Source organism: Diplotaxodon limnothrissa, linkage group LG23 (assembly GCF_057381915.1).
Source record: "Diplotaxodon limnothrissa isolate DT_005_m linkage group LG23, D_limnothrissa_male_GT1.1, whole genome shotgun sequence".
NCBI lineage: Eukaryota > Metazoa > Chordata > Actinopteri > Cichliformes > Cichlidae > Diplotaxodon > Diplotaxodon limnothrissa.
The window spans coordinates 10,716,089-10,788,177 of record NC_140617.1 but is presented as its reverse complement, the minus strand read 5'-3'; the positions used below and the strand labels follow the sequence as shown (position 1 = coordinate 10,788,177).

General features: G+C 44.5%; 1 protein-coding gene across 1 annotated transcript; it reads right to left on the bottom strand.

Annotated features, from left to right (window-relative positions):
* Positions 1 to 19,704: 19,704 nt before the first annotated feature.
* Positions 19,705 to 58,305, bottom strand: frem1b (Fras1 related extracellular matrix 1b). The gene is made up of 36 exons (XM_085347143.1): positions 58,211 to 58,305; positions 54,977 to 55,312; positions 54,805 to 54,899; positions 53,893 to 54,152; positions 53,392 to 53,588; positions 52,712 to 53,035; positions 51,926 to 52,034; positions 51,706 to 51,837; positions 46,817 to 47,161; positions 46,237 to 46,379; positions 45,942 to 46,138; positions 45,758 to 45,848; positions 45,460 to 45,627; positions 45,175 to 45,383; positions 43,758 to 43,851; positions 42,869 to 43,121; positions 42,457 to 42,651; positions 39,137 to 39,325; positions 38,867 to 39,063; positions 38,398 to 38,605; positions 34,357 to 34,501; positions 31,936 to 32,077; positions 31,223 to 31,427; positions 30,507 to 30,771; positions 27,056 to 27,476; positions 25,028 to 25,229; positions 24,774 to 24,918; positions 23,235 to 23,364; positions 22,873 to 22,945; positions 22,626 to 22,775; positions 22,065 to 22,393; positions 21,783 to 21,836; positions 21,527 to 21,676; positions 21,310 to 21,428; positions 20,766 to 20,851; positions 19,705 to 19,957 (listed from the first exon to the last, which is right to left on the bottom strand). Exons 2-36 carry the CDS (start codon positions 55,193 to 55,195, stop codon positions 19,749 to 19,751), a joined length of 6,450 nt encoding a protein of 2,149 aa, XP_085203269.1. The 5' UTR covers positions 55,196 to 55,312; positions 58,211 to 58,305; the 3' UTR covers positions 19,705 to 19,748.
* Positions 58,306 to 72,089: the final 13,784 nt, after the last annotated feature.

Below are 72,089 nucleotides of genomic sequence, written 5' to 3'. Positions count from 1 at the left end.
AGTTTGTTGTAAAGCTTTCAAACACCATTACAACAAAAACTAAATTAGTCATAAAACCCATCGACATGTTTTCACTCATCAAAACAGTCACAGAAAAAACTGCAGGAAAATTACCTGCAGAACTGCCAACATCTATAAACAGGGTGGTTAAGTCTGTTTTCCGTGGACTGCACAAGATGTACGACTCCAAGGACTTGCTACGATTTTTCATTGTATTTCGTCAGTCAACATTTGAAGAAAATGTCTCAAGAATTTTAATATCAGAGATCAATAAGGTAAAGGAGAAAAGGATAAAGGGTTCTGTTGTTTGGGAAAATCAGACCAGTCCTGCTGAAACGTCTGAAGAACAGATCCCCAGTCCAGGGCAAAGGACACAAGAAACTAAAGAAAGAAACTTTATAATTCAGTTTCTTGTTAGGCTGAACAACATGGTCGCCTTAAAGACAGGCACAGCAACAAAGCAGGTCAACATTTTTGCCATTTTAGAAAACGTCATTGAAATGGCTGTGGGTAAACTACCCGCACAACTTCCAAAATCTTTAGACAAACTTGTTAGAGCCGTTTATAAGAGTCTAAAGAAGACATATAAGTCTAAACTGATGGTACAGACTGCCATGGAATTCAGGCAGTTAAACTTTGAAGATAATGTAGCAAGAATGTTGATATCTGAAGTGAACAGGATGAAGGAGAAGAGGATTAAGGTTTTTGTTGTTAAGGAGAATAATAACAACAATTCATCTGAACAATCCTCTTCAAAGACCACTAGGAACTGTTGTTGTTTTGGGAAATTTTTGAAAACATTGTTTCCCTACAAAATCATAGTCGAAATCAGGCTATGATTTCGACTATGATATATACAATTCACAAGATTTCAACAATTTTAAAATCCTACAGTGTTGGTTCTGTCTCGCATCAGCCCCATCCAAACAGGTCGCGGCAGATGGCTGACCCTCTCTGAGCCTGGTTCTGCTGGAGGTTTCTTCCTGTTGAAAGGGAGTTTTTCCTCCCCACTGTTGCCAAGTGCTTGCTCGTGGGGGATTGTTTGGGTTGGAGCTTTAATTTTGTAAGGTTTTTACCTTACAATTTAAAACACCTCGATTCAGAACCTCTCACTGTTGTTGAAATTGTTTGGCCCTTTCTGTGAGGGCACTGCATGTTCTCAATCTCATTGGGAAATGCTACATTTTGCACATGAATGCAGATTTATTCTAAATTGCAAAATGCATTTGCTAAAAATAAACAAACTAAACTAATGCATGGCTATGGTGTATTTTTATGAATCTCGTACTCAGGTAATAAATACTTTTGTCTTATTACTGAGCAATAATAAAGTTTAAAAAAAACCCTCATGTCTTTTAATGAACCGCTTGTGTTTTAGTTTAGTTATAGTTATAGGTAGTGGCCGAAAGAGTTTTGGTCCCTCTTACTCCAATGTAAGCTTGTGGAAAAAGCCCAAGAAGTGTGTTCAAGCCTGTCTATTGAGCAGAGTTTAGATTATGAAACTCTTAAGAAAACTGTGCTGCAGGCGTATGAACTTGTCCCTGAAGCATATCGGCAGAAATTTAGGAATCTTAATAAAACTGCTAACCAGACTTTTGTTGAGTTTGCGCGAGAAAAGAATGTGTTGTTTGAGAAATGGTGTTGTTCATGTAAAGTTAAAACAGTGGAAGAGTTAAACTCTTATTTTGCTGGAGGAGTTTAAAAAGTGTTTGCCGGAACGCATCGTGACTTATTTAAACGAACAAAAGGTGTCGTCTCTCACTAACGCGGCACTCCTGGCTGACGAGTTTGTTTTAACGCACAAAAGTGTGTTCTGTGCACAGAATTCGTTTCAGGAAAATTTCTCTGAACGAAAAAAGTCACCACGAGCAGTGCGTAAAAATGTATCAGCGTTCATTGCTAGATCAAACGGTCGAGAATGTTTTTATTGTCACGACTCAGGACATTTGATTGCTGCGTGTCCAGTATTAAAAAGAAAAGAAGCGAGGGGCACTAAATTCCCCGCAGGCGTGGGTTTGATTAAAACCGCTTGCTCGCCAAAGGTGCACGCGGAGGCTGAACAAAACCCGAAAACTGACATTGATCCGCAGTTGTGTCATGCGGCTTTGTTTCGTTGACGGGTGAAGAAAATGATAAAGTGCCAGTCACGATTCTTAGAGATACGGGTGCGTACCACTCATTCTTAATAGAATCTGTGCTGCCTTTGTCGGAAAAAACATCCTGTGGTTCCGACATAGTAGTGTGGGGAATAAAAATGAGTGTCACCAAAGCCCCTCTGCATATGGGTGCATTCGCCGTTAGTGTCGGGCTACGTTAAAGTCGCCGTGCGCCAGCGATTACCAATCGAAGGAGTTTCCTTCATTCTTGGTAATGATCTAGCTGGTGGGCATGTTTTTCCCCCGCCAGAAGTTGTTGATGTTCCTGCCCTTGCTGCTGACTCGGGCTCCACTGCTTCAGAGGTGTTTCCTGCGTGCGCAATTACTCGTGCTCAGGCTCGTAAAATGGGTGAGATTGTGGATTTGTCGGGGTCGTTTATGGCTACGCTTGATGAAGACGACTCTTTCGTGTCACCCATTGATTCTGTAAAAAATCTCCACATGTGACGTCCCTGAAATGATTCCTGAGGACATTAATCAGAGCTTGAATATGACCAGAGCACAGCAGGGTGATCCTTCACTGGTGCCTTGTTTTTCCTCTGTTGTGGACAGAGAGGGATCTAAAGCTCCAGTGAAATATTTCATTTGTTCTAATTTGCTATGACCTCAGAGTAGGGCTGTGCGATGTGACCAAAATCACATATCCCAATATAAGCATCTATAGCCCCGATAACGATAGAAATCACAAAAATGTAACATTTTCTGTAAATTCTGTGAATCTCGGGCAGCTCGACTCAGCTGGGCATCGTGTACCTGGAGTTGAGTGTTTTAACCGATGCATGAAACGATACATAAGTTGTAACGGCCGCCGTTTTCTTCGTGAGTATTTATTCAACGGCGTGCTGCGGGGAAAGGCCTGTTCTAACGTTTGAGTCTAAGGTTTATTTTTAGCACCTGCCGGCTCTTTTTTGCTTCTCATCTATGGGCTCAAATTGTGGTCATAAATATTTTGCTATTTATTTGTGGGGCGGTCGCGGTTCAAGAGTTGGGAGTTCGCCTTGTAATCAGAAGGTTGCCGCTTCGAGTTTCACATGTACTTTTTGGCTAAGTCCACACACAAATCTTTTTTACAAGTACAACATATTTATGACCACAATTTGAGCCCATACTCATCCGTAAACACTCTTTCACGTCATTCAGTTTATTTTGAAAAGTCTCAACAGGATCTTGAGCTTTATTGTGAAAGGGAAATAAACAAGCCTACACGATGGTTTTACCGTCCTTGTTGCTAACGACAACACATAAAAACAGTCGCTACACCCTGCTGTGACATCACACTCCAGAGCTGACGTCGGTGTCACGTGATACATTTTCAGCTTTGATCTGGTCCTACCAGCTCATAAATAGGGGCGGAGGCAAGGCAAGTTTATTTGTATCGCACAATTCGACACCGATGGTTTGCTTTGCAGAGACATTAGAAACAAAAGTTATTACAGACACTAGCAACGGGATCAGAGAACAGCACAGAAAAAAACTCAAATGGATTCCTTTAAAGGAGACAGTCCACAGGAAACCAGGCCCATAGAAATATCTGAAGAGGAGATGCAGACACTTCTCTTCAAATCCGTCTTTATGACCCGTACACGGGCAGAGAGACGAGAAATGGATGAAAAAAACTTTATCGTTCAGTTTGTTGTAAAGCTTTCAAACACCATTACAACAAAAACTAAATTAGTCATAAAACCCATCGACATGTTTTCACTCATCAAAACAGTCACAGAAAAAACTGCAGGAAAATTACCTGCAGAACTGCCAACATCTATAAACAGGGTGGTTAAGTCTGTTTTCCGTGGACTGCACAAGATGTACGACTCCAAGGACTTGCTACAATTTTTCATTGTATTTCGTCAGTCAACATTTGAAGAAAATGTCTCAAGAATTTTAATATCAGAGATCAATAAGGTAAAGGAGAAAAGGATAAAGGGTTCTGTTGTTTGGGAAAATCAGACCAGTCCTGCTGAAACGTCTGAAGAACAGATCCCCAGTCCAGGGCAAAGGACACAAGAAACTAAAGAAAGAAACTTTATAATTCAGTTTCTTGTTAGGCTGAACAACATGGTCGCCTTAAAGACAGGCACAGCAACAAAGCAGGTCAACATTTTTGCCATTTTAGAAAACGTCATTGAAATGGCTGTGGGTAAACTACCCGCACAACTTCCAAAATCTTTAGACAAACTTGTTAGAGCCGTTTATAAGAGTCTAAAGAAGACATATAAGTCTAAACTGATGGTACAGACTGCCATGGAATTCAGGCAGTTAAACTTTGAAGATAATGTAGCAAGAATGTTGATATCTGAAGTGAACAGGATGAAGGAGAAGAGGATTAAGGTTTTTGTTGTTAAGGAGAATAATAACAACAATTCATCTGAACAATCCTCTTCAAAGACCACTAGGAACTGTTGTTGTTTTGGGAAATTTTTGAAAACATTGTTTCCCTACAAAATCATAGTCGAAATCAGGCTATGATTTCGACTATGATATATACAATTCACAAGATTTCAACAATTTTAAAATCCTACAGTGTTGGTTCTGTCTCGCATCAGCCCCATCCAAACAGGTCGCGGCAGATGGCTGACCCTCTCTGAGCCTGGTTCTGCTGGAGGTTTCTTCCTGTTGAAAGGGAGTTTTTCCTCCCCACTGTTGCCAAGTGCTTGCTCGTGGGGGATTGTTTGGGTTGGAGCTTTAATTTTGTAAGGTTTTTACCTTACAATTTAAAACACCTCGATTCAGAACCTCTCACTGTTGTTGAAATTGTTTGGCCCTTTCTGTGAGGGCACTGCATGTTCTCAATCTCATTGGGAAATGCTACATTTTGCACATGAATGCAGATTTATTCTAAATTGCAAAATGCATTTGCTAAAAATAAACAAACTAAACTAATGCATGGCTATGGTGTATTTTTATGAATCTCGTACTCAGGTAATAAATACTTTTGTCTTATTACTGAGCAATAATAAAGTTTAAAAAAAACCCTCATGTCTTTTAATGAACCGCTTGTGTTTTAGTTTAGTTATAGTTATAGGTAGTGGCCGAAAGAGTTTTGGTCCCTCTTACTCCAATGTAAGCTTGTGGAAAAAGCCCAAGAAGTGTGTTCAAGCCTGTCTATTGAGCAGAGTTTAGATTATGAAACTCTTAAGAAAACTGTGCTGCAGGCGTATGAACTTGTCCCTGAAGCATATCGGCAGAAATTTAGGAATCTTAATAAAACTGCTAACCAGACTTTTGTTGAGTTTGCGCGAGAAAAGAATGTGTTGTTTGAGAAATGGTGTTGTTCATGTAAAGTTAAAACAGTGGAAGAGTTAAACTCTTATTTTGCTGGAGGAGTTTAAAAAGTGTTTGCCGGAACGCATCGTGACTTATTTAAACGAACAAAAGGTGTCGTCTCTCACTAACGCGGCACTCCTGGCTGACGAGTTTGTTTTAACGCACAAAAGTGTGTTCTGTGCACAGAATTCGTTTCAGGAAAATTTCTCTGAACGAAAAAAGTCACCACGAGCAGTGCGTAAAAATGTATCAGCGTTCATTGCTAGATCAAACGGTCGAGAATGTTTTTATTGTCACGATGTAAGAGCCAAAGTCAATGTTTATGTTTTTCCTTTTTGTTTTGGTGGCACAGGTGTATAGCTTTACCTGCGTCTCAGGTGATGGTGTGTGGGTGTGGTCACAGTCTATTTACCTGAGGTCGGTGTTCGCAGCAGGTGTGTTGGGTGAGTGGTTTGTGGACAAACTTTTCTGTTGACCGTCATTTTTTGGCACACCAGTTAATCCATGCGCTAGTTGTAAATTGATTGAAAGCGCAAATGTTTGTTTTTGTTTTGTTCTTAAAATAAATGCGCAAAGTACAAGTACGACTCATTATGGATTATTGGAGGCGCGTCACAGGGACACAACCAACTCAGCCAGCTGCGGCTTTATCTACGGATGAAAGTCGCAACATTTAGTCAACAGAAAACCTTGTCTTTTATTGCACGCATCAAAACAATGAAGAGGATTTTTGGATATACGTTTTGGAGTCACGGAGCTGTCAGATGAGTGGACGCAGTTCTCAAATGAGTAATTGGAAACGGCACCGTCACACTGGCATGGTGGAACGCAGCGCAACAGACACTTCAGAAGCGGTAGGACACGCGGATTCACTCTGTGTATTATTGGATGTTTTGAACACAGTTTGTAAGTGTCATCGCTTGTCCATTGGGGACATTGGTTTGATCTGCGTTGTGTGCGTGCGTGTGCTTGATTTGGCAAGCTGGAGGACGCTGCTCTGGTTTTGACAGCCTGTGACGCTGCTGCGCAATGGTTTACACGGAAGAAAAGCATTGGCTGTGATCTATCTGTGAAGCTGTGGAATATAATGTTGTTTTGATGCATGTGAAAAAGTGACGATGAGTGAAATAAAAGAAGCCGAACATGAACTGGAAGAAAAAAGATCTGCAAAACTGACGGCTAAAGCGCTTGCTTTTAAAATGGAAACTTTGCAGAAAGAGCGAAAAGCTCATGTTAACAAGATTAAAGGGTTAACTCGTGATATTAAAGAATTGATGAACAAGGATGACAATGCAAAAGCTGTGCTGCTTAACTTGGAAAAACTGAATGATTTGTATAAAAATGCCAAAGCAGTTCATGATGCATTCATTTTATTGATTCCTAAAGATGAACAAGATGCTCATATTGACTGGTTTGGACGCATCACAAAATGTAATGATGATTTTGTTGAAGATGTGAAACAGTGGCTTCTTGAAGCTGGAAGACCTTTTATGGAAAAAGACAATGAAGCTGAGAAAGTGCCTACTGCTGTTACTTTGGATGTGCCCGTTTCTGCTGAGACGGTTTTATCAAATGGTAAATGGCCTGTATTTATATAGCGCTTTACTAGTCCCTAAGGACCCCAAAGCGCTTTACATATCCAGTCATCCACCCATTCACGCACACATTCACACACTGGTGATGGCAAGCTACATTGTAGCCACAGCCACCCTGGGGCGCACTGACAGAGGCGAGGCTGCCGGACACTGGCGCCACCGGGCCCTCTGACCACCACCAGTAGGCAACGGGTGAAGTGTCTTGCCCAAGGACACAACAACCAAGACTGTCCAAGCCGGGGCTCGAACCGGCAACCTTCCGATTACAAGGCGAACTCCCAACTCTTGAGCCACGATCGCCCCCAAAGGAGACGGTTTCTTCCACAAATGATAAACATAACATCTTAACATCCCCAAAGCAGGTTAAAACAAATTCTGACATACAAGATGAAATACAGCCAGGTGACAGTGTTTCAAACGTAGGAAGCAAAAAGAGTAAAATCAGTTCTTCAAGCTCAAACTTCAGAGCATCAAGTACAACATCAGCACGAATAATGGCTGAAGCTGAAGCAGCTGCTCTGATGGTAAGGCAAAAAGTGCTTAAGGATAAACATGCCTTGGAGGAACATGAAGCACAGTTAAGGAGACAGCGGGAGCAACTGGAGCTGGAAACAAATATAGCTGCCACGGTTGCAAAAATGAAAGTACTGAGAGGCTCAAAAGGATCCAGTATTAAAAGTAAACTATCAAAAATATCAGATGGTATGGAGTCATATTTTGAAAAGGGACAGAAGGTAACTCAAGTGCTGAATACTAGTCCTGATAATCCTGTATATGAAAGGCAACATGTGCATATCTTTAAGGAGCATAATGTTGCAGACTCACAATCTCTCTTAACCACAGGCAGAGTTCCAATACAACCTCAGACTCTTTCTGAAGATCCCTTGACATATCAGTCAAACATTAGAAATTCACATGAAAATAAACATGTACCTTCTCAAATTTCTAGTCATGAAGAAGACTGTAACATCTTATCTGTCATGAGTAAGCAGAACGAACTCACTGCTTTATTAATCCAACAACATAGTCTTTCTTCATTGCCTAAAAAGGAGATCCCAGTTTTTGATGGAGATCCACTTCAGTACCAGACTTTTATTAAATCGTTTGAACACAACATTGAAAGCAGAAATAAAAACCCTGGAGATTGTCTTTATTATTTGGAACAACACACAAAGGGTCAACCAAGAGAACTTGTAAGAAGTTGCCTACACATGACTTCAGAAGCAGGATTCAGAAAGGCAAAGTCTTTATTACGGCAGCATTTTGGTAATGAACATAAACTTGCCACGGCTTACATGAGCAAAGCACTTGCTTGGTCTTCAATAAAAACAGAGGACACGAAAGCTCTTCAAGCTTACACAATATTCCTAAGAGGCTGTTGCAATGCTATGGAAGATCTCAGTTATATGCAGGAGCTTGACATGCCTGCCAACATGTTAGCTATAACAAAGAAACTTCCCTACAGGCAAAGAGATAAGTGGAGAACTGCAGTCTGTGATTTCCATGAGAAGTGTAATCGACAAGCTACATTTAAGGATCTTGTGGAGTTTTTAGAAAAACAAGTGAAGATCGCATCTGACCCAGTGTTTGGGGACATCAAGGATATCTGCACGACAAACAGAGACACAAGAAAACTTAAGTCTCAAACTCACACAAGATTCAAAGAAAGTTCTTTTGCTACCTCTGTGATGGCATCTGAAAAAGAAAATAACAAAGTTAAGGAAAAGGAAAGAACAACACAAATGAGGAGTTGCTTGTTTTGCAAAGGTGAACATACCTTAGAAAATTGTCAAGAGCTGGAAAGAAAAACGCAAAAAGACAAAATCACTTTTCTAAAAGAGAATGGAGTCTGTTTCGGATGTCTTTCTAAAGGTCACATTAGTAGAGACTGCAAAAAGCGCCTCAGGTGCAAGACGTGTGGTTTAAAGCATCCTCAAATGTTACACATCTATCAAAAGACAATGAGTAAAGAACAAGAATCAAAGGAACAAACTCAAAATCGTGCCATAGTCTCTATTCAGACCAGTGCTCTTACTGGGGCCGGTAAAGATGAATTCAAACTTTCAATCGTGCCTGTGAAAGTTAAGGCCAAGAAAGGAAATGTAACATTGTACACCTATGCATTTCTTGACCCAGGCAGCACTGCATCATTTTGTACAGTAAAGCTGATGAATAAGCTGAAAATTCATGGAAGAAGATCCAACATTCTGTTGAGAACTATGGGACAAAATAAAGTTGTTGAAACTGATATTATTGCAGATTTAGAAGTTGCTGGACTAGACGGAAATGAGTTTTGTGATCTTCCCATTCTTTATACTCAGTTCATTATGCCTGTCCATAAAGGAAACATTCCTCACCAGAACGATATACTCCGGTGGCCATATTTGAAGTCTGTACATCTGCCAGAAATTGACTCTGAAATTGATTTGCTAATTGGCTCGAATGTGCCAAAGGCTCTGGAACCACTGGATGTCATTAGAAGTGTTGGAGATGGACCGTATGCTGTTAAAACTGTCCTTGGCTGGACAGTGAACAGACCTTTGGGTGAGACTCAAACTGAAGTTCACAATCAGCCACAGATAAGTGTCAATAGAGTTTCAGTGGTGAAACTTGATGAGCTGTGGAATCAGCAGTTTAAAACTGATTTTCCAGAGTGTGCCAGAGATGAGAAGGAACCTTCTAAGGAAGACCAACAGTTTTTGGATAAAGTTTCCAATACTGCTAAGATACATAATGGTCATTATTATATTGGACTCCCATTGAAAGACTTAAAGGTCTGCATGCCAGATAATAAAAGTGTTGCCGAACAACGCCTTCAGAATCTGAAGAAAAGACTTATGAAGAACTCTACTTTTCTGCAGGACTATAACAGCTTTATGTCAGATATGATCTCTGAAGGTTATGCAGAAAAGGTACCAGAAGACAACTTAGAACGGACGGATGGCAGGAAATGGTATTTGCCGCACCATGGTGTTCTGCATCCGCAGAAGAAAACCCTTAGAGTGGTGTTTGACTGTGGAGCCAAGTATCAAGGAGTGTCGCTAAATAGCAAGCTCTTACAAGGTCCAGACTTGACCAGCACATTAATTGGAGTTCTGACAAGATTTCGTAAAGAACCTGTTGTCATTGCTGCAGACATTAAGGCCATGTTTCACCAGGTTAAAATACCAGAGGAGGATCGAGATATGTTAAGATTCCTTTGGTGGCCCAACGGAGATTACACTCAAGCCATGGTTGAATATAGGATGACAGTACATGTGTTTGGAGCAACTTCATCTCCCAGTTGTGCAAATTTTGCACTAAGGAAATGTGCTGAAGATCATAAACAACAGTTTAGCCTTCAAGCCGTGGATGCAATGTTGAACAACTTTTACGCCGACGATTGTCTCGTCTCAGCAGCCACAGAAGAGGATGCGATCGATCTCTACCATGAACTCTGTGCCATATGCTTGAAAGGAGGCTTTCCACTGAACAAATGGATAAGTAACAGTCGTAATGTGTTGGCTGTAATACCTGAAAGTAACAGAGCAAACAAAATAAAGGATCTAGACTTGATCAGTGATGAACTTCCGGTGGAAAGAGTTTTGGGCGTTCAATGGTGTGTGGAATCTGACGTTTTCAAGTTCAGAATCACTCTGAGAGATCGACCTTTGACAAGACGTGGCATCCTTTCTGTAGTCAGCTCTGTTTATGACCCCCTAGGAATGTTGGCACCAGTAATCTTAACTGCTAAAAAGATTCTGCAAAATCTGTGTCAAAAAAAGATTGGATGGGATGATGCATTACCTGATGCAGTTATACAAGAATGGACTATTTGGATGCAAGAGCTCTACAAGCTGGAGGAGTTCAAGGTTGATCGTTGTTTTAAAACCAACAGTTTTGGAACTGTAAAAACTGCTCAGTTGCATCATTTCGCAGATGCATCTGAGGACAGCTATGGAACAGTGACTTATTTGTTACTAAAGAATGAACGAGACCAGGCACACTGTGCATTCATTATGGGAAAGGCACGTGTTGCTCCTTTAAAACCAGTTACAATCCCTCGAATGGAGTTAACTGCTGCCACCTTAGCAAGCAGAATGGATGTAATGTGGAAAAAGGAGCTGCAGATGGAACTGAAGGACTCAGTATTTTGGACTGACAGCACCTCTGTACTGAAATATATCAACAATAAAACAACAAGGTTCCGCACTTTCGTCGCCAACAGAGTTTCTGAGATTGTCAAAGTTTCAAATCCTCAACAAAGGAGATATGTGGACACGGATAACAATCCAGCAGATTTGGCTTCTCGAGGTTTAACGGTACAATCCTTTTTGAAAAATAAACAAACTTGGCTCTCTGGACCTCCATTTCTTCTACTACCACAAGAGGAGTGGCCTCAGAATCCTGATGAAGTGAAACAACTCTCATCAAGCGATGCAGAAATTAAAACAACAGTGAATGCTGTTCAGACGTCACAAGAAATGGATCCGGTTTCTCACTTCATTCAGTATTTTTCATCCTGGACTCGGCTGAAGCGTGCAGTAGCATGGATTCTGAGAGTTAAAAAACTGCTTCTGCATTACAGTAGAAGAAAACTACAGATTAAACATGATCCTGAACAAAATCTTGAACTTCAAATGAAGAAACACTGTCTGGACACCAGCAGTCTCAAAGTTGAGGAGCTGGTTAGCGCTGAAATGGCTATAATCTCCTTTTGTCAAAGGAAGCGGTTTGCTGATGAAATCTCCTGTTTAACAAAAGGATCGAATGTTAAGAGAACCAGTCACATTTATAAACTTACTCCCATCCTGGAAGAAGGTGTGTTGAGAGTTGGTGGACGACTCAGTAGAACTGCAATGCCAGAAGAGAGAAAACATCCTGTTATTCTGGCCAAGGACTTCCACATTTCTAACCTAATCCTTCAACATGTCCATGAAGCGGTGGGTCATGGAGGTCGTAACCACATGTTATCTAAACTGCGTCAAAAATACTGGATTTCAGGTGTCACAGTACCTATAAGAAAAATTGTGGCTAAATGCATTGTGTGTCGGCGCGTAAATGCCCCACCAGGACAACAACAAATGGCAGACCTGCCCCTACACAGAGTAACTCCTGATGAACCACCATTCACGTATGTTGGAGTGGACTATTTCGGACCGTTTCTAGTGAAACGTGGAAGGACTACTGTAAAATGCTATGGTGTGATATTCACATGTTTAGCGTCAAGAGCCATTCATATTGAAATGGTATCATCACTGGACACAGACTCTTTTATCAATGCCCTTCGTCGCTTTATTGCTAGACGTGGTCAAGTAAAAGAACTGCGATCTGACAACGGCACCAACTTTGTGGGATCCCATCGTGAGCTGAAGGAAATGATAGCAGATTGGAATCAATGCCGTATACACAATACCCTTCTTCAAAAGGGCATTAAATGGACTTTCCATCCCCCAGCTGGCTCACATCATGGAGGTGTATGGGAAAGACTTATAAGATCTGTGAGAAAGATTCTTAATTCCACCTTAAATGTACAAAGTCTTGATGAAGAGAGCCTCAGGACTGTGTTATGTGAGGCTGAAGCTATTTTGAATGGCCGTCCTATTACAAAGGCTTCTACAGATCCAAATGACCTTGAAGCACTTACTCCAAACCACCTGTTGCTTCTTAAGACTGCACCATCATTACCACCAGGATGTTTTCAAAAAGATGACATATATGCTCGTCGCAGATGGAAACAAGTCCAATATATGTCAGATTTATTCTGGAAAAGGTGGATTAAAGAATATCTTCCACAACTGCAACAAAGACAGAAATGGTGCAACCCAAAACGAAACTTCATGCCAGGAGACATTGTGATCATTGTTGATGATTCCGCACCACGGAATTCCTGGATAACTGGAAAAATAGAAGAGACAATCCAGGACAAAAGGGGATTTGTTCGTCATCTTCGGATCAAGACAAAGACTGGATTCCTAAACAGACCTATAAATAAAGTCTGTCTTTTGCAGGAAACAGAGACTATTTAACATATTGGACTGACTGGATAATCTTTAAGTGACCTACTCCTTTTATTTATGGGTTATTAACTTCACAGATGGTGAACCACAAGTAGTAGTACTGATGCATGTTGCACTAAAGGGCGATTGACATGTTTTATGAACAAGAAAATGACGTAAGACTTGATTATTTCGTAATTATTATTTAAAAGATAATAATTAGGGGCCGGTATTGTAAGAGCCAAAGTCAATGTTTATGTTTTTCCTTTTTGTTTTGGTGGCACAGGTGTATAGCTTTACCTGCGTCTCAGGTGATGGTATGTGGGTGTGGTCACAGTCTATTTACCTGAGGTCGGTGTTCGCAGCAGGTGTGTTGGGTGAGTGGTTTGTGGGCAAACTTTTCTGTTGACCGTCATTTTTTGGCACACCAGTTAATCCATGCGCTAGTTGTAAATTGATTGAAAGCGCAAATGTTTGTTTTTGTTTTGTCCTTAAAATAAATGCGCAAAGTACAAGTACGACTCATTATGGATTATTGGAGGCGCGTCACAGGGACACAACCAACTCAGCCGGCCGCGGCTTTATCTACGGATGGAAGTCGCAACACACGACTCAGGACATTTGATTGCTGCGTGTCCAGTATTAAAAAGAAAAGAAGCGAGGGGCACTAAATTCCCCGCAGGCGTGGGTTTGATTAAAACTGCTTGCTCGCCAAAGGTGCACGCGGAGGCTGAACAAAACCCGAAAACTGACATTGATCCGCAGTTGTGTCATGCGGCTTTGTTTCGTTGACGGGTGAAGAAAATGATAAAGTGCCAGTCACGATTCTTAGAGATACGGGTGCGTACCACTCATTCTTACTAGAATCTGTGCTGCCTTTGTCTGAAAAAACATCCTGTGGTTCCGACATAGTAGTGTGGGGAATAAAAATGAGTGTCACCAAAGCCCCTCTGCATATGGTACACGTGCATTCGCCGTTAGTGTCGGGCTACGTTAAAGTCGCCGTGCGCCAGCGATTACCAATCGAAGGAGTTTCCTTCATTCTTGGTAATGATCTAGCTGGTGGGCATGTTTTTCCCCCGCCAGAAGTTGTTGATGTTCCTGCCCTTGCTGCTGACTCAGGCTCCACTGCTTCAGAGGTGTTTCCTGCGTGCGCAATTACTCGTGCCCAGGCTCGTAAAATGGGTGAGATTGTGGATTTGTCGGGGTCGTTTATGGCTACGCTTGATGAAGACGACTCTTTCGTGTCACCCATTGATTCTGTAAAAATCTCCACATGTGACGTCCCTGAAATGTTTCCTGAGGACATTAATCAGAGCTTGAATATGACCAGAGCACAGCAGGGTGATCCTTCACTGGTGCCTTGTTTTTCCTCTGTTGTGGACAGAGAGGGATCTAAAGCTCCAGTGAAATATTTCATTTGTTCTAATTTGCTATGACCTCAGAGTAGGGCTGTGCGATGTGACCAAAATCACATATCCCAATATAAGCATCTATAGCCCCGATAACGATAGAAATCACAAAAATGTAACATTTTCTGTAAATTCTGTGAATCTCGGGCAGCTCGACTCAGCTGGGCATCGTGTACCTGGAGTTGAGTGTTTTAACCGATGCATGAAACGATACATAAGTTGTAACGGCCGCCGTTTTCTTCGTGAGTATTTATTCAACGGCGTGCTGCGGGGAAAGGCCTGTTCTAACGTTTGAGTCTAAGGTTTATTTTTAGCACCTGGCGGCTCTTTTTTGCTTCTCATCTATGGGCTCAAATTGTGGTCATAAATATTTTGCTATTTATTTGTGGGGCGGTCGTGGTTCAAGAGTTGGGAGTTCGCCTTGTAATCAGAAGGTTGCCGCTTCGAGTTTCACATGTACTTTTTGGCTAAGTCCACACACAAATCTTTTTTACACATACAAATCTTTTTTACAAGTACAACATATTTATGACCACAATTTGAGCCCATACTCATCCGTAAACACTCTTTCACGTCATTCAGTTTATTTTGAAAAGTCTCAACAGGATCTTGAGCTTTATTGTGAAAGGGAAATAAACAAGCGTACACGATGGTTTTACCGTCCTTGTTGCTAACGACAACACATAAAAACAGTCGCTACACCCTGCTGTGACATCACACTCCAGAGCTGACGTCGGTGTCACGTGATACATTTTCAGCTTTGATCTGGTCCTACCAGCTCATAAATAGGGGCGGAGGCAAGGCAAGTTTATTTGTATCGCACAATTCGACACCGATGGTTTGCTTTGCAGAGACATTAGAAACAAAAGTTATTACAGACACTAGTAACGGGATCAGAGAACAGCACAGAAAAAAACTCAAATGGATTCCTTTAAAGGAGACAGTCCACAGGAAACCAGGCCCATAGAAATATCTGAAGAGGAGATGCAGACACTTCTCTTCAAATCCGTCTTTATGACCCGTACACAGGCAGAGAGACGAGAAATGGATGAAAAAAACTTTATCGTTCAGTTTGTTGTAAAGCTTTCAAACACCATTACAACAAAAACTAAATTAGTCATAAAACCCATCGACATGTTTTCACTCATCAAAACAGTCACAGAAAAAACTGCAGGAAAATTACCTGCAGAACTGCCAACATCTATAAACAGGGTGGTTAAGTCTGTTTTCCGTGGACTGCACAAGATGTACGACTCCAAGGACTTGCTACAATTTTTCATTGTATTTCGTCAGTCAACATTTGAAGAAAATGTCTCAAGAATTTTAATATCAGAGATCAATAAGGTAAAGGAGAAAAGGATAAAGGGTTCTGTTGTTTGGGAAAATCAGACCAGTCCTGCTGAAACGTCTGAAGAACAGATCCCCAGTCCAGGGCAAAGGACACAAGAAACTAAAGAAAGAAACTTTATAATTCAGTTTCTTGTTAGGCTGAACAACATGGTCGCCTTAAAGACAGGCACAGCAACAAAGCAGGTCAACATTTTTGCCATTTTAGAAAACGTCATTGAAATGGCTGTGGGTAAACTACCCGCACAACTTCCAAAATCTTTAGACAAACTTGTTAGAGCCGTTTATAAGAGTCTAAAGAAGACATATAAGTCTAAACTGATGGTACAGACTGCCATGGAATTCAGGCAGTTAAACTTTGAAGATAATGTAGCAAGAATGTTGATATCTGAAGTGAACAGGATGAAGGAGAAGAGGATTAAGGTTTTTGTTGTTAAGGAGAATAATAACAACAATTCATCTGAACAATCCTCTTCAAAGACCACTAGGAACTGTTGTTGTTTTGGGAAATTTTTGAAAACATTGTTTCCCTACAAAATCATAGTCGAAATCAGGCTATGATTTCGACTATGATATATACAATTCACAAGATTTCAACAATTTTAAAATCCTACAGTGTTGGTTCTGTCTCGCATCAGCCCCATCCAAACAGGTCGCGGCAGATGGCTGACCCTCTCTGAGCCTGGTTCTGCTGGAGGTTTCTTCCTGTTGAAAGGGAGTTTTTCCTCCCCACTGTTGCCAAGTGCTTGCTCGTGGGGGATTGTTTGGGTTGGAGCTTTAATTTTGTAAGGTTTTTACCTTACAATTTAAAACACCTCGATTCAGAACCTCTCACTGTTGTTGAAATTGTTTGGCCCTTTCTGTGAGGGCACTGCATGTTCTCAATCTCATTGGGAAATGCTACATTTTGCACATGAATGCAGATTTATTCTAAAATTGCAAAATGCATTTGCTAAAAATAAACAAACTAAACTAATGCATGGCTATGGTGTATTTTTTATGAATCTCGTACTCAGGTAATAAATACTTTTGTCTTATTACTGAGCAATAATAAAGTTTAAACAAAAACCTCATGTCTTTTAATGAACCGCTTGTGTTTTAGTTTAGTTATACTTAGCTACATTAACTAACTATAGTTAATGTAGCTACCCTAACCCTTTAGTTGTAGTTCGTTAATGTAGCTTGAACTGAAACCTCCATGCTTCATAAGTCTGGTTAAAATAAACTAGTGCTTGATGATGTCACTGTTTGCTTCATGATGGATTGCAGCTCTGTTTTGATTTCAAAAACGTATTTTATTAAATGCGGGGGGGGGGACTGCTGCAACTATACTAAATAAGGTTATATTAAATACACTTTAAATAGGGATGTTGGTGGCACTGAAGTATAAATAGGAATACGGTTTGTAAATAAGGTGTAATGTCCATGAGTGCTGGCAGTGCAGTTATCCTCCAATCAGGGTGGAGCACAGCAAGAATTTGCTGAAATTATTTTCTCAGCAAGTAATTTTTGTAACTTTCTATGTTAATATTAGTAAATATGGTAAAAATCAAGAGTAACATGTGGAAATCACAAATATCAAAACTAATTTTGTTCAGAGAGGAACTGTAATACTGCACGAGTGCGTCCGTACACCACCAACCCGTTGATGTGTCTAATCATTCCTCCCCACTCTGTGACACGACCGCCGGGGATCAAACTGCAATTTTGTTCTGGGATATGTGAAGCTAGAGACACCATCAACCAGGGACGAGAGCAGGAGACACTGAGGCAGGCACGGAGGACGGTACGAAACGTGAACCCAAGCGCAGAGACAGACACGGAGAGCAGCACTCAAGGTTAACAAGTCTTTATTCCCACGTACCGGAAGAATCTCTGGATGGAAATCTGAGCAGGACTGAGATCTAAATTAATAATAAGTCAAAGTAGCAACATACAACCTTCAGAAATTTTCACTGCTCTAAATTTAACTGCCATCAAGTATCTGTTATTTCTGTGATTTGATTGACAAGGCCGCATGTTAGAATATAGAATACACACTGAAAAACCACCAGTTTGCCGAGACGATTCAGAATTCTGACCGCTTTACTTTTAATTAGTATTTAAATTCCTTAAGTTATCATGTTTTTAGTCTGCACTAAAAGAAATTCAGAGTGAAAATTTGTTTTGAGAGTTTCTTGAATTTTGTAAAAATGATTAAAAATCCAAAACTGAAATATTTCTTTTTTAAAACTATTCAAGTAACCATTGAAGGTTTATTAGAATGTTTGCTTTAAGGAAGGGTGTAGAATGTCCTCAGTCCGATTGGTCCTCATTCCCAATACAAATTCCAGCAACTATATCCTGAAATTGTGTTTGTACACCTTGTCAGAGAGCTGGTCAATATTTAGCCGTGTCTTGATAACAATTTCTGTGGAAACGTGGGTTTATTATCTAAAGGTGAGGTAAAACATTATTCCAGTGCAAGGTATTTGTATCAGTGCGGATTAAATGTGATTTCAAATTCAGAAATTAATTTCCAAAAACATTAAATATGGTGTAACAGAAAAGTGTAATTTGTGCAGAGAACAGAAAAGCTAACGTAAAACCGAATCTCTCCAAGCACCTGCAAAGAAGGTGCTCAGGATCTCTTGTTCCAATAAACAAGTGAAGCAGAGCAAGCTCAAACATGCACGAGGAAGGCAATGATTGCTCTTTAGAATATAACCATATCGTGGTGATAAATATATGGATGCCGAAAACAAGGTGCGGAAAGCTGCATCTGGTCAGATGGAAAAACACAAATGTGGAAGAGTTGGACGGATTTGTACAAAATCAAATGGCTGCTAATCAACGGATGCAAGGTTATCGATGGTTACACCTTCATGCAGTAAAGAAGATGCTTGTTGTTTCACATATAAGAGCTGATCACTTTGTTTCAGCTACTTATCTAAACAAGACATTTTGTAGACAGTACAGCAAATGTGGCAGTCTGTCTTGAAACAACAACGGTAATATCCACAATTCAACTTTGATCTCAATTTTTTTTTCTTAATGTGGCTCTAATACGTCATCATGATACTCAGAAAGTGATTTAAATACTGGCCTCCTTTATTACCACCATTATTCACTTTTCCCTCAGCGCTGGAGTTGTTACTTCATTATTGAAAACTGCATCCGTTATTCCAATTCTTAATAATTTCCCATAATTTCAATAACTTTCTACAGATATCTAACCTCCCTTTAATTTCTAAAATTATTGAGAATGTTGTCGCCTCTTAGCTTCACACACGTCAATAACAATAATCTCTATGAACAATTCTAGTCTGGTTTTCGCCCACTTCACAGCACAGAAAATATTAAAAACGACCAATCACCTCCTGATGGCAGGTGACTCCAGTGTCCTCATCATCCTCACCCTTCTCTGATTGCAGCCTTTGATTTACCACACTATCCTTCTGAAAAGACTTTGGCATTAGTCATATCCTCCTAGCCTGGTTCACCTCATATCTCTCAGATTGCACTCATTTCATTCAACTTAAATTTCACTTTTTAGGTTCATTTTCTGTTTCTGCTGGTGTGCCACAGGGTTCAGTATTAGGGCCTTTTCTATTAATTTTTTACATGCTTCCACTTGGTTACATACTCAGAAATTTAATATTAAGTTTCACTGTCATGCTGATGACACTCAGCTGTATATTTCTTCCTTCTAGCCGCTCTGCACCGCGGCACTGGAATTCCCTTCCTCCTGATATCAGGAAAACTGGCTCTCTCTTCTCATTCAAGTCAAAACTCATCTGTTCAAACTGGCTAACTCTCTTTAAACATTGATTCCAATCAATGACACCGTTTATACTGTAATACAAACCTATCTGAAAATGTGAGGAAAGAAGTCACCAAACTGCTGACTCATATTTGTGTTTGTGCAGCAGCTTTATTAAGACAAAGTATGAAACTAATGTACAGAGCAGCATCACCTCATCACGTTAAATATGAAGGCCACTGGCTATGAATGTCTCAGTGAGTTTGAGCTGGCGATGAACAGATGAATGAGTGCTGAGTTTCTGCAGAGCAGCTCGTGGAGATCCAGCTTCTCGGGTTTTGAACCAGCACGCAGTTGGAGTCGTTCTCGGGCTCACCGGGGCTCACTGGCGCCCCCCTCAGTCTGGAGGAAGACAGCGAGCGACTGTCAGCCCACGATGAGCGTCCTGGACCTCCAGACAGACCTGAGGAGCAGACAGAGGAGCCGTCAGTCTGGAAGCAAAGCCTGACACGCACCAGGCCTCAGGATACAACATTTCATCCACTGGAGCTCCAAATCAGAGTCACTGAAACAAAAACCTTTCATCGTCATCAGAATCAGCCCGAAAACTCATGAATAAAGAAAATCTGCTCAGGTTTGCCAGCTTAAAAGTTTCCAAAGAGTTCAAAGCATCAAAAGATGGCAGATTCAAGAGTGATCCAGAGGGCCACACCGACACCACAAAGCTTCCTTTGTGTTCAGGTGTGTGAGAACAAACTCGGCACCTGTGTGAAAATGATCCTGCAGTTTGCCTGCAGCACAGCCTCCTGCCAGGTAACAATGACAGCTGGATCGCTCTGAGAACAGAGTTTAAAAAAAGACAATGGCTTTGCTTTCTTTGCCACATATTCAAAGTGATGCCCCAAACTCTAAATTTCTGAAAACAGAACTTTGCTCGTTTATTCCTCCTACGTCAGCATCACCTTTGATTCTCTCTGAACCTGCAGGTCCAGCGAGGTGTTACTAAGAGCCCAAAGTGAAAATCTGTGAGGGACCAGATTCAGCCTGCGTACAGTTTCACATATCTGTGCTACATCCTAAAAACACAGTGAAATAAAATCTGTTTCCCAGTCAAACTGCAGAGGCCTGCTGGGGTTTGTTCAGACTTTCAGTTCTTTAAATGTGGATAAAAGTCAACATGACCCAAAAGCCAAGAAACATCAGGAAACAGCTAAATTAACTATTAATTAACTTGATTAATTACTGGTTATCATTATTGAGGAAACACCCACCGATCCAAAATGGCTTCTTCCCTGCAAACCTCCACAGCCAGCTCACATCTCTCCTGGAGTGCACGTCGGTCAGGCTGCTGTTAAACCTGCCAGAGGAGAGGAGAGCAAAGGTCAAAGGTCACATCAGAGAGCAGGTTCTTCACTGATTAATATTTCCGTCCTGCTCATACGTGCAGCACAGAGGTGCATGACCTCAGGCTGGCTCAGCATCGTTGCCTTAATTAAATGAAGCACAGTTTTCAAATGCTCATGAAGTTAAAATAAAAATCAAACAGTCACTGCGATGGTTCAAAATCTTTTTCTTGCTTTGCAGCTGCAGGCTGTTCGCCACGCACAGCTGGAAGAAACTCTGTGAGGACCTCCTTTAAACCGTCAGATGTGTTACAGCGAGACTCATGGTCATGTTTTAAACATGTCAAGGATATCAGTGATGATTCTGACTTGTGTCACATCTCAGCTGAGTGACCAAATCTGAAACCAAAGATCAATCAGCAAACCGGAAACAGAACGGAAACAGAGTCAGAGGAGAAAGCGGCTTCTTTACAGCAGCGAGCAGGTTCTGTCGGCGCTGGCCCAGCTCGCCACGGACGGGCTGAGGATGTAACATCGTCTCCTGTGGTGCGTCCAGCCATCAGGACATGAGCTGCTCACAGACTTCCCCACCTGAACACACACAGATAGCCAGAGGTCAAAGGTTACTCCGGTGTGTGTGTGTGTGTGTGTGTGTGTGTGTGTGTGTGTGTGCAGGTGTGTGTGTGTGCCTTGTGCTGTTGGTGTTTCTGAGCTTGATGAGCCATCTGAGGAGAATCTCCAACTTGGAGTTCCTGCAGGGGACGACCGTGAGCTGACCAGCTCCACTCGACATCGCCCGGTTGCAGCTCCTCCAGCCGGAGAGGAGTCAGACTGTGGAACTGGAGGAAGAAGGAGGGGAGGAGGGGGAGGAGGAGGAGGAGGAGGAAGAGACATTAACACAGTGAGCTTCAGTCGGTCATTGGATAAACTGGCTGAGTGTCTTACCGTCCAAACCTTCTCCTGCTCGTCCTCAGGCCTCCTCTGTGCAGACAGACGGACCTGAACAACAACACAAAGTTCAGAATTTACAGAAAGACACACTCACACAAACACACACAGACGAGAAAATGGATCACAAATCTGTGAACAGATATTGTTTGAGAGCGCAGGCGGTGCCCATCTGAGCCCAACTTCCTGTTCGCTGATTTGTTATGATCGTGTGACAATTGTTCACTCTGACTGTTTAAAGTTTAAAGAACTCAGAATCATGTTCTGTCTGTGTCTCACCGTGCTCCCAGTGTTCCCAGTACTGCTTCCAGTGTGCTGCTGAATGTTTAGGTGGCTGCTGTGGGGGGTGTAGCCATTGCTGTGGGGCTCTGGGTCTCGTGGCTCCACCTCTTTGTAGTCCAGGTGATGTCGATTCGGGACGTCTCCTCGGGGCGGGTGAGGCTGGTTCTCCCACAGCAGCTCCGCCTCTATATTGATGACCGGAACCTCCTCTTCCTCCTCTTGCTGCAGAGGATCAGGGAGCTGAGGAGGGAGAGGGGGAGGAGTAGGAGGAGGAGGAAGGGGGCGCTGATCATCTTCTACCCACAGGTCGTCTGGGTCACAGCTTCCTGAGACACAGAAGCAATCCTTTAACGTTCAGTCGAATCTAAGACTGACCAGCGGCTTAAAGTCCTAACTGTGATGGTGTGAGGATGGTTTGATGGAGCAGCAGTTTTCATTTTAAATCGACTGGAATCATTTTTAAATCCCACTCACAGACAATTTATTGTATTTATTTCTCAGTTTGTAGAGTTAAACTCATTCATTCATTGGACTCATTGATCAGATCGATCATGTCACCTCGGTGGGGGTCGATGATCTCCACGGTGGCCGAGCTCCTTGGTCCCAGGACGGCGTTCTGGGGGTTTCTCAGCGTGACCGTGAAGCTCTCGTGGTTTTCTTCCAGGCCGTCGTCAATCAGGTAAATGTTCCAGGTTTTCACCTTCACACCTGAAGCACAACAAAAAACAGCTGTTAGACAGGGACTGCACGCTGCGCCACAACAGGTCACATGATGAGGCGGTGAAAGTCCAAGCGGCGGTCAGACCTGGATCGAACTGGATGAGACTCGCAGTGCTGTGAGTGAAATCTCTGCCAGCTTTGGCTGATCCTTCGTCCACCTGAAGAAGAAGACGTCAGGATTTTAGTCCAAAACAAACCGAGCTACAGCTTCCTGCTCGTTACACGTCGGCTTCACTCGATTCTCAGCTGTTTTTAATCTAACTCAGAGTTTGTAAAAGCTGGAGTCTTTCGCAGGTTTACCACAGCGGCTTGAAAACTGAGAAACGCTCAGGAAGACATCTGAGAGTCTGCGATTGCACTCAGACTTAAAACAGAATCTGAGCAGACAAAGTGGTTAGGAACTTCCAGTTTTATATATTATAAACCAGGAGGTGGGTGAGGCGTGACCTGGATGGCGACGTAGGCAGGGTCAGCGCTCCTCCCGTTGCGCTGCACGCGGATCTGAAGTATCCCGGCCGTCTCACAGGTTCTGTAGCAGGTCGCCGACAGCTCCACTCGAGACCAGGACAGCTCCAGCCTGCAGGAAAAAGAAGAGGCTGTTAGAGTCAGACAGCACCCCCACCTGACCGAAGGTTTCATTTATGTTCACAGAGTAACCACGAGCAGACAGACAGGATGTGATGTAACGTACGTCTGAGGCTCTATCTGGAACTTTATCTCACATCATGTGTTCTCTAATTTAGGCGGCCTTAACTTCCTACTGCTCTGCAATTACAGTATTCCAAAAATACCACTGAAACTTTCTCACTTTCATCAACAAATTCTTTTGGCATGGGCGCTGATTTACAAACACAATTTCTCTCCACAAAACTGTTTTATTTGGAATAACTGCAATATTATTTATAAAAATAAAACTCTTTTTTTAAATAACTGGTTTAGTAATGGAATAATCTTGGTTAGTCAGTTATTTAGAGAAGATGGACTCTTTTATAATTACTCTGAGTTCCTCAGGAGATACAATGTACCGATAACGCCTAAAGAATTCTCAATAGTGTTCGATGCCATCCCATCTGGTCTGTCCATGTTACACAGATGCTCCCACAGTGCTCCACTACAGGTCACTCCCCCGGATGTGTTACATTCTTCTCTTGGCAATGTTTGCTTTTCCTCTCATAAGTCTATAAATACCAAAATAAGATCTCTCTTTCAGGATGCAATGGTCTCTGTTCCATCAGCCATATTTTATTGGGCCAATTTTGTAACAGATATTGAATGGAAAAAAGTTTGGACTTTACCACAAAGGTTTTTCTTGACAAACAAAATTAAAGAGATTTCTTTTAAGTTGATTCATAAGTTTTACCCTACCAAACAATATTTGTCCAAATTTATGGCTGAAATAAATGTAAATTGTACTTTCTGTCAAGAGCAACCTGAAACAGTTTCTCATCTGTTTTGGTCATGTAAATTTACGTGTAAATTCTGGAAGGATTTCCACAAGTTTATTACTGACTTTGTTCTCCCTAATCTTCAACTGTACTATAAGGATGTTATCTTTGGCTATTATAATTTTAAAGACAAGGACAATGATGCTTTCTTTTTTATAAATTTGGTTTTATTTTTGGCAAAATTTCATATACACAAAATCAAAGTCCTCGGCAGAAAGCCTGAACTTCTTGTATTAAAAATGGAACTTGCACAATATATAAGGACAATCTCCTCATCAAAAAACACGAAGGCTCTCAAGACTGTTAACATCTGTAACCGATTGAAACTGCTAACTTGATTTTGGCTCTTGCAAACTTTTGTTTATTTTTGTTCCCCTTAATTTATTTTATTTTTTGTACTCACTTTTGTCTCACTGTCTTTGTCACTCTTTCTGTTCCTCATTGTACTACCACAATGTTATCTTTTATGTGATCCCTGTTTTACCTGACTGTATGTCTATAATGTGATAAATAAAGTTAAAAAAAAACAAAAAAAACGTACGTCTGAGGCAACGCGCTGTTTCCTGCCGGATCTCTGAGGACAAACAGGAAGCTGTCAGACGTCACTTCCACGTCAGCGGGGAGGACGAACATCACGGCTCGCCGATCCACGTCACGCTGCGTGAAACGACCTTTGATGTACGACCCTGATGGAGCGAGAGAAGGAAGAGGAAGAGAAGGAAGGCTTTTAATCTGACTGCACGTGAGCCCTGCACAGGTGAGCCTGTGTAAGCAACCATCAGTTTCCTCGCACACCTGTGGCGGCGTTCTCCAGGTATCCTAAGAGTGGAGGTCTGCTGATGGAGAACTCGAGCTCCTCTGTGGGGCTGTCAGGGTCTGAGGCCTGCAGCTCTCTGCTGGTGATGAAGATTCCGTAACGGCCACCGCCCAGATCCACCACGGTGCTGGGACTCCCCCTGGTGGTCAGAGTGGGAGGCGTCCGGTCGACCCAATCCACCTGAACACAGCAGGAAGTTAAATCAGTAACACAGAAACAGCGAGCACTTCAGGGGGACGAAGATCAGAGGAAACTGAGCAGCAGGAATCGAAAAGAAACCAAACGAGTCAAACACACGCAAAAAACTTTTTTATTTTCTTTAGGGAAACACTTCGTTTGTGCATCCGTCATCAACTCATCATCTCACTTCAAGACCTGAATGAACAGTTTAACAAACAGTGTTTTCTGGAACGTGTCTTCAGACGAAGTTCAGAGGAGAGGATGAGGATGATTTGTCGGTCATGCAGAGATAACAGTCGGGCTTCAGTCAGGCTTACGGCTTCCCAAGAAAGCGTCGCTCTTTTAGCACTTTACAGAAACTCAAATCTGTGGAAGCGACAGATTCAAAGGTGATGGAGGAAGTGACATCAGAAACAGCAGCATGTGACATCACATGTTGGCGGAGCTTCAGGTCATCCTTTGTCATCCTGATTTAAGATCTGAGCAGAGGCGGTCGGTGGAAGGCGCTTTTACGCTGCTGTTGTCATCAAACTGAGCACAAATCATCTCCCCCTCGTTCTCTCAGTGCCTCCTTTTCCTGAAAAGGCCTGCTGCACTTCATCTCAGGATTTTTATGTTCTGGATATTTCAGAGAACTTTGTGCAGAAGCAGCAGAAACTGATCAGTGTGTGTTATTTTACCCGTCTCTCTCTCTCTCTGCCTGCAGTTCAGTTGCCTGACCACCAGGTGTCACCGATGTCCTATGTATGAGTCTGTTCATGGATGATTCTGCTGACACTGATGAAGCTTATGCCATCCTCTGACTTCAGCTCTTTTTTGGTGTGTGTAATTCATTTTCAGAGCAGGAACAGAACATCTGAATAAGACAAGGTCCTTTAATATCTCAGTGATCTGCAGCTTTTTCGGTTTCTAATATTTTAAAGAACAGAGGAAGGAGCCCAGTTTCATTCATCCGGGTCGCATCTGTTATGTCCAAACACAAACAGACATAAAATCTATGTCATCATCAGGTCAGAGATTTGTGCTGCAGGCATGAGCTGCTCCTCTGTGAGGGGATCCTCTGCTCTGCTGCTTTTCATGGATGCTCCCTGCTCTAATGGCTTCACACACACACACACACACACACACACACACACACACACACACACACACACACACACACACACACACACATTTCACTGATATCCTTCTCACACACAAACTATTCGATGTTTGGTCTAATCACAGGTGGCCTCCAGAGTCTCAGAGGCTCGAGGCGATGGTGTTAGCCACCTGGCTGCCCGTCAGCAGGTAACCTGTGGGGAGGAATCCAACTCTGGGTCAAAATCAGGCTTTTAGTGGAAACCTGGAACTGGTTCCAGATCAGGACCAGCACCTCCTGTGTTTGGTCCATTTTCACTGCTGGAAGTTGCTGGTTTGAAGCCGTGTGCAGAGGTCCAGATCGTTGTTTTTTGGGCTCCGTCTGACCTGCTTTAGTTATTATTAAAATTTCGCGTTTCTGCTGTGAGATGAATAGAGTAATTCTACCTGTGGATTGAGCCACACTGACCTCTGACCCTGCAGTCAGTGTTTGGTTCTGCTGGAGTTTTCTGCCTGATTAAATTGAGTTTTTCCTTCCCACTGTCCCCCGGTCACAGGGGTCACGTGGTTGTTGAGGTTTACTTTGTATTATTGTAGAATCTTTACCTTATCAAAAAACCGCCTTGAGGTGACTGTTGATGTGATTTTTGGTTATATAAGTAAAACTGAACTGAAATGTTCAGACTTCCTGTGTTGTGTTACTTCCTGTTACTTCCTCTGAGTTGTGTTTTGCGTTCGTGGCTCACCTGTATGTCAAACACAGCAGGCTCCTCCCTCAGCTGCCCAAACTCCAGGTAGCCCCTGTTGTGTCCGTCGTTCGGCATAAAGTAGAACCCGTCGATCTTCGCAGGGCTGCTCGGGTCGTGTTGGTAAGTCAGGTGGAGGTCGTCCACGTTCGTCTGGGAGAACCGGGGCGGCGAGGGTAGCGGCGTGCCTCTCAGCAGCAGCTTCCCGTGCTGCGGCAGCTGCGTGATGACGTATCCCAGGTTGGCGGTGGTAGTGTCGGGGTCGGTGAGCTGCAGCTGGTCCGAAGTGATGGTCACTGTGGAGCCATCCTGCAGCCGGAGGCCAACGTTGCGGCTGAGGGTGGGCGGGATGCGGTCACCATGCTCGATGGTGAAGTGGAGGGTGGAGCTGCGAGACGAGTCACCGTTTGTAACAACAAAACTGAGGAGAGAAGAGTGGAAGCAGTTAGAAACTGATCTGATATTTAGCTTCAACTCAGTTCTGCAGCGCCTCCCGATGGGAGAACATGTTATACAGGACATTGTCCTCAGGTTGAGGCAGTGTCCCCCAAACCAGTGTGTGTCTGTGTGTATGTGCGTGTGTGTTTTGTCCTCTCTGCTCTTTGCCAACACAATCTGCCTCTCAGCCCTGCAGCTGACAAACTGCCCCAGGCCTACACACACACACACACACACACACACACAGTCCTGGTGTAACATCTGGCTGCAGTAGCGTCCACGTTTGCCCAGGGACGGCCGTGCTCTGGTGCCAACGTTGTTGTTATTTTTCTAATAATACACATTCATCATCTGCTGTCACCACACACACACACACACACACACACACACACACACACACACACACACACACGTGTGCACCTGAGTCCTAACCCACATCATCAGTTAAAGGTAAATCCAGCCACAGCTCAAACTCAGACTCTAAAAGAGGGTGTCAAACATGTGGCCCGGGGGCCAAATCCGGCCTTCCAGAGGGTCCTAAGCAGCCAGCGTTAATGTTGAAGAATAAAAGATTTTCACATCATTACTAGTTTTTGATTGAGGTTAAATATTTGTGTTGTTCCATGACAGAGACACACTAACTAACTGAGACACGATGTTCAAACTGGTTTTTCTTCATCTTCTGACTCGTTGGGCTGTTCGTGATTTTAGCTTCGTGACCTTATTTTGATGTTTTCAGAAGTTAAAAAGGGGACATTTCCTCCTCCTTGAATATATAACTGTAGTGGTCTGAACTACATGAGACTGAGTTTGTCTGTGCCTTCTAAAGCTGACAGGCTTACGCTGATGAAAGCTGTTTCACCCCGATTCTGATTCCAGATCTGATTCCGATACTAGGAACGTGATCAGAATTAAAGGAAATCCAGTGTAGTTGAAGCCTAAACTCTAACTGTAAACCTCGCAAGATAAGAAATACTTCCTCTCAAAAGTCTGGAAATTACTGTCCCCCAGCAGCCAATCAAAAAGAAAATACACAAAATGAAAACATCAATAAATTAAATTCATTTGTATAGCTCTAACATGAATGCAGGTGCTGAGGTGTGAGGTAGTAAAGAAAGTGTTCAATTATCAGTTATCCACATTCATGCACCACAGCTACAACCACTGGAGTCAGCTGATGGAGGAATCTAATCAGCGAAAGCAGTTATTAATTCCCGCAGCTTATCACAGGTTTTATTTCGTTCAATTGATGTTTGTTGATAAATGATGACCTCACTCGCTATCGGTTCTACACAGCCACAACTTAAACAGACATAATCAGCTGGAGCTCCACAGGAAACACAGCACACTCTTTCACTATGCAGATGACACCCAACTTTCTGTGTGAAGCCAGATAACACACACCAACTACTTAAACTGCAGGGATGTCTTAAAGACAAAGACCTGGATGACCTCTAATTTTCTGCTTCTAAATTCACATAAAACCGAGGTTATTGTACTCAAACCTAAAATCTTACAAATATGGTATCTAACCAGATACTTACTCCAGTAACACCAGACCAGCATGTCATTCAGTGCACATATTAAACAAATATGTAGGACAAATGGAAGAACATTTGTGCAGGATCTCTAAAATTAGAAACACCCTGTCTCAGAGTGATGCAGAAGAACTAGTTCATGTATTTATTATTTCCAGGCTGGACTACTGTAATTCATTATAATTCAGCTGCTCTGGAAGCCGTCAGAGTGTGGCTCTCTCTCTCAGTCTTGGCTGTGATCTGATGGGTGTTCTGGAGCCAGATAGCCAGCCGGCTGGGGCAGCAGAGGTCTGGGTGACAAACCCGGGGTCTGCACACACCAGCATGCTCCCCTCCTCCTCCTCAAAACCCTAACCGCTGCCAAATTGGCTGGAAAAGCAGATAAACATACTGCAGCAGGGAAAGCCTCTCGTCTCCTGATGCTGAGCCTTTTTTCCTCTCGTCTCCGTGCCCAGTTTTCTTTTGTTGGCCAAATGTTGTGTGTGATAGTTTTGTGTGTGTGTGTGTGTTTGGGGGGGGGGGGGGGGCAGAGAATTCCTCCTCAGCCTTTTATTCATCATCACAAACATCCATTTTATTCTGTCATTGTGACTTGTATCTGGACACAAAGTGATTTAAGGACTAAAATATTCTTCTTGACAATTAGATTTCTTATTTAACAACAACAAGGTTTTAAAACTTCATAAGACCTTAACCACTCTGAAAGCATCACTTTTATTTTGAAAATTCACTGTGTTTAATAGTTGCCATCTGACATATGCAGGTTGGTCAGGTTCCTGTTGGTCCTCAATATCACTCAACCTCCTCCTCGTTCTGTTTTGGAAGCTTCTTCTAACCAGAACCTGCAGCAGGAGGACCGTTTGTGAGCAGAACCAGAGCTACCACCTGCAGAACTCAATTCAATTTTATTTATATAACGCCAAATCACAACAGCAGTCACCTCAAGGCACTTTATATTGTAAGGTAGACTCTACCCACCCTGCATTCAAAGACAAAAACACAACAATCATATGACCCCCTATGAGCAAGCACTTTGGCGACAGTGGGAAGGAAAAACTCCCTTTTAACAGGAAGAAACCTCCGGCAGAACCAGGCTCAGGGAAAAGCGGCCATCTCAAGTTGAGATTCAGTGTTTCGACACAGTGACGGAGTTTCAGCAAGCATCTTAAATCTTTAATGCACGGTCAGAAAAGAACCTCCAGGAAGTGTCCTTAAATCAAGGAATTGGTCCGGAGAACACTAGCAGATGACCTCGGAGGGCAGGTGGGGTAAACTTAAATATACTAAAGAACACACCGTGTGTAACACACAAACACACAGCAACGGTTTGAAAGCTGACAGATTGCACTGTAATGGTTCTTGGAAAAAGAGCAGAGAGAAAACCCGGAGTGTTTGTTTTTTTTTTAAATCAGGCTCCGCCTTCACCTGCACAGCGGCTGTCATTAAAAGAAGCTGCTCTGAGCTCCAACTCTCACCTGAAGGAGTCAGCCTCGGCATCATGGCTGTTGTCGTGGGTGTAGCAGACTCGGTGCGCAGCCACGTCCAGCTGGGTGAAGCTGAGTAGCGGGACTCCAGGCCGGTGGACGGCGTGGACGAGGCCGTGACGCGGCGGGTCAGACACCGTGTAGACCAGCTCCTCGGGCCGGCCAGTCGAGTCTGATGCCAGCAGGATGTCAGTGTTCAGGACGACACGCTGCCCCTCCCTCAGGTGCACTGGCCTGCTCAGCACCACGATGTCCCCTGGAGGCAGTCAGAGGGAGCGTTCAGGTGTCAGAGGGGACCGAGCGATTGCCTACATAATACATGTGACAGTCAGGGCCCAAGTTCAACTTTTCAACTAAAAAGCACCCAGAGGAGGTGAGGCGGCGCCCTCCACAGCTGCTCCACCTCCCCGCCATTAATTATTCAGCAGCCGAGGAGGTCGGCCATTTCTCACCTCTCTGTTCCTCCAGGATCACAGGGCGCCAAGCCAGAAGGGCCGCAGACCCACGGCAGCGTGTTCATCCGACTGGTAAAACCGGCAGGAAGGGGGCGCGCTCAATAATGAATGAAACAGGGCCACACAGGGCCCTGTGTGTGTGTGTTTGAGTGAGTGTGTGTGTGAGTGCGAGAAAACATGAAATAAAATCATGACCTGGATAAAAGTGTTACTGCTGAATTCTCTGCATTGAAACTCTCTGTGACCTCTGACCTTTCTGCATCACGTGCACAGAGATGAAGAAGCTCTGAGCCGGAGACTCGTTGTCCAGGTCGCTGAGGGTGAAGCGGAAGCTGTCGTGACCTTTAAAGCCGGCTGCGTTGGTGGCGGCGGTGTGTTGGTACCACAGTCGGTTCATCTCCACGTCGCCCTGTGTGAAGTTCTGACCCGCCGTCAGCTCGTTCCACCCCGACGTCGTCTGCGGGCGAGACGCTCGGATCAGGAAGAGACGCGGCAGGAAGACGAGTCACCTTCAACGTCTCACACCAGCCTCAGGTCACAATTTAATCAGGAGGATTTAACACCTGCACAAACACACACCTGACTTCCTGTTTCTGCCACTTCCCCTCCCATCCTTCATTCCTCTCTTCCCTTTCTCTTTCCGCTCTTATTCCCTTACTTTATTCTACCATTTGTTGTCTTCATCCTCCCTTCACTCCTCCTTTCCTTCATTTTCTCCTTTTCTAATTATTTTCCTCCTCTTGATTCCACCCTTAGTCTTTCAATCCTTCCTTCCTTCCTCTACTCCTCTCATCCTCCCTTGTTCCTTTCTTTTTCCTTCCCTTTCCTCCTTTAATTCTTCCTTCTTTCCTTCCCCCCTCCTCTTTAAACTTTTAACCTGGAAACAACTCAAACTGAAATCTTTGCTTATTATAGAAGTAAAACTCAGTAAACACACACACGCATGCACAAACACACACACACACCTTCAGCTGCAGTTTTCCAAACCGCGGAGCAACATTAAGGAAGTAGTACACCTGTTCTGGGGGCGTGTCCAGGTCCTCAGCCTCCAGAACCACACTGGAGATCACCCTGAGCTCACCTGAGTCCACCTGCAGTCCAGCATTCCTGAAACACCACAGAAGAAAATTTCTCATTACGTTTGTGGTCAAGCACATTTTTCTGTTCTCAGCATGCTCATAACTTCCATCCTGCATGGAGTTCAACTCAAACATCTGTTTAACTTAAAGTTAAACAGATGTTTGAGTGCCCCCTCCTGGCAGATCTGTGTTCAGAGTGAGACAAAAGTTCACTTAAACTTGTTTCCTGTGCAACAAAACTGCAGAGAGAGAGGAGGTAATGACACTGACCCTCTAAGAGCATCTGTATGTCACAACACCAAGAGCGAACCAACATCTCTGAGGTGAAGTGCAGAGATGAAGCGCAGAGGTGGAGAACAGAAAATATTGGTCTGCTTCAGCTTCATCTTTTAGCTGCACTCTGGATGACTTTAACAAAAAATATTTCTGACTTTAAAAACATCTTGCTTTATTTTTATCATCAAACACGTTTCGCCCTACAGGACTCGAAGAAAACACGAACAGAAGCCGTTTGATGTGAGTCACGAGCAGGAGGGTGAAGGTTTGTGTGAGCAGGCTTTTCCTGTAGGATGGTGGAGATGTTGGTGGTGCTGGTGGTGGGGTCTTTTTTTGTTTTTTTGAGGTGGGGCGGTGTTGAACATCAGGAACCATCTGGCTGCTTCTTCACTCGGAAGTAAAATCCACGCAGGAGCGAAGCTGCCACGTCCATCCTGCAGGAAACGGGAAAACAAGGCGGCCGGCATCTGCCAAGTCTCTGTGTTATTTCTGCCTCGGCGGCCTTTACAGCACCAGCTCAGCCTCCGCCAGCAACCTCCACCCCCACCAACACAGCTGATCTGGGGACGGCGCAGGGGAGGGGGTGAGGGACAGTGGGTGGGAGCCCAGTCAAGGATGCAAATTCATAATCAGTGGAATGAAAACACTAAGGATGGGGGAGGAGGGGGTCACAGGTCACACGCACCTACCACCCCCTCCCCAAATGCTCTGGATTACACAGCAGCTGCAGACAGATGTTAAACCGGACGTCTGCTGACAGTTCAGGACTTAAACGAATATCCGAACACCCAAACAACACAAAAAATTCTAAACAGCTCAAAAGGTGACGCGATCGGAGCCGGAGAGATTTCTGAATTTCAACTTTTAGGGTCCAACGCTCAGACTGCAGAGGAACAACAGAGGTACAGGTGTGAGGTGGAAACACCTGGACTGAGCATCACACATAAACTTTTATTTTTAGAGTTTTTACGCCGTATTAAGAATTTACTGCACTTGTTTCTGTAGCAGTTTGTGACAGTTAAACGGATTTTTGCTGCTCTGTTGTCACACTGTGCAGGTAATTCCCCCTCCCTGTGCAGCAGTGCCGCCTGCTGTGCGGAGGCAGAAGTTTCTTTCCATAAAGCTCAATCTAATCCAAATTATAGTAGGTCCATGTGACGAGAGGAACTAAACCCAAAACATTTCAACTCCTTCACAGCTTCTCTTTACTTCCTCCCTGAAAACCTTTAAAGAGTTTTAAATCTCCTCACATACAAGGTCTTAAATAATCAGGTCTTATCTTAATGACTTTATAGCACCATATTACCCCACTAGAGCACTGACGCCTTACTTCTTGTATTTAAGTATTTAAAAGTAGAATGAGAGGCAGGGCCTTCAGTTTTCAAGCCCCTCTTCTATGGAACCAGCTTCCAGTTTGGATTCGGGAGACAGACACTAGCTCTACTTTTAAGATCAGGCTTCAAACTTTCCTTTTTGCTAAAGCATATAGTTAGGGTTGGATCAGGTGAAGCCAAATCCTCCCATAGTTATGCTGCAACAGGTGTAGGGTGCTGGGGGATTCCCATGATGCACTGAGTGTTCCTGTGTGTTAACACACCTCTGCTGCATGTAATTAACTTTTGTCTTCTACTTGCTGACATCCGTGTTTGGTCTCAGACAAAGGAAGGCAGTCTTAGATATTTCTGTGTGACACCATGTTTCTGAGGTTTTTAGGGACAAGAACATTAACTTCATAACAACGAGAATAAATGTGTGTGACAAATTGAAAACGATGTTCAGCAAATGACACAAAACCATCAAGAAGAAAAACATTTTGCAGCAGCTGCATTTTTAATTCCTGCAGCAAAGTCACAGGAAATGTAAAACATGTTCAGCCTCCTTTCACCTGATTTTAATTTCAGACCCACAGGAAGCCAGATCCACATCAGGGTGAGCAAACACCACTCTGTCTGTGTGTGTGTGTGAGTGTGTGTGTGTGTGTGTGTGTGTGTGTGTGTGTGTGTGTGTGTGTGTGTGTGTGTGTGTGTGTACTTGAGCAGTCGTGGTTTCTCATCGTTGACCAGCAGCACGGTGACCTGAACTGTTCCCTCGACTGCATGGACACCATCTGTCAGCCGCAGAGCCACGGCGTCCTTCAGGGTTTCTGTGTCATCGTGCATGTAGACGATCCTCATGCCTGCAGGAGGAAAACAGAAAATATGGAGCAGTGTGTTTCTGTGAGCATGTATTCATATCTTTGTGGGGTTAAAAAATTGGATGTTCCCACTGTCGCCAAAGTGCTTGCTCATAGGGGGTTCTCTGTATCTATTATTGTACGATCTACTGTACAATATAAAGCGCCTTTAGGCAACTGTTGTTGTGTTTTGGTGCAATATAAATAAGAATTTAATTGATGTTAACTATACTTATGGGGACTAACATCCTGGTCCCAACAAGTTTGAAGGCATTTTTTAGACTCAAAATGTGGGGGTTTTTTTTTTTGTTTTTTTAATCGACATTTAGGAATCACTGTACAATACCACCAACTTCAGCAATTTGTTACTACATGTATTTCAAAATGTGATTTTAGTGACAGGGTTACAGCTGGGTTATGATTAGGTTTAGGGTTAGGCATTCATTTTGATGGTTAGGGTAAGGGCTAGGCCAGTAGCTCCCCAACTTTTTTTGGTAGGCCCCCCGTTGTTTTACAAGAAAATCTTTGCGACCCCCCCTGCCCGGCACAAACACATCCTCCAACCACACACATATTTTTTTTCAAACTCCATTGCAGTTTATTTCACTCCTCGAACCTTTTGTAAGCAATTAAACAAATAAAAATTAACTGCAATAAATTACAGGTAGCAATAAAATGAACTAACTCTTACACTACGTCCACATGTACACGAGTATTTTTGAAAATGCATCTTTTCCTATGCATTTGGGCCTTTCGTCCAAACGTAAACAGTGTTTTGGATCACTGAAAACTGAGATTTTTTTCTATTAAAATGAATATCTTGCCAAGAATATTATATTTATTCCAAACACTACCGATATCCATTGATCCAAGTCGTTTCAATGAATGGGATAAAATAATATCGCGGTTTATATGGGGGGGGAAGCGGCCGAGGGTTTGTTTTAAAACTTTACAATTACATAAGAAGGTGGGAGGATGGGGGTTGCCATCACTAAAAAATTATTATCGGGCTGCTCAGTTGAAAACGGTGGTTAATTGGTGTGATACAAGCTACCAAGCACACTGGAAGACTATAGAGGAGAATATATTTTCCTCCCCAATACAAGCTGTCCTGATGGACTCGAATATTCGAAAATATATTGACAAGATTCATAACCCCTGGGTGTCGTGCACACTTAATATATGGAGAAAAGTCGTGAAAGAATTCAAACTTGAACAGGATTTGGCTTTATTCAAATGGTATGCATATGATTCTGACTTTACCCCGAATAAATTGGACTCACGTTTTAAAAGCTGGCCTGCTAAAGGGTTATCTACATATGATAGTTTGATAAAGGATGGGAACCTTATTAGTTTTGACATGCTGAAACAGAGACACAATCTAGAAAAACAGGATTTTTTTCGATACTTGCAAATAAGACACTATATAAAGACAACAATCGGTCAGATGTCAAATACTAACGTGGAATTGGTAACTTTATTTAGACAGGCGTACAGTGGGGATGTTGACACAAGACTCATTTTTTTTTGGTACAATTTTTTTATGAATAAGCTTCCACACTCAACTGATTATGTGAAGATGTTATGGGAAAAGGAGGGAGGGATGTGTATTTCTAGGGAAGAATGGACTCAGATGTGGGAATGGCAATGGAGGAGTACTTCCTCCAAAAGCTGGAGGGAGTTCGGATGGAAAACTCTGATAAGGTTCTTTATCACTCCATGTCAAAAGGCTCACTATGATGGGAATCCTCCCGTGTGCTGGCGAAACTGTGGATACCAAGGAGCCCATCACACCCATATTATGTGGGACTGTCCTGTGCTACGGACTTACTGGAAAGACATTCATGGTATATTACAAGGCATTTTTAACTGTACATTCCCTCAGGATATGAAGACAATTTTTTTTGGCTGTATACCGCAGAACTGGTCCAAAAGTGACATATGTCTGTTAAGAGCTTTATTGGTTGCAAGTAAGAAATGTATAACAAAGAAATGGTCCTCGCAAGACATACCGACTTTGTCATTATGGTGGGAAATTACGTTAGAGATATATAGGATGGAGGAAGTAACAGCTCATGTTAACGACAGGATGGCCTGGTTCCATCTGTGCTGGGATAAGTGGGTCCAATACGTTAATACCTATAAACCGAATTTTCTCTTTAAAGCTTGAAACCACCAATTTAGTTAATTGTTTACTCCCGACAGAGCTTTCTCCTTTTATTTTATATATATATAATTTTTTTTTTTTTTTTTCCTTTTTTTTTTTTTTTTTTTTTCTTTCTCTTTCTTTCTATCTGTCTTTCTTCTCGTTTTGTTTCGTTTTTCTCTTGTAAACTGTGTTAATTAATGCCTGTAATCATCTTTATGAGGTAATATTGTAGAAATAAAGAATATAAAAAAAAAAAAAAAAAAAAGAAAACTGAGATTTTGAAAAACTCCTGCCAGTGTGGAGTTTTCAAAGTCTGTTCTTGCATTTACCTGTGGACGAGGAAAACGGAGATTTAGTCACGCAACGTCAAAGGTGTGTGCCTTTTTTGGCATCACGCTGTGCGCCACGTGATGTTTACGTGAGATGCATTTCTACAATGGCGAATAGAGACAAAATACTGTTGCTGTTAATCTGACTATCTGCAGTTTTTACATAAACACAAGCAGTTACTGTCCCTCCATTTAGAAAGACAAAGGCGTCAGAGTGAACTTCGGAAGTGGCTTCTACGTTCACCACAGACGCTTTCACAACCCAAATCCCGACGCCAATGTTGTCGTCAGTTTTGAATACATTTAATTTTTTTAAAATTATGTATGCTGTATGCATTTGTCCATTCCTAAGTTGTGAGTCTACATCAGGCATATTTAACAGCGCTGTGACTTATGATTATGAATCACTCAGGCTGATTTTCAGTTTATTTATTGAATAAACTCTGGCCAAGGGAGTCAGTGAGACAAAATCCAAAATACTGTCTTTAGTTATTAACATTTGAAATGATGAAGGTGTTTGAAAAGTAACACAAAATTAGCTGCCTTTCCAGAAAAACACAAAAACTTTTCAGTACTTTACTCCCAGGCGTCTAGACTTCTGATTGGCCAACATTTCTTCACAGTTAGGATTTGGCACATTCTTGACAGCGTTTAACTTCATTTTTTTTGTTTACATGTGGACGGAGATATTTTTTTCAAAACTGTACATGTGGACGGGATTTTTTTTTTTTTTTTAACGAAAATGGAAAATCTCAGTTTTCAAAAATACCCGTGTACCTGTGGACGTAGCCTTAAATAACAAAAACAAACCATCTTTATGGTGTGATTATTTTACGTGGTTGTTTTTTTGTTTTTACTGTGTAAGAATATTCAACACTGCTGTCAATACAAAAAATTACTCTGTGCAAAATGGGTCTAAAAACATAAACAACTGTGGGATACTGTTTGTCTGTGATTTGGGGCCAAGGTATTCCTGCATGCACTCTCCGTGTATGCATGGGTTCTCTCTGGGTACTCCAACTTCATCCCACAGTCCAAACACATGCAGTTAGTGGGGATAGGTAAACTCTAAAGTGCCCATAAGTGTGAATAGTTGTCTGTCTCTATGTGTTAGTGACCTGTCCATTGCATACCCAGTCTCTCGCTCTAAGACAGCTGGGATTGACTCCAGCCCCTTCGCGACCCTGATTTAGATAAGCAGAAGCAAATGGATGGACCAAAAGCATTTTATTTTTTAGATGGTTGGTAACACGGCCCTGCTGCTTACCCTCTCCGAATATGAAATAAAAAGCGATTATTGCTCTTGTTCAAAGTCATCCTGGTTCAAAGTGTTTGAATGATGATCATCTGTATAAAACACCAATAATCTAGAATGTATTCACATTTTACTGTCACACTTCCTGTTTGAGTGACTGCCTCACCTTGTCGGAGCTCCTGCAGAGTGAAAGAGGTGACAGAGAGGCTCCTGTGCAGGAGGTCAGCTCCCGCCTCCGTGCCGTGGATGCTGTTAATCAGGCTGCCGTGAGCCGGCGGCTGCACCACAGTGAAGGTGAGCAGCTCAGGTGGGGCGTCCAAGTCAAAACCATCCAGTATGGATGGAATTAGCTCCCTCATCCCGCCCTCTTTTACCTGCAGAGAACAGGAGGAGTGCGCCCCCGTGAGGCTGTTGGGATCATCGCAGATTCAGTTTCAGTCAGAGAAATCGTTTTACTTTGACTCTCGTGTGAATTTTGTTTAGTTTTTATTGTTATTTTCTCTTGTTTGATGTCACAATTACAGCTTTGTCACCTCAATCGGGGGGAGGTGACAATGTTTTTAATAACCAGTCAGCTGTCTTCAAGTCATAGCTGATTGATGACCGATTACTGATCAGGTCTCAGGTGTACGTACGGTGAAGTTGGCAAGCAGCAGCGATGGTGTTTCGTCATTGGTTGGTTTGATAATGATGTAGAAGGAGACGGGGGCGGAGCGATGTAGCCCGTCGCTCACACTGATGGACAGCTGGTCGACAGTTGGCTCCACCCCTTTGTGCTCCGATTGCACGTAGTTGATGAAGCCAGAGGTCAGGTGTTTGAGAGTGAAGGATTCTGGGAAAAGACAAACATTAGAGTGAGATCTGAGTTGGCTCCCCGAGGTTCTGCCCGTGCACCGCACACTGACCGACTCGCACTCCCGCGTTGCTCTTTTCGGAGCCGGGCATCGGCTGCGTGTTCTCCAGGAAGCCGTGAAGGGGAGGAGTCTCCAGGTGAAAGACGAGCTGCTCAGGGGGACTGTCTGGGTCTGACGCTCCGAGGACCCCCCCGCACAGACAGATAGAAGAGCCTTCATCCACCACCAGCATGGACTCGCCTGCGCCAGGACACAGCAACACCTTCATTCTTCATTTATCAACTATGCTGCTCGCCACACTGACTGAGCGCCTGATGGTGGATTTCAACTCCACTGCTTCCACACATGCACGCCACGCAGTAAGCACACCGTCCACCGAGATGTCCACTCGAAGCACACGGGAGCACTGGCTTATTTTCTGCCATGATGTTGAAGCCCACCTGAGCCACTAGCACAACTCTGGGCTGGACATGTTGTACACAATAGGTACAGGTGTAGATGTTGAGCTGCCAGCTCCTCATGTGTTAGCGGACGGTTCATGCAGGCGAATCTGTCCATTCTTTCACTCCCACCTCATCACACTTTACCCCAAACTGAGATCTCTCACAGCTGGAAACTAAACCTGTTTAGTTTCTAACTAAAGTTCAGGCATCGTTTAATAATCCTGTTTTTTTTTTATTGAGTGAAACTCAAACAGGACCAGGAGCAGAATTCCTTCCACCTGCAGCCTCCACCCCCCGTTTCCTGCAGACAGGAGCGGGTCTAAGCCTGCTGTGTTCAGTTGGAGTATGAACACTGTGGGCAGATGTGAGTGGATGGGTGTGAGCATTAATGAGGGACAGTCCTGGATCTGGCTGATAAACCAGCGTCGTCCTAAAACAGGAACACGTGGATGTGAGGCTCGCTCCACTAAGGCTCTTATTCTGTGTCTTTATTCACTGCTAATTAATTAGACCAAGAACCCCCCACCCAAACACCAGCACCACCACACGCGCATGCACACACACACACACACGCACCACCCCACCCTCGGCCCTGAACTGTGCGCCGGTGCCGAATGAGCAGGGAGACCCGCCGGCAGGATTACGAGTCGTCCCGCCGTCGGCAGCGCTAAGCTGATCTGGCTGCTGAGCTGCGGCTAACACGTCTCCTATTGTGAGCACGAAATGGAGGTTCTGTCTTTTGTTTAGTTAAGACGCTCATTGTCCGCTGTCCACACACACACACGGTGAGATAATCTCTCAGCCGTGTGTGTGTTTTCATGTAATACCACCAGACAATTAGCAGATTTCATTTAAAACACATCAGTGCCAACCTCGTTAGCCGGCTGACAACACACACACACACACACACACACACACACACACACACACACACACACACACACACACACACACCCACACCCACACACACACACACACACACACCAAGTATCAGGCCAGTTTAAACAAAGACCCCAGCAAGTGTAAACTCAAGGCTCTGTCTCCATAATAAACTCTATGCTGAGTTTAACTTTAAATCTTTAAAGTTAGAGATGATTCTGATTTCGGTTTCCTGAAGCTCGACAGGATCAGAGCACCAACCTACAGTTACATTAAAACTCGGCCAACCCCCAAACTGCTCCATCTTCTCATCTGCTGCCTCGATGGTTAAACCCCGGTTCATGAAACTGTAATCCTGGGGATCCCAACACAAGGTCCGAGGGCCAGAATCATCCCGGCAAAGACTGAAATGCGGCCCACGGGATCTCATTAAAAAATGGGAAGGAGGGCATAAACTTTTTAATGTATTTTCATAAGTTTCACAAGTTTTTCCTTTTGGGTAAGGTTGGGGTAGTCATGGGTTAGGTTAAGACCTTGCCCATGACTACTCACACTACACCAGGGGTGGGCAACTCCAGGCCTGAAGGGCCGGTGTCCTGCAGGTTTTAGATCTCACCCTGGGTCAAGACATCTGAATCACATGATTAGTTTGCTACCAAGCCTCTGGAGAACTTCAAGACATGTTGAGGACATAATTTAGCCATTTGAATCAGCTGTGTTGGTTCAAGGACACATCTAAAAGCTGCAGGACACCGGCCCTCAACGCCTGGAGTTGCCCACCCCTGCACTACATCAAGGTAATGAAGTAATAAATAGACAGTTACATGAAAGAAAAGTCCCCGTTTTTAACCACCTACTGTAGAATTTTCTGGCTTTATAGTGAGTAGTTAATGCATTGTTAAACTTCATTAGACTGACTGGAAGGAGAGTTTCTTCGGTCTGACCCACAGTGTTTGACATCCCTGCTGTAATCAAGCCAGCAGCAGGCTGACAATGCAGCTCACAGCAAAGTGTTATTTGTGAGCTCAGAGGACGGCTCATTTTTACTAGAATGGTTCTGATTTATTGCCCTGAAATAAAGCATCGTGTTCACATTTCACTCCTGATTAGCATCATTTCTGGGGAATTATGCGCCGTTTGTAAAGGAACCACCGACTAACAACACAGACCTGCTGTTTCTCATCTCCCATCATCTCCACCTGTGACAGGTGAGTCACTGAGTGCAGCTACCTCACAGTTTAAACGTCTGTGACCGAAAATCAACCCAAAGAACATCTTCAGGATTAAAACAGAGAAAATGGAGACAATGCACAGATGATGTCTCTACTGTGGAGGAGATTATCCACACACACACACACACACACACACACACACACACGCGCTCTCTCTCCTGAGAGGATGATCATTCTCACTGCTCACAGCCAAAAACAGGGATTGAAGAGCTCCATGGTTATCAATGGAGACCAGTGACCACTGGGACACACACTGGGAAGACTGGGAGACGGTGTATGTGTGTGTGAGAGATGTTAGCCCCCCTTGCCCCTCCCATTACAGAGTGTGTGTTGGACTGATAGGTAACGGTGTGTTGTTGGTTAGAGAGGATTAAGCACACACATGCGCACACGCACACACGGAGCCTTTCAGTGGGAATGAAAGCACACACTTCCCTACAGTTCACAGATGTAAACGCAAACACAACATTGAAAGGACATTGTGTGAACGCCGTGTGTCAGCTTCACTAAAATCTGGCCAATCCTGAAGGAGATCAGTGAGCGAACATCAGCACAGTTTTTTAATGGTTTTTGTTATTTTTGACATTTCTTTATTTCTGCAGTTTAAATAACCACAAACCTGTTTCCTGTTTGCAATAAAGTAGTTTGATAACAGTTTGAGTTTTTTTGTGGCTCTGGTGCTGTTACAGAGGAAAGTTAAGGGCTTCTCTCTGATTGGTTCACTCACACAGATCCAACAGGTGTGTCCGCGTGACATCGTGAATGAGGCTGTTGTGTAAACTGTACACGTGGTTTTTGTGAATTTGGTGAATCTTACCCAGAGTGACAGCAGGGACTTTATCGTTGACAGGAAGAACTGTGATGTTCAGATCGTAAACAGGAAGTGTACCATGGAGAGGAACAGGAGGGGGCGGGGCCTCCCCGTGGCAGCAGCTGTCCGGCCCTCTGGCCTCACTGTCGGAGATGATGAGGGTGACCGTGTCGAACACCGGCTCAGGTCCGATCTCACCGCCTTAAACAGAACAGCATGTCCACAACAAATGTTTCTAAAGAACTGCTTTCGTTTCATTGTATTTCATTTATGAATGCACCACGGGTTAGTTTCTGCTTTCAAACCTACTTCATAACCCATTCAAACTTTTTCCAGAGTTCAGCCAAGGCTGGTTCCCTTCCTGCGGAAGGAACACACATTTTTCCTACGTGCCGTGAACGCAGCCTGGCCTGCTCACCTGTGTGGGCATAGTAGATGTGACCCTGCAGGACGTCCTGCTGGGAGAACTTGTCCACAGTCACGCCGGCTCGCTGCAGCTCTCCCCTGCTCGGTCTCCGGGCGAGCATGTAGGTCAGCGCGGAATCGTCGCTGTCCCGGTCGGTGGCCGACAGGTAGTCCACCGTCACCTGGACACGCCCCCCTTCCTCGCAGCTCAGCCCCCCTTGCAGACGGGCGCCCAGCTGAGGAGGCTCGTCGTTCATCGGCAGCACCTGAGGACGGGGGGGTGGGTTACATTTCGTTTTTATTAACCAGCTAAAAGTCCCGGCTGTGTTTGGTCTTTTTTACACACACACACACACACACAGTCATCGCTCTGGTTTCTCTCCGCGTTTGAACTACAACCAGTGAAAACTCCTCACAGTTCACTGAAATAGGAAACTCTAGAAAGCAAACATTCACCAACATCAATGTCAGTCACATCTGCTGACCCCTCCCACTCTGCTTGCTCCTCCTCTGCATTGCCCCCTGGTTTTGTGTGGGCAGGACTCAATGTTTACAGGTGTTAAGCAACACCTGTAAGCACTGAGCTGATTGCTATAAAAGGTGGTCATGCCCTAACACGCTGACCTCTTCTGATTTAGGTTGCTGTGTGTCACCTTGCTTTTATCCATAAACTGTCCACTGAGACAGACTGTCGCTAGTTAAACACTCGGGTGTCTCTTTGTCTCCCTGTCTTAATCTGTGATTTTTTAACTGAAGTTATCCCGTTTCGATTTCTGTTAGTGTCTAAGCATCCCGCCCACAGTAGCACCTGAACTTTTATAATCAGCTTCTTCTTCACTTGTTACATGTCAGTAGAAACCTTTGAGTGCTCAGCAGGTGACACCTTTATTCAGTAGATTCACCTGAACGTGCAGGACGACGTCCACAGAGTTCAGACCGTCCGACACCTTGAGACCAACGACATCCTCAGTGGTCTCAGAGTCATCGTGGATGTACCTGAAACACAGAGATGCCGTCACGCTGACCTGTGACCAGCTCCTTAGTCAAACATCGGTGACATCAGCAGCTTCTACAAACACTGATGATGTTTAGAGCCCAGATTTTCTGCTTTTTAAATGGAGACTACTGAACCTCTTGTGAACTTTCCAACAGCGGTAAGCCAGGGGTAAAGGTCAAGCACAATACTGAGTCTAATTTAATCTGAATAATTACACAAAGTAAAACTCAATAAAAAGCTTGAATCTTAATAAATACAATAAAATCAAACATTAATGTCATAAAATAAACTGGCACAAAATAATTGCGGAATAAAAATGTTATTAAATGTACAAAAGAAAACGATGAGTCGACGAGTCAAAGTCACGTGTTGACAGAGTCTGCCTCTAATCATCGCATTAACAAAGAAATTCTTAATATATAAAACATGAAGCCTGATGTGGGTTTCAGCTAAAACAAGAACCTGGCTTCCGAGTATAAATATAGTAAAATAGAAAGATTACAGCTGCTAATTACAGAAATACTCATAGTCACCTAAGGACAACTGGAAAAAAATGTTGGATGCCTTAAACATTCAAAAAAAGAAGAAACTTTCTGATTTTCGTGAACTTTAAGAACACAAACTGCTGGCTGGTGAGTGACCCGGGGTCCCTGAACACCACACGGTTACAGCCACCGGCTGGTTGGATTTTACGTGACTGGCGCTCTTTGCAGGGCGAGGTTTCAGAAGAACACGACAACAGCAAAAACAGCAGCATCACTCACAGGAACAAACTGCAGCGTTTCTATCTGACGTGTGTGCTGGAACAAGAAATCATACATCACCTACAAATGAATGTGAGACGAGCAAAAGCAACAAAACGGTTTTGCAAAACAGGAACAATAATTGGTTTAACTAAACGTTCAGTGGACGTTTAAAACAGAGGTGCAGGTGAAACACTTTAAAGGTGACCTACCTGCACACTCTGAGCTCGTTATTAGAAACATGTTTAATGTGAACGCCCACCACTCGAGCAGGAGGTACATGACAGGAAGTGAGGAGTAGAAAAGCTGGCACTAAATCCGCTCCGTGCTTTCTGCTCTAAGAAACCAAGACTGACTGCAAACAGTCGACCACAGCGCGGTGAGCGGCTTCATGATCACCTGAAAACTTCGGAACCTCTGAAACCGAATCCTCTGAAATCAGAAAAACCCTCCGGCGTTACATCACCGGTGAAAACACACCCATCTGCTGAAGCAGCGGATAAAACCAGAGAGCTCTCAGAGTGATCGCTGAGCTCAGATCACCACGGCACGTCCAGAACCACCTGACCCGGGTCTCACCTGATGCCCAGCCCTCTCAGTTCCTGCAGGGTAAACCCGCCTCCCTGCTGCAGCGCTTGGCCCCGCAGCTCCAGCCGGCCGTGACGAGCCGTGCTCCGAATCTCCACCCTCAGCGCCTCCTCTCGACTGTCCCGGTCCCGGACCAAGAGGTGCTCCTCCGTCACGAAGGCCGCGCCACCCTCCTCCACCCGAAGCAGGTTGGTGAAAGCCTGAGGAGCACAGAGAGATTCAGCACGACGTCCACAGCACGGTCAAACCAGAGGCTCCGCCTGTTTGACCTCTGACCTCTGGCGCCTGGTCATCGACAGGGGTAACCGTGATGTTGAAGATGAGGCCGGAGACGGTGTCGCCGTGGTGATCGCTGACTGAGAAGACGAACTGGACGAAGAGCGACTCGGGCCCAATGTCCTCGACCGGCGGCATGAAGGCCACCTTCATGTGGTTCACAGCATGCTAGGAGAAAACAAGAAATTTACATCTTAACCTGCAAAAGCCCAACCCATGCCAACCTCGCCAGCCACGCCACTCTCCCCTCCAGCAGCGACTCCTTCATATGTATTAGAATCAAGCAGGTGCTGCATACCTGAGTGAAGGACTTCAGCACGGGCGCTGTGTGGTCCTTCTTCATGGCGTTGGTGCTGTCGGTGTAAAACAGACGTCCTGCATCCATCAGGCTGAAAACGAATACAAACACGATAGTTAGTTTCTCACTCACAGGGTCTGCTCTTTCTCCTCTGTCAAAGCTAAGCTGGCAGCCGGGTCCTTACCCAGGATGTAGCGGGCTGAAGCAGGGCTGTGTAATGACATAGGTGAGGTCAGCATCTGGGTGCTCTCGGTCTGTGAAGTGAAGGTGAGCCTGGGTGATGTAAACCACCTCCGTCTCCTTCACTGTCAGCGAGCGGACGCTGCCGGGAACTTCGACTGGCACCTGGTCCTCCACCGGGAACACGTGCACCACCACCGTCTGCACACGGGGAGGAAGAGGAAGGAAGAGGTGAGAGGAAGAGGAGGTCTCAAAGCGACATTCAGACTTGTCACTCTCTCAGACCAGAGCCGACTCACGTATGTCTGCGACAGGTTGGGCGGCCGGTGGCTGTCAGACAGCGTGAAGTCGAAGGCATCCTCAAACTGCTCATCTCCCGAGTGCTGGTAGAAGATCTGACCCTGGATCAGGTCCCTCTGCAGGAAGCTGGCCACCGGTGACCCTGCAGGGAGAGCACAGAAGAGCTCAGAGACCAGCAGTGCAGGAACATGATGGTTTACAGCAGAGAGCTGCAGGACTGAGCCCTCTCACCCAGAAATCAGCATTTTCACCCCCTTGTAGATTATTTCTGAATGTGTTTGTGGTTCAGTGAGTAAAGCTGAGCGTCCCCCAGGAGCTCAGTGGTGTGACCCCTAGTCATGTGACTGTGGTGAACATTTACCTTTACCCTTCAAAACCATTAAATTCAACAGAAATCGAGTATCACAAACATTTATTTACCACAGAGGTGATTCTGGTCATTGAGGTCAGTATCAGCTGATAATCAGCTGACCTATCAGAGTGAGTTTGGATTGGCTGATTCTTCTGGGTGGGAGAGTCCCAGCGTTAGACACGCCCACATTGCCTCTCTAATTATTACGTCTAAATACTCGCCCTCACCTGTCTCATGGGCGGATGTCCTCCTGACCAGGTGCCCGGCCCGGGGGGCGGAGACTATCTGATAAAGGATGTAGTCGTCGCTGGAGTCGAGGTCGGAGGCCAGCAGCATGAACTCCTCGAGCCGCACGGCCCCACCCTCCTGCACCTCCACCGCCACGTTGTTGATGAGGAAGGGCGGAGAGTCGTCCTTCGGGAGGATGTTGATGGGGAACTTGTGGCGGACGCTGTGACGACCGTCGCTGATGCGGAAGACGACGTGGTCGCGGGTGGAGTCGCTGTCGGAGTGGTGGTAGACGACTGTGCCCTCCTTCAGGTCCCGCACGCGGAACATAAACGCCTTCCCGCCTGGAAACACAACGCAAAAGTCACATGAGTCACAAGAGAAAGATCTTTAATTCTTTTCCACTAAACAACAGTGAGTCCTCACTGTTCCCACAGCGTCAGACGTCCGTTTTCTAAAATAAAAAAGCCTCAAATCCTCACCTCTGAGAAGCCTGACAGATCAAAGCACCTTCGATTTCAGCCAGCAGGTTCAGAGCGATGACAAGATTTCAGACATTAGAGACTGAAATGTCGGCGGCCTCCTTCCAGCCACTCAAAGCATCTGACTGGCAGCTAAAATGATGTTTTTACCTGATCATAAATGATCTGTGATCCTCTCAAACTGGACCTTCAGTCTCACTGAGGAGAAACTTCAGTCAGTAACTTTATTCTTCACGCTCACTGCAGACTCTTGTCTGTCTGACTGGGGTCGAGTTCAGATCTTATATTTAACGAGACAAAAACTCATTTCTACATTTAAACAAAACTCTGACTGTGATGACGACTGTGTTAATCAGCTGGAGGCAGATTCACGACGACATCAGTCAAAAGAAAGACAGAAAATCATCTGCTGAAGGCTTCACCTCAGCGACAGCACAAACACACCGAGGTCACTCGCCCTCTGTGCCTCTTCACGAACTACTGGCAGGATTTTTTTTAATGCTGAAAGAAGTTTTTGCAATACTGTTTGGACTGAATAAAGATGAAAGCACTCCCTCTTTAACCTGAGTTATAATTCAGAAAACTAAAACAGAACGATGCTGTAGACTCTGTTTTAAACACTGCACATATTTCTGACCCTTCACCATTTATTGTTACATTGCTATTATTTATTGTCTTCACAAGCGTCATCTTTTTAAAGATTAAATAGCCTCCATAAAGACTGATTATTGATTTTTTTTTTTTTTTTTTGATGGGATCTTCCCGCTGCAGCCAGGTTTCACAATAAATGTTCATGCTGACTTATAAACTGAAACAGATTGAATGTTTCCACGGAGTGACGCGTCAGGAGGGCATCGTGTCGTACTCGGGATGAACGTGTGGCGAGCGTCTGCTTCTGTCACAGAGCGGCGGGATGCTGTTTGTCTCTCGTCGAGCCGAACATGAAAAACTTCGGTGTCCTACATTAATGAAACGGCGGCCGCGTCCATCTGCCAGCTCTCTGCCGCTGGCTGGCCCTCCTCGCGCTCTACAACATGCTGATGGCCCAGCGTCACGTGACCGTGGCCTACTGGAGGACACGTGTTGTCAGTGGCCGGTTTCCAGCCAAAGCTTCGCACTTTGATTCAATTACCGTCTCCAACACGTGCGCTGCTTTCCTCCCATTGTCACTTGGAAATAACAAGTTTGTGTTGGCGCCTGGAGGCACAGCGAGGCACTGGCTCGGTCTGCGCTGCGAAAACCGGTGGGCTACAACATGGCGTCCTTCCCGGCGGCTGCCCGGCTGTCAGGACGGGGGCTTCCTGTCTCCTTGCGAGTGCCAGAGAGACAGAAGGGCAAGGTCAGCAGACAGATTGAGAGACGAGCGGTCGCAAGCCCGAACCTCATTAGCAACTTTACCGAGGGGAACCGGCTCGCGGTCCAAGTGATGGAAACAACTTGGTAATTGGGCCCAAAGGTGGCGTTGGGCAGCCGGCCCACGAAGGGAGAAACGCCACGCCTGTGTATATGTGTGTGTGAGAGTGTGTGTTTGTTAGGGACAGGCAGCCATCCATTTGGCTGAAGGCGTTGGAGCGAGCCCGTCCCCACGCTGCAGCCGCCACCCTCCAGTCGCAGCACCGAGGGTCAGCGGCGTCCTCAGAGACGCAGCTCCACCGCAGCTTCCTGCACGGACGCGGTGCCAAACTTCAGCCCAAACCGACGGGATGAAATGATGCAGGAGCAGGTGCTGCAGGAGGAGGAGGAAGCTGCCTGGTGGGACCAAAGTTTCAACAAGCATTATTGTTGAAACTTATTTTGCTGCGTGTTAGAGACGTTCTTCCCTCTGCAGGTTTCTGCGCTTTGATAGAGGATGCAGACATGTCGACGAAGCAAGCACGAGTTCTCGCTGTTGTGAAGTTTGTGGTTTGAAGCCTGACAGAGGCACAGTGAGCAGGTTTAACCCCTGCTCTTTTTCCAGCCTGCTGTGAAATCATCAGCCTGACCTCACTGTAGCTCTTCTGTGTGACCCCGATCTGTAAATCTGAGGAAACTGCTGCCCAATCTGAGTGTGAACACGTGGTAGGAGGCTTCCTCCGAGCAGAGGTCTGAATGTCACATGCTGGATGGAGAATTTTTGTGGATCATTTTCTGCATCAGCTTACACAACACGGGTTTTTGTCCCAAACACAGTGAAAGCTCCTCTGCTGAAAATTAAACAACCAATAAAAACAAAAACACACATCTCGATCAATAAAGTAAAAAGTAGGACAAAACCAAAATCTTAAAAAAGGTACAAACTTAGAGGAGCTGAAGAATAAATAAAAAAAATATATAAAAGTGGTTAATCATTTAAAATCTTCTCTCCTGTTCTTTTTGCAGCAGTGACGATCAATTATACCAAATTATTTTTGCCTCCACCTTTTTTAATTCCTGTTTATGGATGTAAGTCAGTGGATACGGCAGCACGCTGATGAAAAATCATGTTCAGGAAATAAAAATGAAACTTTTTCAGGGACATGGAAAAAAAAAAAGAGCAGAAATGTTGTGACTTAATTTGAAAAGGTGGCGCGATGTCACAGCAGCTCAGGTGAGGACTGCAGCTTGAATCACTGATTAAACCTCACAAACGAGCAGAAGATGAGGCGAGCACAAAAGCAGACATGAAAGGTTAACTCCCGCCCGCATGAAGCCCTCGGGGCGCCCGCCACCTCCTCCCCCTCCAAGCTGGTAGCATGAAAACCTGTTTGGGGACAGTGCATCTGCTCCCTGTGCACGCCGCCATGAAATGGCAGAAGTCGCTCCAATCTGCTCCGTCCCGATGCCGTTCAGACAAAGAGGCGACCTCGCCGAGCGGCGGGCTGGAAGGGACGGAAGTGGACGGAGAGGCGGGCAGCGGCGGCCCCTGGCGAAGTGGCCCTGGCCCCATTTTACACCTGATTAGGAAACACATGCAGGACCGTGAGACATATGCTTCCCCTGCCACACGGCGGTCCCTGATGGACGCGCAGCACATGGAGCTAAAAGGGCGGAAAAGGCCAGACGCCGGTTTGCAGAAGTCCCAGGCGACCGAGCAGCATACCAGCGAGGGAGTCGAGGACGGAGGGACAAGGCAAGGCGGTGTTGCCGAGGGGCTTCCCGAAACCCGTCGACGACATCTTCTATACTTTCTGTCTGTTCTGTGTTTATCGTTGGTCTTGATGATGATTTCTAACAGACGTAACATAAATACTCATGGATCATAATTTATATATAACAAGATTTAAACTCAAAATAGAGAAGATAAAAAGTAAATTAAGCGCAAATAAATAAATCATTAATTTTAAAATGGAACATAAATCCTTGAAACTTGATTAGTTTTTTAACACACTTTTTATTTGATGTAAATAAATAAAAATATATAATTTTAATAAAAAATTATCATAATATATATATAATTAAAATTTTAAGGTGTTTAAAAAAATATTTTGTCACAGCCAGAGGTGGGTAGTAACTACTAATTATATTTATTCAGTTACATTTACTTGAGTGACTTTTTGGTTACTGTACTTTTTACTTTTGCTTGAGTAAAACTATTATTATAAAGTATCACTACTCTTACTTTTAATCGACTCAGTGTGAGTAACTTCAGTGAATGAATAACAAGCACGTTTTAACCAAAAATGCATGAGACACAGACACAAACTTGCAGTTTATGTCAAAGTGATTCTTGTTTATACAAAAGGTTTGTTGTTCTAATGTTATTCTTACACACACACACACACACACACACACACACACACACACACACACACACGTACGTTTTATATTGAAATAATATTAATTTGGAAAAGTGCTTAGATGTATTATTTTTTAATCATGTTATTTATATTTATTTACTTTTGTTTCAAATACCAAATTTTGGACTAAACTTTATACTTCTGTCTGTCTGATTATCTCATTTTCAAACATAAATCGGATGTTATGATCACGTACTCAGTACTCAAATAGGCTATATACTTTTTTACTCTTGAGTAATTTCTTGGACGGCTACTTTTTACTTTTACTTGAGTAAAACTATGTTGAGGGAGTGCTACTATTACTTGAGTACCATTTTTGGCTACTCAAGGATTAAAAACTAACATTAAAACGATTTTTAATATTTTAATAAACGTAGCACCCGACCATGTTTTCTTTCATCTGCTCAGATCTGATTGGTCAAAAGAACTCAGACTACACAGAAAGCAGAAGCTTCAGGTACAAAAGTCTCACCTATAGATTCTATTTTGTGGCACATCAAAGTTTTGGTAGCAACTAAAACTGAAAAACTTGATTAGTCTGAAAGAAAAGAAAGAAAACTGAGGAGAAGATTTTTCTTCACTTTGACTGTCTGATGTTCGATAGAGCATTTACCACCTTAAACCCAACCCCGCCGACCTTTGACCCCTCACCTCTGACACTGAGCCGCCCGTGCACGGGTCCGTCCACGGCCACCAGGTAAACGGCGTCAATGTTGTCGCTGTCGACTATCTGCAGCTGCTCCCAGGTGATTGGTCGGGACTGACCCTCCAACAGGTCTAGACCTGAGATGGCACACGTGTTCACATGTTACCTCAACGAGTAAAACGCCGTGAGACATTTTTCACGCCACAGAGATGGACGCGAACGTACCCACGTTCCAGGAGACTCTCGGAGCATTCGTTTCCGATGTCCTGATGGAGACGTGGACCACGATGGGTGGGCTGGTCAGATAGGAGCCGTCTATCACCTGAAACTCCACCTAAGCATATAAAAAGGGAACGCAATGACAGGAAATTACATTATTAAGCGTGTAAAACAAGCGTGTGGAACTTCACAGAGTGCATTCTGGGTACACTTTCAGGGCTCATATCAGCCTGTGGGACAGGTGAGAGAAAAAGAAAGGTCTTCTTTTCACCTACATTTGACACCAGGATCATCTTCTAGTTGCGATTCCTTCTGGGTCAAAATAATTTTGTAATATATATTTCTTTAGCCGTTCCAGCCCAAGCAGGCCAGCAGTGATTTTGACCCTGTGTGATTGTATCTCACTCGCTCTCCTTCTGCTGTTTTTTGTACAGCTGACTTGAAGGTGAAGCGTCTCCTAAACCTCCATGTCTCCTTTTTTTGACATAGACATTTTTGAAGGGAACAGAACACGAACACTCAGATCTGAAGCCCCAGCTCAGACCCTCTGAAACATCGGTGTGGGGTGGGTTAGCTATGGTTAGCTTTGGTGTGCTGTTATGCTGTAGAAGTTGAAGCAGCATTAGCAGCTACAACGTTAGGTTAGATTCCTAGAATAAAAGCTCAGATATCGGCCACACTGCCCTGAAAAAAAGCTGTTTTCTCCAAAATTCCCAGTGTTGGTGCTTCTAACATTCCAACTTTTCTACAGAAACTGGAAGAACCTTTGGAGCCCTGTCGCGTCTTCAGTACCTCATAGTTCCTGCGGCGCCCCCGGCTGCTGTTGGATGGCTGGTAGGCCACTTTCATCTCGTGAAGGTCCAGCCATGTGAAGGACCGGATGGGCTTGGTGTGGTCGTCCAGGTGTGTGATGTAGCCCTCGGCGGGTGGGACGGTCACATTGAAGACCAGCTTCTCCTGCGGAGTCTCGTGGTCCTTGGCGTCCAGCGTGGCAGTGGTGAGCGGGGTGAGGATGAACTGGTCCACCTCCAGGATGAAAGAGGCCATGAAGGTAGCCTGCGGGGGCTGGTTCTGCATGGCCCCGTGGATCAAAACCGGCAGCCACACGGCCTGTGACTGTGGGAGGAGGAGGACAGGTAAAGTTTAACACACCACGCAGAGATCAACACATGGCGCCACAACTTCTGCTGTTACACTCGTGAGAGGTGTTATGCCACCGCTCACGTGCTAACGATGAGACAGAAATGCTTTAAAGGAATGCTGGAGGCTTCGAAACCTCCGCCTGCACATCCGTCCTCATCGCCGAGCTGAGAAGGCGGGATGTCACCTTCTCACTGCCAACATCTCACCTGCAAACAGCAGAATCTGCACTTTACAAACTTTCTTCCTTTAAAGCAAGTCTGAGCCTCATTTCTGCTCTCTTTGTTTCCACGCTGCTGTCTGAGCTGTGAGCTCATCGGTCTTTCCTGTACCTCCAGCAGTGCTCTGCTCGCCTGCTCTCTCAGCTCCACCCTGACGGGGACGTAGTCGATCTCCGGGGACGGCGGGCTGAGGTGCTGGTACTTGAGGCCAGAGCTCAGGAATTCATGGCAGCTGGTTTTGAGGAAGTGGACCTCGGTGGTGTCGTGAAGACACGGACTGTTTCCTGGGCAGAGCGTCGCCTGTCGACCTATCAGAGAGGAGAGCCGAGGGTTTTAGACCAGTCGGTGAGTGGAAAACACCAGACGCACACAAACAGATAAACCACAAGCAGCCTGCATTTCAGTTTATATTTATACTAATGTGTATTTTATATTTAAGCATTTCTCTCAGTTATCTTTAAGTTTTGATATTTTTTATAGTTTTTGCTTTATTTGTGCTCAACATTGTAAATAAAGTTTAATTTATTCAACTTAAAAGGTTAAATTACATTTTAGAAACTGTGATGACACAATGAAACAAAGCAAATTAAAAACATCTTATGAGTTTGGTACCCTTCCTCTGCGTGGAGTCTTCCTCCCTCACCAGCCGACCCGCAGCGGGGACGCTGGTGTCTGCGGTCAACAGCCTGACGGTGCAGACAAGGTCAGGCGCGGCCCTGATATTCAGCACAGAGCCGTTGATGGCGTTGGATAAACCGTAGAACTGGGGAACGACCAGCGGAGCGCTGCCGAGTGCCACCACGCCCGCACCAGAGTCCACCACCCGGACCCTCAGGATCACCGTCTCCACCTGCGTGTCCGAGGACGTGAACCTCCACACAGACACCACATGTCATGTTAAACAGAGCTCCACCTGGCCCACGAGGTCATCACACGTACATCCAAATTTGAATTAATGTTTAAGCCACGTCTGTAAACGCTCCATAAATCTAACCTGCAGAAATTGTTTTTCTCATTATTCTAAAATCAATGGCAACCTTCAGGAAGCCTGCTGAGGGGCAGCGAGTGTTGAGCGGGGTCGGGGCCGTTTTCATTGGGCTCAGAGGGGTTGTTGTTACTGTTTGCAGGATCAGCTAACCAACCATGTCTGTGCCTCCAGGACTGGACTGGCACCTGAAATCTTATCTGCTGTGTGTCCCAGATGGGCCTCAAACTTTCCACCTAGGAGAGTCCAGGAATGTCCGATCACAGGTCGAAACTCCCTGCCTTCAGTGTTTCTACTCTGACCTCCTCACCTCAGCCCTCAGAGGAGTCATTTCTGCTGCTTGGATCCTCCATCTCATTCTTTCGGTCATCACCCACCAATCCTGCTCCACCATCCTCTCACTGAACAAGCCCCTAACACCCTGACCCCCCCCCCCCAGCACTGCAGCCATTTCCAGCTGACCCTCAAGGGTCAGAGCACCTCAGGTTAAAAGACATGTTAGAAGACATGTTGCAGACCTGTGGATGCTGCTGACTGACCTGTAGACTCTGAGCATCACCACGTCCTCGTCCAGCAGAGGGCTGCCGTCGTGGACATACTTCACCTCGTCCTCCAGGAAGCTGCAGTCAAACACCTGCAGAGTGCACAGAGCAGAGCGCCTGTAACTCCTCTGAGCGGCTGCCATACGGCACCAACCTGTTCCACCCTCACCTGTGGGCTCAGCCTCCCGACCCTCTGAGTCACGGGCTCATTCATCACCACCTCCACCTTACAGTCGGCGCTCGGGTCCACGCTGATCTGAAGCTCCGCCCTCGTGATGAAAACCGAGCGCCCTCTGCTGACCTCCACGGCAGAGTTCACCACAACCAGAGTCCGAGGGCAAACGCCCGTCACCGCGAGCAGCAGCAGGGACACGAGGACGGCAGCCATGCTGTGGGCGGGGTCACCGGTTTCAGTAGTTCAGGTGAAGCAACGCTGAGGGAGAATAAATCTGTCCGAGGTTTCAGAGGTTCCCGCTCATATCGTCCTCAACTCCTCGTCTTTGGGCTGAAGGAGGAAAACAGGAAAACCTCATATTGTATTTCAGCGTCACTTGACTGATTTCACACACACACACACACACACACACACACACACACACACACACACGAGACGTCAAAATAAATATATATATGAAATCCGAATGGAAACAAACTGAATAATATCAGAATTATTGTCTGACGTCAAACAGACAGAAGATTCAACACTGTGTGGTGTTTGCATGTCTGCAGCTTCCTCCCACAGTCCAAACACATGCAGTCAGTGGGGTTAGCTGATTCTAAACTGCCCAAATGTGCTCCAAATGTAAGTGTGATGAGTTGTCTCTCGGTGTTAACCCTGCAACAGGCTGATGACCTGTCCAGGTGTACCCCGCCTCTCGTCCTACGGTAGCCTGGATAAGCTCCAGCCCTCCCACAACCCTGATAAGGACAAGAGGAAGAGGATGGACAAAGATGTTATTCTATTTTATAGGCTTTTATACACTTACTGCAGTTTAACTGTTCAAAAAGCTCATGTTAAATTTACTGTATTAGTCATTTGTACACACTCATTTCCAGACCCTAAAAACAAAATAATGGATGATGGAACAGAGCGAATCATATTTTAGAACTGGTTGACTAATGCTAACATTGGACCATTTACAGAGGAAATCATATGAACCATATCCAATAAGAGAGCACGGAGCCGAACACTGTGCAGGAGCACTGCCTGATACTGTAATGGGCTCATTTACAGTTTACACTGTAAACTCCGTCAGTCTTAATAAATAACTGCAGCTGTCATGCAAATGAGCTGTCAAAGTGTCTTCATCTGACACAACATGCCACAGAAGCACCGACGACATGACAGCCGACCCCGAGCTTATTTCAGGCAGGTATAAATACAGGTGTGCATTTACATTTTGGTTTGCCCTTCAGTGTGCTGTGGGTGTGCTTTGAACACCACCTGTCTATGAAACCGAAGACTCCAGCCTCTCCTGCAGGAAATACTGCACACAAAGAAGCAGGGAGCTGCTGCAGAACAACAGAGTCTTTCTTCTTTTGTGGTTTTCTTTGTGTGTCCTCCACAGGTCAGTTTTCTGCATGAAAACGGCTCAACACAGATCAAACTAAAGCAGATTTAATAATGTCTGACTCCAACAGAGACAGATGTAATCCTGACTCTGACCTCTTCCAACACAAACACTGAACCCAGCAGACCAGAATACTTACAGCAGATACTCCAGAGCAGCTCCAACCCTCCTCCACTGTTCCCTCTGAATCCCTGCAACTGCCCCTCTGCCACATGAAAAGTCCTCTAAATCCTTCAGACAAAAACAAAAAAACACTCCCAGCATGCAGCTGGCCAGCCCAGCTTCTTCCCCCACTGCCCCACACTCCCAGCCGGAAACTGCTTCACCCTCCATTTCACTCCCAACCAAAACTGTCTGCAGGAAACGACAGGTTAATCTGCATGACCCCGCAGAGGTGCTGGACGGGCCGGGGGAGGGGGAGAAGGAAGGAGGAGGTGATGGGGTGTTTTCAGGATCAAAGCAGAGAGCTGGCGTGCCGCTTCCCATCCAGCCAGATGAGCGTGGGTTCATTAGTTTGAGGTTGGAAGGAAACAGAAGCTACAACGAACTGCAGTCCCTGTGACGTCCAGCAGATCAGCAGTGAGTCAGTCCCCATAGACTCCCATGTAATACATTAGAGCAGAAACAAACACGTTTAACAGCCTGTTTTTATAAGTTACCTGTTTAAATTGTACTAAGGCTTAAATTAGGATTATTAGAGGCGTGGCCTCTTTGACTGACAGGTGGATGTGGACACAGGTGGCTGTACCTGCGAGCTGTCTGCTAGGCTTCACCTGAGCTGGACCTCTGGGCTGTGTTTGTTCTGTTTGAGCCTTTTAGAGCATTTTTAATGTCAATGAGATTTTTTAACTGGATATAGGATAAAGGATGTATAAAAGTCACTGCCAAAAACTGATTGCAGCTTCTACCTTGTGACAGGAATGTGGTTCAAGATGACTGGATATCATTCATGAGGAATCCATTTGACATGTTTCATATAATATAGACCAACAAGTTATTTATGACAGTTCAAACAAATTTAAATAACGCTAATCACTTTTTGGCACGACACCGGTCAGCAGTCTACACACGGCTCATCGGTACTTGACCCAATTGACCCAAATGACGCTGCCGCAGATGGACGGATGGATCCTCTCAGACGCTGTCTGGCTGACGTTCGAACAGTTCAACCCTCATCCTCCATCTTGTCTGAGCTGACGTGTTTAGATTTGCCCGAATCCCATTCTCAGAGACACCTGGACGTTAAACTGTACTGGACGGGGTGTATCTCTCTTACTTTAGTTAACAGTTGCTTATTTGGAATGTTAAGCCTGCATAAATTAAAAATTACTGGTCAAAATCATGTTTAATCGCAGTCCTGGTGATTTTCATCAACACCTCTTTGGTGGGCACCAGAATTTTAGAAAAAAAAACAAACGCTTGATAGGCGGCACCATTCACAGAAATCAGTAATGACTAAAAGGTAGACGTACAGAGACTTACATGTTTTGTAAGGATGCCGGGTTTTTACATAGAAGGACACAAAGGTACTGTCACTTCCTGCCACCAGCTCAGCTTCCCCAACAAAACGTGTCATCACTTATAGGCATTAAAGAGCTGAACTAAGTCGCGCTTCAGGTGAATGTCTGTCTGCATCGCTGCTTCCTGCTGCACCAAAACGGCTGGCAAAGTTTCATCCTGAGCCTGCAAAGCCCAATGACTCGCTGTGTGAGGTTTTTCTTTTTTTAAAGGAGGAGGAGGAGGAAGCCAAAAGGAGAAAAGGGTGAGAAAATAACGAAGGAAAATCCTTTAATCTGCACGAGCCGGTCGGAGATGACGGAGCTGGCACCTACCTGCAGCTGCAGGAGCTCCATACTTGTCTTCTTCACCTTCTGCACACGCTCACAGGAATGCTGTGACACAAACAACACAAACATCCACCGCGCGTCGTCAGTCACCCTGACACATCTGGCATCTGAGGGGAACAGAGGGGGAAAACTGAGATAAGGAAAACAAGGCGAGCACAGACGTTCTACAGCCAGAGAGAGAGAGCAGACAGGAAGTGTGCTGAGAAGTTTCCAGGACTTTTAGTTTTACTGCCCCCGTCTGTTTACCCCCTCTGTGTGCCTGACTCAGCTCCACCTTCTGCTCTCAGTCCTGAACCACATCAGAGCCCTGAGTCCCAAACACGCCTCTGATCCTCATCAGGAATACCAAACATTTCACTCACAGATCTGAGTCCACAGACTGAACTGTATCTGTTATCTGTACACTTCAGTGTAAACGTTTTAAATGTTAAATTGAACCTTCTGGCAGGACGAGTGAAACCAGGGTGAAACGAGCAGCAAAGCTCCACAAAGTTCAGACAATAAACTCCCAAAAGCAGCGAGAAGGTTTCTGGTTTCTCCAACAAACCCATGAAGACTTAAGATGATTTCAAATATATGAGGCCAACTTTCTTCTGATTGGCTGCCCATTAAAAACCGCAGGTGGGTGGGTCTTGTATCCCTTCTGTGACATCCCACAATTTAACTAGTAGAAGAAGAAAAAAAACTGTGTGAAGTCTAAACTTTCAGAGAATAAAGAAAAAGGTAGAACCTTAAGTTCCCACAGCAACTTAAACTGTTATTGTTAATATCATTGAAGCTCCTTAAATATAAATTAGACCTGTGAGGATCTTTCTGGTTCACGTGGCTCTTGCTTCATATGAAGTAGGAAGACTCAGATAACGATCAAGTCAGAGCTGTGTGAACGTCATTTGATTTCAGTGTGAGGCTTTTAAGACCACCAGCAGATCCAGCTGTGAATCATCGCTGACGGCGTGTTTAATCAGAGGAACCCTGCTAACAGCTCTTTCTCCATCACAGCTGCAGCTCAGCTAAGCACAAACACTGGAAGTGAAGGGAAACCGTTAGCATAAAGACAGAAAGGCATCTTTCGAGAACTCGTGTTTGCATCTTTTTAAAACTAAGCTGGTATAAACAAACTTTGCCACAGAGCCGCTGATGGCCTCACAGCTCTGTTATCCTCGTTAACTCCCAGGTTACCCTGATCCCTGCTCTCTGATGGCTTCTGCAGCTGCCAGAGGAGAAAATCTGCCTTAATGGAAGAACCAGCAGCAGAAGATCAGCTGACTCAGCAGAAACAGTTTCACTCAGGCGGTAAACTCTTACCGTGCAGCTGCTCACAGCCAGCAGTGCTGCCTGTAACATTCAGTCTGAGCTCAGCTGAGAGTCTCCCTCCATTCCAGCATTACTGAACCCAAAGCAACAAACTGGAGGCAAGAGTCAAACACCATCACAGTGTGTGTCTGTGTCGTGTGTGTTTCTGAGTCTTTATCTGTGTGTTTTTCTACATGAACAAATCTGATTAAACGCATCTCTGCCAAACAGAAGCTTTCCTGCAGGTTTTCAGGTTTCATTATGACTTCGCTGTCTCTGGCTCCTCCCACCACAGCTGCAGTAAACAAACGCTGAGTATTCCGGCCTTCCATCTTTACCACCATAACAAGTCCATTCGTCTGACATCCTCTCAAACTGTCCTCGGTCTCTGTTGTGCAGATGTGATTGGTTCCTACATTTCCCCGTTCAGCAGCTGATTGGGTGTTTGGTGGCAGCGAACGAGAACATGTCTCGCCATTTTTGCCGTTACCAGACTACAGGTTTCTGTTAGGGATTCTCTTAGCGTCTCAGCCTCCCTGATAACATTTCTGCTGCAGAAAAAGTCTTTTTCATCAGCTAATTAACATTTTGATGATTTTGGAAATCTTCTAAACTCCATGCAGCGATCAGCATCTTTCCTGGGACACTGACTCAGGGAGGAGTTCGGCATGTTCTTGTTCATAAGGAATATCATGTCGGCTCAGGTCTAGTTTAAAATGTAAGAAATTTAACATGAACACCATGATTACATGAAGATGGCGGACTGAACGTACAAACTGTTTGGAAACTGAGGAGCTGTGAAGAATCATGAAATGGTTCACGGGGTCAGAAGGAGCGTTGACAAGGTCGTGTCCTCCCCATTCCTGTTCGGGTCTCCGTCTGAAGCTCGTCCCAACAGCATTTAAACACCTGTTGGTAAGCAGCAGTGGCTCGGCTGGAGGAGGGAAACCGTCCCAGAGGGAGGAAACAGACCTACTGCGGGTTTTTTACTTTAGTGGGATGAGCTGATGACTCTGTCACGGCTGATTGGACGAGGTCAGAGAGTCGAGGTCAGTCTTCATCAGGCACGAACGTGTGGGGCGGCAGTGAGTTCGGCCTCTGATTGGTTGGAACAGAGGTGAGTCATGCAGAGTCCAAAAGCTGACAAGAGTCAAGTCAAGTGGCTTTACTGTCATTCCAACCAGTGGACTGCAGCGTGTTGTGCGCTCTGCTGAGAAGGTGATTGGCTGCAGACTCCCATCTTTGCAGGACCTGTACACCTCCAGGACATTGCGGCGTGCAGCTCGGATCTCAGCTGACCCTTCTCACCCTGGACACAGTCTGTTTGACCTGCTCCCCTCAGGCAGGAGGCTCCGGTCCATTCGCACCAGAACCTCTCGCCATAAGAACAGTTTCTTCCCCTCTGCTGTTGGACACATGAACAATAACCATATGACTGTTCCCGCTACTAACACATGACCCTACGCTGTGTTCACTGCATCATTCCATGTTTGGCACTGATCACCACCTGCACTCATGTATATATCTTTCAACGTAGCACTCTTAATTCTTATTCTCATGTATATATCTCATGTATAGCTCATGCACATATCTTTCTACGTAGCACTTTTAATTCTTATCCCTACTTTTATTTTTTTTTCATGTCTATTTAAGTGCTATTTATGACCCTATTTAAGTGCTATTTATGACACTATGTTTGCACTGAAGCACCGCAGCAATTTCCTAATGTTGTAAACCTGCTCAACATTTGGCAATAAACCCCTTTCTGATTCTGATTCTGGTACAGTACACGGTGAAGCGAGACAGCGTTCCTTCAAGACCATGGTGCTACATATAAACAGTAGGGGTGCAACGATACACAAAATTCACGGTTCGGTTTGATACTTTGGTGTCACGGTTCGATATTTTTTTTGATACAAAAAAAATGTTCATGCCTTTTCAATTTGTCATTAAAATTATAAATATATATTTTAACTCAAAAGTACAGTTTTTAAATGTAATGTTGCTGAAACAAAAACAAAAAAAATCTATCTGATCGAGAAATCACTCATCTTTGGAAAAGAGAGTTTATTACAGAGAAATGGCTCTTTCCAAAATAAAAGCTATACTATACGCTTCTTCTGGGCTATATTCTCAGCAGCATATTAAACATATCAGGTCCCCATAAGGAGAATCATGTGCTTGTTGTTTTTGTCTGCTTCCACTTGTCTTTGCACTAGGATGATGTCAGTGTAAATGTGCAGTGATATTCGTTGTGTTCCCACTAGTGCTGTCAGCGTTAATCTCGTTAAAATGACATTAATGCCATAACGCAGCAAATCTCCAACGAGTTACCGCGGATCGCCCCGTGCGTGGGGATGGACAGTGTCAACACGTTAACAAGCTAACTGCGCTGACGCACTAGTTCCCACCAACATTGCGTGCATTGCGTGGCACATCCGACATACTGTTTTACTTTTGTCCATGACACGCTTACCATCAGGGTCATGCTTCACATAGAAACCAAGATAGTTCTTCTTCTTTGTGTTAAACGGCGGTTGGCAACCAACGTAAAGGAGCATTACCGCCTCCTACTGTTCCGGAGTATGGGTCAGACAGTGAGTTCACAAGCTGTATCAAACCCCCCCCCCAAAAAAACCCCCACCAGTTCCCTCAACCAAGATAGTTCCAAACGCCAGATCTGAATGAGGGTGGGGGAGGTTCAATTTCGAGCTTAGCTTCTGTCTTGCTAGCTTGCGCTGCGCTCAGTGGATCTGCATTCGACAGTGCAGCCTAGTAGTGTTGCCAACTCCTCAGTAAGGAAAATCGCTATTGGCTGTCCTAAAAGTCGCTAGAAGTCGCAAATTGACGTCATCACCTAATTTACATAATTGGTCATGTTAATATAATTGTAACCTACGCTGTTGGAGAGAGAAATAACATCGTGGAAGAGACATAAAGTGAGCAAAAAACGTCCTACAAATTAAATTTCTTTTAGCAATTATTGTTTTTTAATGTCACAATTCCAACCCTGCTCCTTTATCCGGGCTTCGACCGGCAAAAGTGACCCGAAATAGGCACTCTGGTGGAGTTACTTTGTGTGTGTGTTTATAAGTAGTTTTAAACCTTGTGATCCACAAAACAGCATAACAGTAAAAGAAGAACTGACTGCATTACAGTCAGTGCGGGAGCAGCGGCTTCGCTCATGCGCGATTCATTTGCAGTTTGGACGCATAGGTGTGAACATCTCCTGCAGCTGGGGGAGGACTATCCTCCGCCCGTGAGTGCTTTAGCACGGGTGAGGTGCCCACGGCAGCACCGCTACTTGTTAAGAGTAAGAGCAACACGCTCTTTCACGTCAAAAAGTCGTCATAAATAAGTCTCCAATAACACCAGAAAAAGTCGCCAGATTTGTCACTAGTCGCTTTTTAGAAAAAAAAAAAAAAAAGCAGAACACAATGCGTAATCTAGGAAGAATACAACAAATAAATTAAGTTATAAATAATACAAAATAAATAAATTATTATCGCTAAGGGGCCTGAAAACTCGCTAAATATAGCGACAAAGTAGCTAAGTTGGCAACACTGCAGCCTAGGCGGAGTAGTCGAACGCAGATCCACTGAGCGCTCAACACAGACAGCATCATCAGAAGAAAAGTTGATAAAATAAATAAATAAAAAAGTTTGTATTGTTCGATACATATGGTACCGAACCGAAAGCACTGTATCCAACGGTTCAATATCGATACAAGTATTGTTGCACCCCTAATAAACAGACAATCAATACAGGACTACATACTGTGCAAGTGTGAAAAAATTGCAACAAAACAAAGACAGAACAGAACGATACAGGCAGAACAGTGCAATAGAAATGTGCAACAATGACAGTGGGTTGTGCAAAAAGTAACGTGATGTATGAATCTGTGTGTGTGTGTGAGAGAGAGAGATTGTGCATATAAGTGCTTGGTAGGTCTGTTAAAAAAATGGATCCAGTGATCAGAAGCTAATGTAAATGTGGAACTAAACAGGAAATGGAAGTAAATGCAAAAAAATCAAATACACTTGATTAAGTAATACATGTAAATGCAGAACTTAATACAAACCAACCATCCAATAAAACTGCAAAAATGTATGTATAAAAACTGTGGAAAGGTTCAGATTAGGCTGTTTCTGACTCTCGGGTAGTTATGGCCAACATGTTTGGACCCCCGTACCTGAGTGAGGCGCTGTTGTGCATTTTTCCAGAGTTCAGAATAGAAACGTGATTTCTTAATGCATTTCTTTTTCATGCTTTGTGTAGAGTTTAAACCTGAGGAGCAATCTCTCTGAAACCGTCAGCCCCCCCGTCCCCCAGGCCGTGCACACGTCCTTGCCGTGGCCTCAGAAAGTGGCGGTGAAGTTGAAGCGTGTCTGTCACATGGGTTTATGTTCATTCAGAGGCTTCGCTGCCAGAAACGCACTGACTTCCAGTCCGCTGTCCGGCGCTCTCTGATCACTTTTGACTGCTACCCTTTTGCGTGGTGACTTCAGAGGCTACCACGGCATTTGGCCCCGTGCCCGCCCCCCTTGGCCCCAGGGCCCCTGTCAGCCTGACGCCGTGACTCCTCCACCGCCTGAGATTAATTTCCCTTCCTCGCTGACCCATAATTAAACAGGCCGTGTCGCCGAGCAGCAAAGAAGAAGAATTTTCTCTCTGACTTTGCAGGCCTTTAACTTTTCTGCTGCAGCTTCATTGTGGCGCTGAAGAAGCACCGCTCCAAGTCTGAAGCTGCGGATGTGGAAACGGGGCTGAGCTGCTGGCTCTTCCTACAGCTCCGGTGGCCCAGAAAGTGATTCTGAGTTCAGTGAAGATCAGGTAAGAGCTGTGGTTCCGTGGATTACTGCTCAGCTTTTAACACCATCCTTCCACACAAACTGGTGGCCAAGCTACAAGACCTGGGGCTTCCATACAGCACCTGCATGTGGATCAACAGCTTCCTCTCGGGCCGTAGACAGAGAGTCAGAGTTGACCATCACACATCCTCAGCCCTGAGTCTCAGCACTGGCTCACCCCAGGGCTGTGTGCTCAGTCCACTGCTCTACTCTCTCTACACACACGACTGCACTCCTCGCCACCACAGCAACATCTTTGTGAAATTTGCAGATGACACCACAGTGGTGGGGCTCATTTCCAAGGGAGACGAGTCTACGTACAGAGACGAGGTGGAGCAGCTGACGTCATGGTGTAAGGCCAATAACCTCCTCCTCAACACTTCAAAAACCAAAGAACTCTTAATAGACTTCAGAAGGAAAAAGGCAGAGATCCAACCACTATTCATAAATGGGGACTGTGTAGAAAGGGTGGCAAGCTTCCGCTTCCTGGGAGTCAATATAGAGGAGAACCTTTCCTGGAGTGTGAACACCTCCGAGCTGCTGAAAAAGGCCCAACAGAGACTGTACTTCCTGAGAATTCTCAGGAGGAATAACATCACACAGAGACTGCTGGTGTCCTTCTACAGAGCCACCATTGAGAGTGTTCTAACTTACTGCATATGCATCTGGTACACTAGCTGCACAGGGGCTCAGAGGAAAGCACTCCAAGGGATCATTAACACCGCCCAAAAGATCACTGGCTGCCCTCTCCCCACACTGGAAGTTCTACACAACGCCCACTGTTTTAAAAAGGCCCAAAACATCATAAAAGACACCTCACATCCTGGCCACTCCCTGTTCGAACTGTTGCCCTCAGGCAGACGGTACAGGGCAATCAGAGCAAGGACTAATAGACTCAAACACAGCTGTTATCCAACTGCAATAACACATCTGAATACTACAAAAAAATGTCCATCACGCCACTCTTGTGTTAATCTATGCACGGTCTGAAGCATGTGTGTGGGAATGTATGTGAATGTTTTACTGTTATATCTTATTAGTATTTTAAGTATTCTATCTATTTTATTTATTGAATTTTATTGTTTTATTTATATTTTGATATTGCTAGGGATGATGCAATGATCGGGGACCATTCTTAATTTCGTTGTTCTCATGACAATGACAATAAAGTTTCTGATTCTGATTCTTGATTCTGAGCCTCTTACAAATAGAGAGATGAAAGCCGCTCGGGTCTGCAGCGTGCTGGCAGGAGAGCGACGGGCCGCTGCCAGCGTCATGGCTGCCGTTCAGCTCGATGGCATCGACCCACAGAAAGCCGCCGCTCTGGAGAGACGAGGGGCTCTGTAATAGCAGACTCAGAGCTTCCATCTTGACTGAGCATGCTCTGTCTGTCAGAGGAAACTCTACTCCACTCATCATCATCATCATCGGGTTGCAGAGAAAGAGAAGGCTCCACTTCCTGTTCTTCCACTTCCTGTCAGTCTAAAGCAGCCGAAATCCCAAGCAGACATAAAGAAGCACGTTCTGAGATGAACACTGCCCTTTCTGGAGTGTCCTTTGACCTTTACAACCAGTGTTTGTCTGCACAGAGTTAAGTCCTTTCAACTCTTTCTCCCATACCTGTGAATACAGCTGATCCTGCAGCCAGAGTCCACAGCTGCAGGCCAGGCCACACTTCTCATGGCCGAAGAATTCATGATAACATGGATCTGTACAATTTATCTGCAGGAAGAGCAGGTTCGATCCCTGGCTGCTCCAGTCTGCATGCAAGCTGCTCTCTGAGTGTGAATGTTAGATAGAAAGCACTTTGGCACAGAAAAAAAAGTGTTTGTGTGAATGAGGCATGTTGTATATAAAGCCCTGTGAGTGCTGAGGAGAAAGGAGGACCTGTCCATTTAAAGAATCATTTTAACATGTGTGAAAATTTGCTTTTTTTGGCAAAAATAATAACTCTGCACAGAGCAGAGGAGAGTCTCTGGAACCAGAATTGACCAATTTTATCACATTTTTATATTCATATTTAAGCCATTACTAATATATTATCTTTAAATATCACAGCTATATAACTGCGCACAGTATTGGATCCATCTTTACCTTATGGTCAATGTCACAGGAACCATCAGACAGTCCAAACACACCACTGGGACAGCGTTTCAGTGCTGAAGAAGTACATCAACATTTAAGAATGAGCGACTGAGTCACATGATAAGTTAGCAAATGAATCTCAGGCTCTAAAAAAGCTCCAAATCTGTACTGAGTCAAAGTGTCTGAGCAGGTGCTAAGGTCAACTCCGACTCACATCACATAAATATTCAGGTGAGATACAAACTGTTTTCACACAGTTTACCAAACACACCACCGTCCCCTCCTAAGCCCCTGAATGTCCTGATGTGGACCCAGGAGCTTTTGGAAAGATTCTTTCCTGTCCTGAGAAAAAAAGGACATTTGGGGTCAAAACAAAATTACAAATAACTGAAAGAAAAAACTACTGGGAGACATCTGGATGGTCTCCAGCTGTTTGGCTCATTCCGCTCCAGTTTAACACTCAGCTTCACATCCTGAAAGTTCTGGTTCAGGCCGACCCATCTTACTGTGTGTGTATGTCTCTTCTCTCAGGCCATTAGACCCATTAAGAGCTATACTGGTGACCAGTGGATAGTCGCACTGGGAAGCTGTCAGCTCTCATACATCACAATCACTGACTGACTGACACCCTCCTCCTCCTCAGGAGAAGAAAGGAGTGATCTCACACACACACACACACACACACACACACACACACACACACACACACACACACACACACACGCACACGCCTGCAGGTCAGCCTGCAGTATCAGGTGAAGGCATATTTAAGGAGGAATCAGACAACTGGATGAGATGAGATGATGAAGAGGAGAGGGGAGAAGGTGGTGGGGATGATCTGTGGGGGGATATCGCCTCCTGAGGAAGATGGGGAGCGGAGGGATCGACCTTCCCTGGCAGTGATGAGGAGGGAGGAGCTCAAGATCAGATTATGCAAATGAGGCGTTGTTTTGATGCAAAACAAGCCGGACTGGCTGCTAATGTTTCTCCAGTCGTGAAAGGGCGAGACTCCCTGGGAGAAATACCAGAAGAGAGAGGGTGGGGGGGGAGTGTGGAGGAACAAGGGAGTCTGGGTAATAAGCGGCGCTGGGCGGGCAGCTCCCCCGGCGTTATACATTATCATATTTCCACGTAATTAGTTGGTTTTTCCACATGAAATGAGGAAGCAGTTCGACGGTGCGTTCACTGCCGCGAGGACAGCCGGCTTCTTCTTCTTCTCCTCCTCCTCTGTTACCAAGAGATGACCTTTGACCTTTACTCTCTCATCAACTACTCTATCCCCCCCCCCCCCACACACACACACACACACTTCACTGGTCAGTAAACAATAATTGAGCTACAGGACCTGATTAATATATGAATCGAGGCATGTAGAGGCAAACAGGGAGTTAATTGGAACCTTCTGGAACCTTTCATAGTCTGATTTCATCATCATCATCATCTAATTTCCAGCAGGAGAAATCTGCACCTGAAATAATCAAACAGCCACCTTGCTTTAGCATCCTTCCCTCCACGTGCCTAATATAAATAAATTCTAGTTGTGCTTCAGTCTGAAAGGTCTAGGGGCAGCTTTCGCACATCTGCCGGACAGCGACATAATTTCCTGATTTAACAGTCAAGTCATGATGTGCGATACCACTGATTTCCTTTCTGATCCGATACCAAGTAAAATTCAGGGTGGTATCGACGATACTGATCCGATACCGATACTTTGTACAAAAACGTAATATTTCATTGTATTTCATATATAATTGTATTATGTAATTGTAATAATAATATAGCTTCATAATGATTACAGGACATCAGACTACTTGTTCTTATTGCTTAATAATTCAGAATTATCATATAGAAATAAAACTTAAGCCCGTATTTCACACATGACTATGAAATGCAGAAGAGGAAGTAGTTCCTTCCAATTTAGATCCAAATGATATAGTTTCTACTGTGTTCCTGTTAATGATAAACTACAAATTTACCCCAAAATACTAAAATATCAATATTTTAATATAAGAATCGATTCTAGAACATAAATTACTGGTATCGGAAGAATCGATATTTCAATATCGATCCGCACACCACTACAGTCAAGCCAGCGTCTATTGTGTGTAGCTCATTGTGTCAAAATTCATTGTTATTCATGCATTTATTTCAACACGTCTGGATAATTGTAGCTCATTGTTCACTTGTCTTAAAGCTGCCCTGAAGCATCTGCAGGTTGTTGAGAACGTTGCTGTGAGTCTTATATTTGCTCTAGTGTCACATCGCTGATAATTCAGCTGCACTGAAGTCGTTCACGTTACCACGTGGTCCCTGTGATATACCACGTGGACATCACACAGACCGCGTGCACGCTGAGAAACTCCGTGATGGTCTAAGATGCTACAGAAATACAGCCTGACCCCATCTCTGACTGAGGTTGTCACACAGCAGGTGAGTTAGCTCGATGGTAATGTACCACAACCTCAACTTTATTGACAATGGCAGCATGAACACATGACATTAACTTTAGTTGCCTGAAAGCCAAAACTCTAGATGTTGTGGCCCAGTTTAACCCACATTTATACCTGACTGACATCTCACCTGGATACCAAACGGCTTTGAACAAACAGCTGACGATTAAGCCTGTTTAACCCTTGGAAGGTCCTGGAGCCATTTTAATAAAAATAAAATATAAAATAATAATAATAATAATAATAATAATAATAATAAATAATTAAAAAATAAAAAACGTGTAATTAAAACTGAAATGCTGCTCATACATTTTAATTCAATAGCATATTTAAACTTTGGAGTTTTCCACTGACACTAATCGTTCTTTTAATAAATGTAAAGGTGATGAATGTTATGCTGTGAGGCTGCACCTGTGGCGAGTCAGGTTAGACGTACCTGTTAAATCATCTTCACAGCACGAAGCCTCCATCAGCTCAGGTTGGGTGCCACGTGCTCCAGCAGGCATGCTAGCCAGGTACGCTTCTCTTCATGATGGTGCATTCAAGGAAACTCCGACATTTTAGAGTTAGTGATGTGCGGATCGATACTGAAATATCGATTCCTTCTATACCGATCATTTATAATATCGATATTTTAGTAATTTAGGGTAAATTTGTAGTTTATCATTAACAGGAACACAGTGGAAAGAAACTATAATATTCGGATTATCTACATTCAAAGGAACTACATCCTCTTCTGCCTTTCATAGTCATGTGCGAAATACAGCTGTGTAAATGTGTCGCAGCCCCTTGGCGTGCACACTCGCAACAATGGCTGAGCATAATTGTGCAGCCGTATTTTATCTCCACAAAAAGCTGAGACGTGGTTTGCGATACATGTGGCAAAAAAAGTGAGGTGTTGTGGCCATACTTGCCAACCTTGAGACCTCAGAATTAGGTAGACATTCAAAAGGGCTGTTGGGGAAGGGGGGGTGATAAATACATTTTACAGTGTTGATTTATCGGATAAAATACAGCGGGGGTGTCCAAATTCAGAGGCTGCTTCCACCTGAGGACCCGGCCTTCGCGGCCTAAAGAAAGCCGGGTTGTATGTCACGAGCTCCCTCGATGGAGTGAAACTCTGCCGTCTGCTCCTTGCTATCTAAAATATAAACGGGCGCTGACTTAAACTCTCAACCGTCTCACACTTTGTTTAATTAGTTTTCCCCAGAGGAACTCTCCCGAGGGATTAATAAAGTTTAATTTAATTTAATCTAATCTACTAACTTTAATCTCAGCCAAACCGATTTACTCACGAACAAATAAAACACTGAAAAAGCCAAACAATAACATTTTTAAGTTATCAAAGTGACTTGTATCTCATGTTTAACCCGACTAGTGAAAGACTGCGGGGGTTTGAAAATGATGTGTCGGTCGGCTCGGATATTTGAAGTTTACACAGCTACATTCTCACCTGAAAATATGTTAAAAGTTTTTTTGCGACCCACAAAGAGAAATAAGAGTAATATTAAAACTAAGTCGCTGCCGCCATTGTTGGAAACTGGAATTGGCTGGGCTGCGCTATGAATTCTGCGATATGGTTTTTCAATTTTGTTGTCCAGGTGGAAATTCGGGAGAAATTCGGGAGAATGGTGGCTCCGGGAGATTTTCGGGAGGGGCACTGAAATTCGGTGTTCTCCCAGAAAAATCACGAGGCTTGGCATGTATGATTGTGGCCACATCACTAACCTTGTCAAACACCCCAAAGTAAATCATATCACAGAATATAACGAGCGTATGTTGAGGCGAACTGAAGAGGAGGACAGGGACAGGTGCTGCTAGGGTGAGACAGACGTCTCTCACGGAGTCCTTTAGTGCTGCAGGCAGGCAAGGTGTTCAAATAACGCACAACATCAGTGTTTTCATTTCTATATGATGAACCCTGCATTATTAAGTGATAAGAACAAATAATCTGATGCCCTGTAATCATTACGACGCTATAATTTGAGATACAATAAATAAAATACATTTTTGTACAAAGTATCGGTATCGGATCAGTATCGTCGATACCACCCTGAATATTACTTGGTATCGGATCGGAAAGGAAATCAGTGGTATCGCACATCACTAGTTAGAGTTGAGTATCGAGCAGGTGCTAATCACATGATCGCCACTAACTCGGAAACATCTACTTTCAATTTCAAAATAAGAGAGCACTCTTCCTGCTTAAAACAACCAAGCTTGTGTTAAGTAAATAAGTCGGAGAAAGTTTTTCTGAAGCCGAAGAAGCTTCTCAGAATATTTTTCACCTTAAAACTTTATCAGCTAATATTAAATAAATCCACTTCATCGTGTTTGTCGGCCAGGCTGATGTCACCCAGAGCGCTCAGACCTCTGATCAGCTGATTATTAAAGATTTCCTTCAGTACCCTTCAGTCCAAACTGAGGAGGATAACCAGGATAATTTCAGCCTGTTCTTCTCCGCAGGAGTTTCTCTTCCCCCCCCCAAAATTCCTCTTCAGCTCAAACTCCTCTAAACTCTTCTGACGTGACATCTCCGTGCTCTACATCCATCCCTGGGGGTTCTGCAGTATGTGTGCTCAGGATGGATGGATGGATGGATGGATGGACCGGAGGCGGGGTGGAGCAGCAGCAGTGGGCTGGGATGGCGTGTGGCCCACAGAGTGTGCTCAGTGAAGCAGGAGGCAAGCAGTAGCTTCAGATTAGGCCACCAAGGCTGGAGAGGAGCTGGCTGCGGTCCGGACTTCATGCATCATCAGCCTGTGTGTGTGTGTGTGTGTGTGTCTTTTCTATGTTTGGCGCTCGGCTGTCATCCACCATGTTTTTCTTCTTTAAACTGGACGCCATGTTTGTCCATTTGGCTGGATCTGACTGAACGACCTCAGTGTGTGTGTGTGTGTGTGCGCGTGTGCGGGTCTGTGTGTGTGTGTGTGTGTGTGTGTGTGTGTGTACGTGTGTGTGTGTGTGTGTGTGTGTGTGTGTATGTGTGTGTGTGTGTGTGTATGTGTGTGTGTGTGTATGTGAGCTATTCTCTGAAGAACCAGGAGGATAAAAGGTGGCTCGTACCTGTTGGTGCATTTCTGTAGGAGCCGATGCAGCATGTGTGGGATTAATTTCTTATTTTTAAAATTCAGATATTAAAAAAAATCATTTATAGATTTGGACGTTAAATTGTGAAAGAAGATC

What these genes read in the sequence shown, in the direction of transcription:
- frem1b (XM_085347143.1), bottom strand. Translation starts at nt 55,195, where the DNA reads ATGGCTGCCGTCCTCGTGTCCCTGCTGCTGCTCGCGGTGACGGGCGTT. An exon ending in CTGAGAGGGCTGGGCATCAG is followed by an intron (nt 43,852 to 45,174) that starts GTGAGACCCGGG and finishes TCTGTGTTTCAG; the next exon opens with GTACATCCACGATGACTCTG. An exon ending in CTGCTGTGTTTGACATACAG is followed by an intron (nt 25,230 to 27,055) that starts GTGAGCCACGAA and finishes TGCTGTGTTCAG; the next exon opens with GTGGATTGGGTCGACCGGAC.